General features: G+C 48.1%; 1 protein-coding gene across 2 annotated transcripts; it reads right to left on the bottom strand.

The window, feature by feature from the left end:
* Nucleotides 1-34,192: 34,192 nt before the first annotated feature.
* Nucleotides 34,193-70,673, bottom strand: HUNK (hormonally up-regulated Neu-associated kinase). 2 transcript variants are annotated; one of them, XM_054270451.1, is made up of 10 exons: nt 70,437-70,673; nt 58,875-59,167; nt 51,591-51,646; nt 48,429-48,564; nt 48,109-48,236; nt 44,853-44,988; nt 42,270-42,438; nt 41,702-41,785; nt 37,934-38,114; nt 34,193-35,748 (listed from the first exon to the last, which is right to left on the bottom strand). In XM_054270451.1, exons 1-10 carry the CDS (start codon nt 70,671-70,673, stop codon nt 35,105-35,107), a joined length of 2,064 nt encoding a protein of 687 aa, XP_054126426.1. In that variant the 3' UTR covers nt 34,193-35,104. The 2 variants fall into 2 exon arrangements, with proteins under 2 accessions (XP_054126426.1, XP_054126427.1); XM_054270452.1 differs by having other exon boundaries at nt 37,934-37,997.
* Nucleotides 70,674-70,992: the final 319 nt, after the last annotated feature.

Here is a 70,992-nt window from a genome sequence, read left to right as displayed (position 1 = left end):
GGAGCTGCCACCCAGTTTCCAGTCTGCTGCACCAGAGCCATCCCCAATGTAGGTCAGGCTTGCCAGGGCCACTTGTGCATGAAACAAGGCGTGTTCTTCCCCAGGGGCAGAATCCTCTCGCCTCTCCTGCTGCCAGGACTCAGCCTGTGACAGTTCCTGGTGCTTTAGGGCAGTGGGCAGTCCCGCCCCACCTTTGGTACCCTCTTTCTCAGGAGGGTGACCATCCATGTCCCAACATGAGCCTGGTGCCACCAAAAGGGTCCAGGTGATGCAGTGACAGCAACTGCCCAACCATTCTGGGTTCTGTGGTTTTACTGTAGGGAATGATTGGAAATCCCTCTGGCACAGCTGGGAGACTTTCCAAAGCAGCCTGGATCTTGTTTATCCACAAGGAGACAAGCCCACAGGGGCAGCAGCCCCAGGGAAATGCTGGGAGCCTGAGGCAGGCCCCTGGCTGTGTCTGTGCACTCGGGTGGGTAATGAGCCCACTGGAGCTGCTTGTTTCACACAAAATGTTCCTCATCCCCTTCCATGCGGAGCTGGGGAGCTCAGCTGCACGGGCTGGGAGAGGCCACAGTGACAGAAACCTCTGGGGATGCTGCAGGAGGGAGAAAGAATGAAAATACAGAGGAGTGGGAGGTCAGGGAAAGTCCCAAACGGAACAAGGAACCAACCTGCCAAACCCATGCAGCAGCTGAGCTGCTCCCCTTGTCCTGAGTGCTCTGATGGGACAGTGGGAGGAAAAGCGAGAGGTTCCTTTTCTGCCTGCACTGCTCTGCTCCATTCATCTCCTCCAGCTCGGGCTGGAGTGCTCGGAGTCAGCTGTGTCTCCTGGCTCTGTGTCCTCAGGAGCAGGGCCTGGAGAGGGAGCAGCACTCCCTGCTGCCCCTCTGAGCTGGTAATTAACGGAACAAAACGATCAGCTGCTGTTCATCAGCAGTGCGCCTGTCAGTGATGTGCGGAGAGGAGCTCCAGAAGGGCTGAGAGAGCCCAGAAATGCTCATGGGCTGTGCTGGCAACCATGTTTTCAGGCAAGTGTTCGTTCTGCATCTTTGAACTCATGGCAGCTTCTCTCAGAATCTTCTGGAAATGACATAATCCCATTTTGGGGCTGGGTCACCCACAACAGGTGGGTGAAGGAATGCTGAGCCTCCACAGCCCTGTTTGCTCTGTTCCAAGAGTGGCAGCAGTGACTGCAGAGCTCTGCACGCTGGTTCTGCCTGGCTGGGGCAGCAAACACGTCCTGGGGAGCTGCTGTCCCTGCAATGCCTTGGAGCAGACGCCATTTATAGAGCTCCAGAAAGGACCAGAGCTGCTCTGGGTGATGGCTGTCCCCAGATCCCCTTGGTTCTCAGGGCACTGGAGTCATCTTTGCAGGGCCAGGGCACTGGGGAGTGTGCCTGGAGCCCCAGAAGCAAAGCACACACTGCTCACGTGGGAGCTGGCAAAAAGCTCTCCCAAAAAACCTTTTTTTTTTTTAATTAAAAAAAATAAATTAAAATTTCTGAAATACATTTATAAAATCCCATCCATGTCCCCATCCCTGTGTGTGTGCCTTCAGTGCTGCAATCCTGTGCCTAATGAATCCCCGTGGCCCCATAAAACCCAATTACTAATGTGTTTAAAATAAAAGATGAATGTGTATTTATAACCACGTGTAATATTTTATATAACACTCTACAACAGATGTCCAGGGAGCAGCAAAATTTTAATTAAGGTTTTCTCATTGCTTTTCCTAAGGAGCCCAGTCAAAGTCCCACTGAAAGACAGGAGTGAGACATTCAAAAAAACCCACACAGTGACAAATGTTTACATGTATTTTATAACTTATTCTGTAAAGGACATCTGTGGCTCATCTAGTGCAAAAATTAAAAAAGAAAAGCCAAGACTATCTGGTATGAGGCTTTGTTCTACTTATGCTTCTGTAATGATCATGCCATGAGTAGTGGAAAAACCTTCACTGTCCTGGATTATTTTTTGTGTTTGTCTCATGATTTATCAGCACTTTGTAAAGAGGCAGGAATAAGTTTGATCACTGGCCTGATGGGGTCTCTCAGCAGCTCCAGCCCTGCTTGTTCCATTGAATTTAAACTACTTTTGGGCACAAATAAACCTCATGCCCGGTTTGCAAAGAGGGGCTTGAAGGAAAAAGTATTACTCCTCATGGAAAAGGAGATTTTCCAGAGTTCTTCCAAGGCATTGCTGGTCCTAGAGGCTGCAGCAAAGCTGCTGAGGGCATGCTTGCCCTAGTGCTCCATGCTATTTAGGAATTATTAACTGTGATTAACTGCAAGATCAGGAGACAGAGCTGCTTCCTTGGATGGCATTTCACACTCAGAGAAGGTGCTGGAGCATCACAGGGTGAGTGATGGCATGGAAATCAATTAACAGGTGGAAAAATAGGCTGGTACATGCAAAAAAGTCTCTGAAAAGGGCACCCACTCTTCTTCCTTGGGATCTTACTCATGAGACAACAAAAGGGAGCCCACACAGATGAAGGCTGAACCATTCATCTGGAAGTTTTAATTTCTTCCTCAAGGGAAGCTAAGGAATATTTTTAACGTGTCTGCAGTGTTAGAAGCACTCCTTTTTTGGTCTCAAGCATTTGTTTTTATAGTACATCTTCTCTGCTGGGTGCTGATTTCCCAGGATGCTGCTCCCAGAGCCTGGTGGGGCTCAGGGGAGGCAGCTGTGGTGTGGCCCTTGCCAGTGAGATGGACAATCCTTTCTGCAAACTGCTGGTTTGAAGGGGCACCTAAAGCCTCTCCTCATTGTGTTCCCTTTTTTGGGTGCTGTGTTTCAACTTGCTCTATGAATTAGGCTGATTTTTGGAGAAAGCAACTTCCAGAGTCCACAACTGGCTGTCTTTCCAAACTCCTCTCCACTGCTTTTTTCCCCATGGTAACCTGACAAATAAGGTTCCTGAGGCTCTTTGCTAATGACAAACATGACAAACACCTCCTGTGATGCTCTGGGTGTTGCCCCTTCCCTCTTTTCATAATATTTTATTGCTGTTTCTGTCCTTTAGCACCTGTCCTGCTCTGAGAGCTGCAGCCATTCCTGGCTGGGGCAGTTTGTGCACCTGGAAATTGGCCCTGTGGCATCTTTGCAGGCAGTTTGTCACTTCCAAGGGACACACAGGACACTGTGCACACCTTGCTGTCAGTGCTGACACAAATTCTGGAGTTTGGTCTGGGTTTCCCAGGCATTTAGCAGATTGTCTGGGAAAATTGTTGTCTTTCAGGCAGAGTTATTAGAGCTGACAAGGTACCAAAACCGAGGGACATGAGGACACAGGGGTGCCACATTCCCCACAGGGAATTTTCACAGCCCTGTCTCCTTATCCCCGCTGGCTGTGACAGAATCCTTGCTGCTGATGTTGGAGAGAGAGAGATTTGTAATCTCCCTGGCAGAAACAGGCCATGTAGGAAAGAGAGAGGCATTTCCCCATCCCTAGAAATTGGATGCTTGGAGGAAAGCACACTCAGATCTGCACCGGGGCCTGGCAGCACTGAGGATCCCTGGCCAAATCCCCCTCCTTCCCTTCTCCTGGGAGCTCCTGGCCCTGCTCCAGAGGCAGGGATGGGCCCCAGCCACACACCCCACACCCCTGTGGCCACAGCTTCTTCCCAAGTGCGCCACACTTAACGGAGCAGGAGGGAAAACCCTGCAAAACAAATGGCTGGCAGATGGCCTGGAAGGACAAAGCCGGGTCTGAGGATTAAGCAGACCACAATAAAAGCTGTCATTACAGGTTGTCATCACCGGTGAGTTATTTATTAGCCCTAAACTGGGCTCCCCTCAGACACCAAATGTCAAATGCTTTAATGTGCAGGGCCCAAATCTTGCCCTTGCAGCTGCTCCCGTCCCGTGCTGCCAGCTGCACCGTCTCATCCTCAGGACCTGCCAAAGAGCCCAGCACTAGCACACCTTATTATGCACGTTATTGTGCCAGCAGAGGCCAGATGAGGCCAAATCATGCTGATAATCAGCCCTGCTGTCATTAAATGCTATTATGCATGCTCCTGTTGATCCCCAAACCTCCACAGAATATTGATGAGGGCACGCTTGGCATTTGCTGCAAGGATCCTGGGGGGGATGAGTTTGGCATTTATTGGATCTGTGGCTACACCAGTCGCTCCTGTAACTCAGGAGAAAAATATGAGGTGCCTGGCATGGAAAATATCCCCAATTCTCAGAAGATTTCTTTCCCCTTTAAACAGGAGTCGTGGTTTGGGGGTTTGATTTGGATCCTTAGAAGGAAAGAAAGGAAGGACAAAGGAGGGAAATGCCTGAGGATGATCCAAATATTTCATTCTCGTTTTTTGAAAACCTGTTTTAAGGTCAATTTGAAATGAAAATGTCATTGTGAAATGAGGAGCTGAAAATGCCGGCGTGAAAATAGAAGCTGAAACATTTAAAATTCTCTGAATGCTTTTTTGTTTTTTCCTTTTTTCCCCCCCACTGAAGCAATGTATGATATTTTGACCTGAAGTTGTGACTAGCTTTGGTTAACCTAGAACTACATTTTTCTGTGATTTTATTGCTTTAAATGTTCTGGCTTTTGAGGAGGAGGAGATATTTATGTTATAAAGTTATCTTGACTGAAAGTTTCAGCTGTTATTGGAATAGCCTGATTTCTTAAGGTATTTATACTTCTAAAATACAATTATTTTTTCCTTTTTCTGCCCATTCTCTGCAAGTATTTTGACAGTTTTTATGTAGCATTACTCCAACAGGGCAGTAGCACATAAAAATGGTGGGGGGACGCACCACAAGCTCTCCATTGTAATATGAGCATAAATTCAAATTATTCCAGTTATGGGTGGCCACTTCTGATACCTAAAGGTTAAAGCCTCCCTGGCAGTGATTAACTAGCCAGGATCTCAGCCAGATTTCAGTGCTTGAGCAGCCACTACTGTGGAAAATAACTTGAAATCTTTGCCCTGACCCTTTTGTCAAGCTGTCAGTGCCAGTGATTGATTTCAGCCCGCGCAGAGCCCGGGGCTGTCTCTGAGCTCTAATTGTGGCCTGGTGTGCAGCACTGGACAAGTCAAGGTGCATCTCTGCATTCATGATCTCCTGTGCACCCAAGAGCTCACAGGGCTGTGGGACTGAGCTGTTTAAGAGCCTCGGTGACTTAGAGAATTCAGAATTAGCCAAAGAGATCAGAGCAGAGCAGCCCTCGGAGACGGCAGCGTTGCAGTCACAGACATCAGCCTGGGGGAAAGCTGAGTTCTTTTTGTTTTGTTTCTTCTGCTCAAAGAGAAAATTCGGGAGTTAACACTTTTGGGACCTCTTTGCAGAAGCTGAGCTGATGGCATCAGGCCTGTGTCACATGCTGGAAAAAGGCAGGGTAGGAATTTTTACGTCAGCCTAAAAACATCCCAGCAGAGAGCAGGCACCTGCATTTTTTCAACAGACAAATGGTTGTAGATTAGAGCATACCTTTAAAAAGTCCCCAACAACCCCTTAGATAACATTTTCTGTCACCAAACAGAAAGGAACCCAGAGCACAGGCCTAAAAGGAGAGTCAGAGGAAAGGACCAAGGTATTTTTAGCTTGTCTGGGTTCCCAGCCCGAGCGAGGGGATGGCTTTAATCAGATTTAGGGCAGCCCCAGCCCTTCTCCCGTGGCTGGTTCCAGCTGCACGTGTCCCATCGTGGAGCAGCCCTTCCCAGGGGCACACAGGCTGCTTTGTTTACAGCCTGGGAAGGATGGAATGGGCTCCTCTGGAGGGAAGGCAGAGCAAAGGGAGGCGCTTTCCTCCGAGTGATCCTTGCCCACAGAGGAAGCTTTGTAACTTCACAAGCCAGGGTACAATATGTTCAACACATGTCAGTCTTTCCTCCCAGCTAGAGAGATGAATCACCTGTTTTCTGCAGAAGGGAGATGTTTGAATCCTCTCTGTTCATGAGGAAGAGGGAGCAGTTTTCTCATTGTGATGCAGATTAGTGACAATCCCAATGAGGAGTGCAGCTGATGCCTCACCACTGCTGCTGGCAGAAGGGATCCTGAGGAAAGGCCTGTTTTCCATAAATAATGCAAATTGTTTGCAGTGTTAATTCAAGGCCCAGGGTAGGAAGTTTGCTCCCTTCTGCATGGGGTCACACTTCCTCCCCACGGGCGCTGATGCTGTGGCCAGGAGCACACAGAGGAACTCTCACACCTGGGGGAAACAATTTAGATGGTAAAACCACGAAGTTTGGGTCTGGAGAGGGTGAGACAGGCAACACATCTCCCAGGGACGGGGGCTTTAAAAAGCACCTCCAGCAAAACATGCATGTGTGGGCTTGAGTCCAGCCCTGCTCAAGAAAGCATTTCAGTCCAGTGTAACAGCAACAACTCATGGGCTTAAGTGCCTGCCAGAAGCCAAGTTCCTGTCAGAAACTCCCCAGAATAAGTGTGGTTTGCACATCAGGCTGCAGAGCTGAGGGAAACATTGCTGTGTAACCTCAAGAAGAGCTATGGAGGCTCCACTGTAAGTCTGTAAATCTGATCCTTGCAATTATTTCCACGATGACAACACCCACCAGCCTTAGCTGGAATCCATTTGTGCTGGGGATGCTGCAAATGGGGTAAACAAAAATGTTCTTCCTTCAGAGAATTTGTGAGAGTAGTGTGTGACCAGGCAGGGAAGGGCAGGGGGAGCCTGAGGAAACCTGAAATGATTTGTCAGGTGCGGGGGTTCATTTTCGGGGCCACTTGTTGATTCTTACAGATTGCAGCTCTTTCTTTCAGCTGGCTACACACAGCATTCTGTGACACACTCAGGAAGGCCCCCAAGCTCATTTTACTGTTTGCTTTGAAACAGCTTCTCTTAAAATCCTCATGAAAAGGGGAACATAATTCTTCCCCTGCCTGGCAGGGGCAGGGAGAAATATTACTTTGAAGAGGCCCAATAATTTCAACTGTTTTTGCAACCAGCTTTTCTCAGTGGATGAATTGGCCACTCACACACCCTGTTTGCACCAAGGTGAACACACAGCCCGAGGCAGGTCAGGCTCCCTCAGACAGCAGGTTTGCCCTTCATCTTCATGTGAACAAGGAACAAAAGTGAGCCAAAAGAGCACCCTGGGCACTCAACATCACAGTTTGCCTCTGCTCACGGGGCAGGGCAAGAAGTGGAAGTGGAGTGCAACAGAGAAGTTGTTGCTCTAAACTCGGGTTGAACTGAAATAGTTCAACAAGTGAAAACTATTGAAGTACCCTGGGAATAAAAATATGGAAGGATTTATGGGGGAAGCAAGTAGTTAGAGCAAACTTCAAAGAAAATCCGTGCTTTGTGATTTAAATGGTTTGCTGTGCTCCCTAAGCCTCTGATCCCGGGAGGCAGAGGTGGGTTCTGGGGAAGGGGCACCTTTCCCACCCAGTTCTGTGCATGTGGACAGCCAAGGTGAGCTCGTGGAGAGCTCCAGGAGTGCATGTCCAGCTCCACATCCTCCCCTCCACGCTGCTTCCAAACACTAAAAGCTTCTCCTCCTGCCCTCATCGTTCATTTAACGATTGATTAGTCCCAGCCTGAGTGTTGATCAGGCTGAAAGCTTTCCTCAGCTCTCAGAGTACTTCACTGTGCTTAGGGAAAAGGGCAGAGAGACCCCACTGGTCAATCAGAACCCAGCTCTGCTGGTGCCTTTCAGCCATCTGCAGCACATCCTGCTCGTGTCAGCAGCTCCCGACATCTACTGCTCATTTTAATCCTCTGTAAAACATGCAAGGCAGTGTGGTGTACATAATGCGTGACCTGGGCTGTTAAAGTGTTAGGAATTCTGTTCCAATAGCTCTGGGATCTTAGCAAACCCATTTGCTACAGGCAGAAGAAAATAAATCTCAGTGTCACTGGGACACTCCTCACGCTGCCTGGGCTGGAGGTGGCAAATTTCTCACAGCACTTTGAACCCTGCTTGGAAAAGCCCAGAAATATTCAAAGTAAATATGCTAGCTCATGTCAGGGTCATTTGGAGGGTCATTCTTGTTTTCAGAAACATTTCTTCTTTGAAGTTGGAAAGTTTAATTGCAGCCCCAAGCACAAGGGTTGTGGCAAACCCTGGGGCTGAGGTTGTTCTGCCTTTGGATGTCAGGCAGCCTGGTTTTACACACCATGTCCTCCTTCCACCAGGATGGAGGGCTAAGGTTCTGTAAATCTGCTTTGGAATTAGATAAAACATTTTGCTTTTGCAGCCTGACAGTTTATGAGCATTGACTGAATGCACAGGCAGCGCTGCAGATTAACACCTTTATTTTAACCTGCCCGTGGCCCCACTGCTGCCCCAGCCAGCTCTGAGCCCATGGTGGGGAAGGAGGGAATTTAGGTTGCTTAAAAATCTTTTTCAAGATTCATTTTAGTCCATCTGTGTAGCCCAGTCAACATGATCCCTATCTTTTATTGCCAGAGGAATCCCAGATACATTATTTTAAATATGGGCTGTTTGTTTAAAAAGCCACATTTTGACTTTTTAGACCCCTTCAGTCCTCTTCATGTAAAATTCATGGCAGGATGTTTTAAAACTCTGCCTTGTACCCAGGTGTGTGATTCTCATGCATTTCCATGTGCAGGGGGTGTTTTCCTGTATGGAAAACCAATTGAGCTCCCTACAGAAAAGTCCCAGGTTTGCCATCTGCCCTTGCTGTCCGTGGAGGTAACGCAGCAGGAATGGAATGTCCAGGGATGGATCAGGCCCTTACTGGCACAGAGCTGGTGCTGGATGCAGAGCCAGGCTTCTGGCAGGCAAAGGGAGTAACACAGAGACCCCAGGCTCAGAAATTCTCCAGGAATTATCTGGATTTACCACGCTGCATTTGCTCCGGCTGATAAACCGGCTCCATTTGCGAACCCGAGTTTAAGTGTCCAAATCTTCTGTGTCTACTAATTCACTTCATGTGCACACACCAACGTTTTATGGAGTTGTAGCTCCTCCTGCTTGCTATAAATCTCTTTAGAAGGGATCAAGCCATACATGCTGAGAATTCACAAAGCATGTTGAAATGCTGGCCCCACTCAAATGAGTGGGAGCCTTGCCTTTGGCTTCTGTAAGTCCAAGGCTTTACCCACAGAATGTAAAGAACAAGAGGATTTCTTTAGGCTTTAAAGTGGTTTTCTGCTCCTTGCTGGCATTTAGAGTTATACAGCACTTTTTGATTATCCTTTTTTTTAAAACCTGATTTTGCCTTGCTTCAAGAGCAAGCAAAGGCAGGCTCTGAAGTGTGTTCTCTAAAGAGAACTGAGTGCCTCATCTGCTAATGAACTGTAATTATCCTTTTCTTCAATAGAAATTGCACTTAGCCCTGAGCCTCGTGGGTTGCTGATTCAGAGGAGAAGCAGGTTCTGGGTAAGTTTTGTACTTTAGTAGGCGCACAGCAATACCTATACCTGCACACAGACCAGCAAAAATGGCTTTCCTGTGCCTATCAACTTGTTTATCTGACTTGCAGAGCAGCAGAACAAAAATAAAACAGAACTCATAGTAATTTGGCTTTGCCACAAATTCCTGTCAGCCTGCTCATTGTGTATTTTTGTCCATTTGTCTCTGCTTTCCACGGCTTGAAAATCCTCAGTGTCAGCCCTCAATTTGGGAAGACATTGATGTAAGTCCTCAGGCACTAGATTAGACATCTTTGTCATATGTGTGCAGCTAAGAAACACCCAGGAATATCCCTCAACACAACCAATTCCTACACTGTGCCCATCCTGAATTCCTGTTACATGTCTAGATAATTGTGTTTGCTCCAGGAATAATCTCCAGCAGAAACTCAATTGAATTGTTGTGTAATCCGGGTACGAAATTCTCTGTCTCAGGTTGGACTTGCAGAGTGAATTAGCTGGTTTGCCTCAGAGGAGAGGCTCAGAGAGGGTCAGATCTGCCTTGTGAGGAGCTCAGGAATGCTCTGGCTCTGCTGGGGTGGTGGAGGAAAGGTCTCCAAGGTCTCCAAGGTCTCTGGCTCCCTTTGATGTTCTCCCAGTTTCCCTGAGAGAAAGGCATTGCTCCCTTTTGGGAGTGCTGCCCTGTCCTGTTTTAGAGGCCCACATTCCAATAAATCCCTTTTTCTGCCACTCAGAGGGCCTCACTGCCAATCCAGATGGGTGCACTGCAGTCACAGCCAGATCCCTTTTGCTGCCACTCCATCTGTGCCTGCTGCACAAGACCAAAATGAGTATTTCCAACACCAAAAGCAGCCTCAGGAGTAATTTTTAAATTTTTTTTTGGAGGCAGTGGCACTACATGCTCCTTTATGAAGAGCTCTCTGTAGTCCTCATTCCTCATAAAACACTACAAGGCAGGGATGATCTGGACAGATTTTGGAGCTTTTTATCTGCTCCAGCCCCTTTGTGAGAGAGTTGGCAGTGAGGCCTTGCTGTGCCAGTGAAGATGAGCCCTTTTTCCTCCCTGTGGGAGAACGATTTCTGTGACAGAAGGACACACATCCACAAAGTGATGTGCTTCCTATTTCATTCCCTTTGTCCTCAAATTAAGTCTCACAGAGAGGCCTCAAGTCCTATAAAGGGCAGCCAGGCAGGGCTGTGCCTTCCCCAGGGCTGTGTGCTCTGAAGTCGGAGTCACTGTTCATTTGCTTGTGATCAGCCCAGCCTGAAGGGGGACTTCATTACTTATTGAGTCCTTAACATAACCCTCCTTATTTGCAGGCCCTTTGCCTGCAGAGATCATTTGGGCCCATATGCAGCACTGTTTGGTTTTAAGTTTCCATTCTGTTTTTAAAGAACAAGAAGCCTCACATGCCTAAAACAACCCCTTTCCCCTCGCTGCTCCCATTAAACCAACTGACAATTGACATGTTTAACTTTGTCAATGTTGTTTTTTTTAAAAAAAATCATAAAGTTCACTGCAGGTTTATGTGTGGAAAGGCTCTCCTTTCCTCAGAGAGCCAGCTGGACCAGAGCCATATCAAAAACTTCCTGTAAGGAAGACATAACTAGAAAGGAGAAGGGAATTTTTGGTGCCCCTTTCTGCATTAAAAGCAGCCCTGTGGCTGCAATGTCCCAGCTGTCACTTCCACAGGGACATTTCTGCAGGGCTGGGTGCAGAGCAGGGATGTGGATGGCGAGCAGCATCCACATGGGGTTTTAATCAGCCCCAGGGTGAACAGCACAAGTCAAGACCTGAGGGTGCTGCAGTGCTGCTGTGTCTGCACAAAAACCCATACCCCGTGTCCTTCCTTCAGAGGGCAGAGGAGGCCTCAGCTTTGTGCAGGACATCTGTTCTGTGCCTTGTCTGGCTCCTAAAGCACTGTCCTGCCTGAAGCTTGAGGCTGGGTTCCAGCCAGCCAAGCACAGAGCAAATCCTTCCTCTCAATGACCTCCTCAGCCTGGTATTTGAATCACACCAGGGAAAAAAAAAAAAAAAAAAAAAAAAAAGCAGCCAGTTAAAATTTGCCAGGAAAAGGAAAATTGTGATGTAATGCATGTGCTGAGTGGCCTGTCCCTCCCTGAGTCCTCGTGGCAGGGCCAGGAGGGTCTGTGTGTGCTGCACGTGCTGGAGGAGCTGCCTTGGCAGAACCAGCAGCACTCTGAGACTCCGATTTTCCCCTCTGAAGCCTGGAGCTCAGCACCTGATTGTGGCTGCTCCAGCTTTGCAGCTTGCACTTTGCTGTGCAGGCTCCCTGGGTGGGGTTTGTGCTCCTCCAGCAGAGACCTGGGCTCACTCTGACCCTCTGCAAAAACCCCGTTAGCAACAAATGTGGTGGAATCTCAGCTTCGCAGGCTGTTTGAAATGGGTATTTCAATAATGATGATGATGATGATGATGATGATGATGATGATGATGATGATGTTGTCCTGCTGGGCAATCCCAGCAGCTTTGGGATGAAGCCAGATGAACAGCTCCAGAGCAGGGCAGGGTGCAGCAAAGCAGATTTCCCTCCTGGCAGGGCTCTCACTGCTGAGTGAATCCCTGGTGCTTTGCCCTGGAATCTGGTGGGAGCTTCAGGCACTGAGCTGTACAAACCAGTGAAGTTCAGCTCAGCCTCAAGTAGCTGGATTTCAGCTTCCTGACATTCTGTGGTGATACCATTTCTGCCCCAGACCAGCTTCCAGGATTGCATTTTTGGTGCTGCTGAAAATGTTATCTTTGTATAGAAGTCACAGCAGGGATCAGAGTGGAATTCTCAGCATCCAGACCAAGATCCTCAGTTAACTCAAGAACATCCACCCATTTAAAAATCCTGCTTTATCTCATCTTTTCACATGCCAGAAGTTTTCAAACACAAGTAGTTATTGTGGGTGTGAGCCTGTTCCTTCCTATTAGCTGCAGACACCATTGAGGCAATCTGTTGTCTTTGATATGTGGAAATAAAGTCAAAACTATCCACAAGCTCTTCTCCCTCTGTCTGGAAAAACCTGAATGAAAAATCTGTTTGTATGTCTGAACGGTGCATCCCCAGCAATTTTTTTTTTCTTTCCAACAGGAGAGCACCAATTCAAATTGGAAGTTCCTTACACGTAGGGGAAAGCACTTTATAGGCTTAGTTTTGAAACCCACAACTTCTCAGCATTTCCCACTTCAGCTTGTAACCAATTTACAGCTGGAAGGGCTGAGGGCTAGAACCCAGGTAATTCAACAAGCAATTAAAGCCAACTCAATTCTACATGCAGACACTCTCAAAAGTGGTTACTGGAGCTCCACTGAGCAGTGCATGGAGATTTTTATGCCCAGGGGAACATCACTGAGGTAATTGCCTTTCCATTTAGAATAAATATGTTTTATTCTTTGCCTCTTAACGTGGTGTTTTTTAAAAGAACCATCTCCATTAACATGAAAAAAGAGACACTGCTCTCCAGGCAAAAAAAAGCCTGAAAGTACTTGTTAAACAAACAGAGCATCTGCCATGAACATTAACTGCTTTGGAGCTGATTTTTGTGGGTTTTTTCCTTTCCCAGTCTAAGCAGAATTCGTCTGCATAATTTCAGGACTCTGTGCAAACTCAAGCACCTGACAGCATAACAAATATCTTATTTTTCATTCACCTCTTTTTCATTTCACTCACTTATTTTAAGCTCCTCTGCACAATTTTCCACCTAAAGCATCATTCATAACCATGACTAACACTAAGTCATTCTTGTTGTCTGCATGTGTTACATGTTTTACAGGTTGTGGGGAGTTTTTTAGTCATTCATAGTATTGGTTTGATTTGAATTAAATCTTTCTGAATGTGCTTGTTCAAGTAGCTTTCTGCTTCCAATTAAAGAAAGGAATGGGATGTCACCAGGCATCCCCTCCCAAAATGAAAACCTGGATACAAAAGGGATGCAAAGGGAAGAGAGGGAGGAAAAGGCTTGGTGTCTCTGACAGGAGAAGGGCAGGAAGATGGAAAGAATTCAAAGGGAAGGCAGTAAAAACCCCACCAGATACAGCCTGACTTAGCACCGGGGGTGCACACAATCTCTTGTGGGGATATTTTTGGTCTGAAAACTGTGAGCAAAGAAATTGGCTTCTCCTGGAGGATTTCTACTGGGCTGAGTGACACAGAGCTTTGTTTTTTCCAAACAAACAGGTTTCTGTCAATAATAATAATAATAATTATGTCACCAAGTCCCCAGTTCCACCATCAGTTTCTCCTCCTCTGATTGCTGCTGACGGCTCAGATCAGAAGGGCTGAGGGAATACAGAGCAAATTCTCCTCGTGCTGTGGGGAATCCCATGGGCTCACTGAGGACAGGACTGGAAGGGTCCTCAAGAGGCCAATCCCACACCTTAGTGCAAGATCAGCTGGGCTTAATTCCCCTGACAGATGTTACTTGTTCTCCAAACTTTCCCTGCTGGAACTTCCACGGCTTTCTGAGGCAAGCTGGTCCACATCTTTGTGCAAAGCTCATTAGGAAGCTTTCCTCACAATTAACCTTGAGGCCATTAATGCTTCCTCTGTGCCCTGAGCACGTGAGAGAGCAGTTTATTCTTTCCTCTGTGCACTTTGAGATTACTGGCTTCTTTTCCTTCATTTTTCCTTTCTTTAGCCTGAACACTTCCATTCGCTCCAATCTTTCCCCACAGGTCTTGTTTTTTAGACCCAGTTCTCTTTGAAATAGCCCCCACCTCACATCCTTCTTGGAGAACAGTCCCTAAACCTAGACAGAGCAGATCAGCCAACATCATCACAACCTGACCCAGCAGTGTGAAATGATTATTTTTGTTGGTCTTAACTCATGGTGCTCCTGCCTGTGCCTCTCACCACTGGGTGCTTCCTTCTCAGCGCTTGGTCACTACTGCTCCACGTTCATCCTGCAGCCACTAAACCACCCAAACTTCTCCTGCAAAACCACTCTGCAGGTGGTTGTGCTGCCCAGTGCTGGTGGGGACAGCTCAGGGCAGCCTCCCAGGCTGATGGTGAACGACTGAGAAGTGTTATCTCACCATCTTCCTCTTCCTCCCTCTATTTTTGGAGCTGTGGGCAGCTGACAAAGCCGCTGGCTGAGCCCTGGCCTGGAGCTGAGGTGACTGAACAGGACGTGGGAAACTGCTGGACAGGACATGAGAAACTGCTGGCCCTGAGAGATAAGGACAGATAAGGTGGGGGAAATTCCAGATAAGGGCTGGATTCTGCAGGTGGCCAAGGAGGTGTTGAGTGAGGGTGGCCAGGAGTCACAGATTGCTGGAGAGAATCCCTAGGACCATGCAAGGGCAGAGATGCACAGGTTGGCACACCCAGGAACACCAGGTGGGGACAATATCACCCTGATAAAGACAATATCACCCAGGCAAGGACAATATCACCCAGGGACCACTGCCACAAACACCAGACTCACTGCACAGGTGGCAAAGCTGGGCCAGGTGAAGAAAAACTCATTAGGGGTGGGTGGAGAAATGGGGAGGAAGAAAGCACAGCACAGGAAAAAGGATTTATGGATGGGAGGAAAGGAGGATGAAGAACTTGTTATAGATACATAGTACAATATTGGCTTTTTGCAAATATTAAAATGGATTTTATATCTGTGGTGTTAAAGTAACATTGCTATGAAGAGATAGTTTTTGTTTGTGTTGTTAATTAAACTTAAATATGGTAATGAAATAACTAATATAAGTATAGTTGTGTTAAAAGACCTACTTAAATAACATCCAATAAACATATGATAAAAACACCTACGACAGATATACCATCAACACTCACTGTCTAAAAACAAAAGTAATAATAAAACTAAAAGTAATAATAAAACCACAGCCAAAAAATACACATACTCTAAAAAAAACAAACCCAAAAAAGAAATATGCTAAACAATTCTTAAAGCATAGTAACCACTTTGAAGAAAAGTTTATTGTGCATAATTGTTTATGAATATATATTAAATTGTTTATGAATATATACCAAGCTGATGCAATAGAAATAGTATAGAAAATGTGTTTCCAAAATAGCAAGTGTGCTCTTGGCTGAGTGCCAAGATGCACCCAACCGTAATCTTTACTTAATTGTCTTTATCTCCTATTGTCTTTTATTCAACTTTTTAAATTTTTACAAGAGAATAAAACGTGTTTTTCACAAACTGCATGCCAGGCAGTGCTGATCCTGATGTCCCAAACCTGCTGCCCCCATCATCCCACAGCCTTCTCTGTGGTCAGGAGCATGGGGACAAGGAGGGCTGGCAAACCCAGCTAGGACAGGTCAAGGATCCTGGTGGCAAATCTGTTGGCATCACCATCTTCCCAATGACTTCCCAACACTCCTGCAGAGCTTTTATTCTCCACAGACCCCATGTGCTGCTGCTCAGCAGTGGGAGTTAGAGGCCAGGAGAGGCATTTATTTAAGGCAGTGCTGTCACTAAAGCCTCCATTCCATCAAACCTTGGCTCAAGAATACAAGAAAATGATTTTACGCTGTTGCCTGCTCCTAGCCAAGATTCAGACCCTTCTGAGTGAAAAGTTATGTGTTCCTGCCTCTCATTTCCTCCCTTTCCTTTTATTCAGACATTTATTTATCATCCAAAACCAGAAACCTGGGGATTAATTTATTCTTTACAGAATGCAAAGCAATGTGGGGATTTTTTCAATTTCCAGATCTTCCACGCAACAAAGAAGGAATATTTGTCAGCTACTAATTTTTCCCCCCTCTATTTATATTTGCATTCTTTCTGTCTGTGATAGCTACTTCACTTCACCCCCCTGACATTTATTAGACAAAAAAATGGGAAACTCTGGCCCCACTGACGTCAAGAGGAGTTTGGGTATCGATTTCCCTGAAAAAACAATTTCAAGCAGCGAGCTGGCAGCCTGCACAAACCTGTGCCCAGGCTGTCACCATCATCACACAGCCCTTTCATTTTCCTCTTCTCCAGCTCTAGATCCAGCTCAGAGATACTCCCAAGAATCAGCAACAGGCTGCAAAGATGTGAGCCTTGATGTTAACTCTCTGCTTTTATGGTTTCTCTGATCTTGGCTTGGGTTACCCGTAACTGGGGGTCGTGCTCGGCTGCCAAGTCACTGAGCAACTTCCTCTGTTTAAACAGAATATATAAGCCTCACTCTGTTTAAACAGAATATATAAGCCTCCCTCTTTCCCAGAGTTCATGACTCCTTTGTAAAGTGTTTTATGATACAGTTGTTACAGAATCCACCCTCACAGTAACAGCTCCAGACAAGGCCTCGCTGTGGGCCTGGCTCCCAGCCCACTTCCTTCCATGGAGGTTTTTCCATCACTATAGAATTTATAGCATGAATTTATCAAAGTGCACCCCACTGAAACAACACTGCCATGAGGTTTGGAGGGACATGTCCAGTCATTGTTTCTGCCAGGGAAAAATCAGAGGTCAGGAATCCAGGGCTGTGCAGAGGATCCTCGCAGCCTTTGAGGCCCTTCAAACAGAGAGGCCTAGCAGTGGTACTCAGCCATAATGTCACATAAACCTCCCAAACATCTCTTCTGTCCCTGACATCCATCATTTCCTGAGACTATGTGAGATTTAACTCAGTGCTGAGAGGTGCAGCAGCCTATGGAGTGTGATCCAGGCTTTTATCACAGTGTTGGGTCAACTCAGCTCGATAAGTGGTGACTTTGCATTACTAAATGGTCTCCAAAGGGCTCTGGGCTGCACCTTTTCCTTCACTTCCCACAAATTTCAGGGCACAGATTTCCCACAAAAGAAATGGGAGTGTTTGGGAGATGGTGCCTGTTTAGGGAAAAGGTAAATCAGCACATTGTATCACTTGTAATGGTGTCACACTAAAGTCATAGTTCTCTGTGAGGGATGCTGCAAATCAGCTTTTGGATGTCCCATTTTTAAATGCATTAATTATCAGAGGAAAGCATAATCCTGGCCTTAGGTATGTGAGGTGACTTGGCTGTTTTGTGTCTGTGTGGATCATGGTGCACTCAAGTGCTCCTGTCCCTGCAGCTCAGGCTGAACACCTCGAGCCCCTCAGGTGGGGCTTTTACTGCACTGGAAAGCTCATAGTTCATAGGAAAAAATGTTAATACATCCTCATACAGGCAGAGCTCTTGATCCATTCCTTCATATTCCAGTTCATCCTTTGTAGCCTGACTCCAAGGAGTGACCGATGCCAGATGCTGCAGAACAAGGGCTGGACAATTTTAGAGCATTGTGGATAGAAGGAAATCATTTTTCCCAGCATTAGTTTGAAGCACCAGTTGGCCCCAGTTCTGAAGCATGTGGGGGAAGAGAAGGGGTGAGGCTGCACTTTAATTCCCCTTAATGCAGATTTGAAATGGTGGGTTTTGTTTCCCATATGAATGCAGAGGTTTTCTCTCTCCTATTAAACATCATCAAGGGGAAAAAAACCGTTGTGAACCAAAGGTTTTAGAGCATTAAAAGGACAGAAGAATCTCTCTGGTGACTGCTAGGGCTCTGCCAATGCTGAGTGCCCACTTGCCCTGGTCATCTGCTTTCCTAAAGCTCCTCTTATGGAAGTATCTGGTTTTGCAGCAGTAACTGTTGTTCCCTGTGCCTGAGGGACTTCAGCAAATTACTTCAATTGCTCTATTTCATTTGCTGTGTTTCTGCTTTTAAAGCAAACCAGCCCAGAGTTCTAAATCCCTTTGTAAGGGACAAGAAAGTACCAAGATTCCCTGGAAGTCTCTATTAACATGCCAAATCAATTACAGTGTAATTAGCCAGAACTGTTACTTGTTGAAATCCTGTCAACAAAAATAACTCAGCTTCCCCTTCACGTGGCTCCAGCACCTCCATCTTCTTGACAAGGACTTTAGGAGAGACACCACCTCCCCCAGCCCCTATCAGACCCAAGGCAGGGAATGAAACCCAGCTGTGTTCATCATCACAAACACAAAATGCTGGAAAATGGTGAGGAAAAGGAGGACAGAGCTCTCCTGGCCACGCCACGATGCCTTTCCAAGGCAGGATGAGCCCCGTGGGCAGGCTGGACCCTGCTGCTTTCCCTGGGGTAAAGCTGCAGGCTGCTGCATTCCCTGATTTATGCCAGCCCTGGGAGAGGGAGGCCCACTCCTGGGAAGCTTTATCTGCAATTCATTTAGGAAAGAGGCAGGTCCTCTCCTCTGACCTAATTGAAAACAGGCAGCCTCCTCCTAATTGTGCACTCCAACCAGTTCATGCGCATTAAGAGAGGAAATTGGAGAGGAAAAGGGTTTGAGATGGCATTCATTTCCTGCACTTGAAGGTCCATATGGCAGCTGTTTATCTATCTATCTATCTATCCATCCATCCATCCATCCATCCATCCATCCATCCATCCATCCATCCATTTATCTCTAATTCACATTGTTCTTCTCTCCGCAGAAACTTGACTTCAGGTAAAAACAAGGACATTTTTTTCTGTTCTAATTCTAGACAAGTCTAGAGAAGGGCACTGTTTTTCCAAAAGGAAAACATTTGGTTTTGTTCTGTTTTTAAGACTAAAGGACCTCTTAATGCCAAAAGAGTTAATATTGCTCATCATTACTTTAGAGAGACCCTTTTTTGTGTTGGGCTCTGCCTGCCCACAAAGAACACTCCAAAAAGCGGTCAGTTTTGGTTAAAATATTGCAGAGCTGAAGGAGAACTTTCATCAAATAGCCAACAGGAGGAGGAAGGGAAATAACCTCATCAGTCAGCAGCTTCAGGAGGTTTAATCCTCCAAAGTCATACGTGTTCTGAATGTAAAATTATATTAAATAATACTAAATCAGCAATAATAGAAAATGAAAAAAATAGAAAAAAAATAGAAAATAAATTTTGGTGATATTTTAGGGGTGTGTTTGCAGTTCCAGAGATCAGGTATCTTTACAGGTCTCAAGTTTTGTGAGCACTGGAGCAGCCAAATAACTCAGAGTTGTTTGAAAGTCACCACAGGGTTTGGAATCTTGATTGTATCTATCTGATCATACATTGAATGTGCTTAAGCAGAAATAGAAATGACTTTTAATTGCAATCAGGCAGCTGTACATACCAAAGTCACCGCAATATGCTAATGAGATGCTAATCTATCCCTTTGCCTTTGCTGCAGTCTCTTTTAGGATTTTATCCCCCAAACAGGTTTTGCAACTCACATATCAAGGTGGAGATTTTTGGAAAAGTTTATTAGGTGGAATTTCAGGGAAGCAGCAAAACTGGGGGCCTCATTTCCATGTTGCCCTGGACCACCAGAATGGACAATGCTTGAGTTATGACCTGGGCTCTTTCCAGGTCCCCAAATGCATGGGGAAAAGGGAACCTGCCTTCACTGTTATGGTTAAGTGCAGAGTTATTGATGGGAATTTTAATACTATTTGTCAGGTGGAGGTTAGGGGGGCAAAAAAGGGGGCTAGAGGTTTAAAGCAGTTCTGCTGGGTGCTGGCCAGTCATGTAGGCCAAGAACTGAAAGTGGGTGGTCTTGGAGCAGAGCCAGTGGAAACAGGGCCAGGAGATGGTGTCATCCTTGACTCCAACACATTCATGTTTTGGCTCTCCAGCAAGGGTTATTTTTTCTCTTTATTCTGCAGTTCAACACAAACATCTCCTTCATTTTCTGAGATCCGTGGGCTGAGGTGTTCCACCTGCCAGGTGGAAAAGCAGTGCAGAAAAATCACAGCGAGTTCCTAGAAAGAAGGAACAGAGCAGGAGCAGGCCCAAGAGGAGGTGTCACACCTGCCAAGCCACCCAGCCAGGAGGAAGCTTGGCCTTGGACTCTCCCAAAGGTGTGTGAAAGAGTCTTGAGAATCACAAAACAAAGCAGTGTGATGTCTGTGGGGCCTGCCCACACACCCAGCTTTGACACTTACCTTGAAGTATTTTGGTGTGAGGTGGGTGTAAGGCTTTGCTATCATCCCCTTAGTCTTCAGCAGAAAACTGAAGTTCTAAGCAGAGCAGCTTGACATTTTCCTAGAAGTAGGAGGGAAGCTTTTTAAATTTTTTTATAATTTTTTTTTCAGTAGGGGCTGGGCACGTGCCTATGGGTTTTGCAGCACTTTGGAACTCCTGCCAAAACCTAATTCCAGCTGAGCTGAGCTGTGCCCTGTATCACTGCAGGGCTCTTCCCAGTCCATGGATTTCCAGCTGGGCCTCCCACTACTCACTCTTACCGTGGGGCTGAAAAAAACATTTTAAATGATGCTGTTTGTGTTTTACCTTTTTTCCTTTTACATTTTCTCTGTATTCTTCACACATATATTTGTAGCCTGCTGTATTAGTGACTAGTTTTGCCCCTGCTTTTCCATGGCTTTTCCCTAGGCAGAAAAACAAAACAAATTCCAGAGCTCCAAGACCTGGGGCCCTTGGTTCTTCCTGGGAGCCAAGGATGAAAGCGACTCTTTGAGATATATTTCACGGTCAAAACACAGCACAGCTTGACCTGGGAGGGAATTGCATCACCACCTGTCTTCCTAATTGGTGCTTTTATCAATTATACTGATTTCCTAAAACATATAAATGTACTCACCCCTGGGTTTACCTTTCCATAACTGCCTCTGAAGGCCTTCATTAAAGATCCCCTTTTATGTTACCTCCTTACTAAAATTATCTCCAGTTTTCATTTCCGGTTTGGGAAAAATTTAAACATAAAGAGTTTAAATTATAGGGACAGGGCACAGGGAATGGCTCCCACTGCCAGAGGACAGGAATAGATGGGATTTTGGGAAGGAATTCCCTGTGAGGGTGGGCAGGCCCTGGCACAGGGAGCCCAGAGCAGCTGTGGCTGCCCCTGGATCCCTGGAATGTCCAAAGCCAGGCTGGACAGGGCTTGGAGCAGCCTGGAATAGAGGAAGGTGTCCCTGCCCATGGCAGGGGTGGGATGTGATGAACTTTAAGGCCCCTTCCAACCCAAACCATTCTGGGATTTTATCACAAACAGCAAGATTAGATAAAGAGCATTTCAGAAGAGCTGGCTGGATGCTGCTTAGGGCTGAGAAAATAAAAGGGATCTTTCAGTCCAAACAAAGCAAATCAGCTCAAAATCCCTCTGAAGTGTACAAAGTAATCAAAGATTTCAAATTCATTTCTTCCATGAGGGGGAAAAAACTCAACTCCCTCAAAAAGGCATTATTTTCTGCTCAAAATAAGGCCTTCAGCTTGAGCAAAATGCTGATTTCTGACCTTGTGAAAGGAAAAACAAACAAAAAGGAAAACCAGGGCATTAAAATCTGCAATAAGAAATGTTCCCCATTTCAGGGTTGCAAGGACTCTTTGGGATGTGGGTAAATTTAGTTCTTTTTTATTTTGCTTGAGCAGAATTGCCTCCCATCTCCCAACCTTCAGGCAATTTTAGGAATCTTTTTCTGAAATAAATGGATTTTCTCCAAATAAATGTACCGGCACAGACAGTTCTCAAGACACTGATGATTCCAGAAAGACTGAGGGCACATTTTTCAATGAATTTACTATTTTATAATACATATATAAGTGTCTCTGCCCCCGTCTAGCACAGAATCTTCTGAATATCACTTAGCCAATGTGTTAAATGTCTATTTTTAAGTTGTTTTCCCACGCTCTGAGCAGTGAAAACAAGTAAGAGATGTGGAGATCATAGCTTGGATGTGGGAAGCCTTCAATTGACACCTTCATCTGCCTTGGAGGACCTTTGTTTTCCCCCCTGGAGGAGCAAAACCACAGAGCCACGTCTGCAAAACAAAATATGCAGCAAACAGCAGCCAGAGAAGGGACACAGCATTAATGGGCTCCCAGAACACAGATGTAAACAGAAGCTCCTGCAGCAGCAGAGAAAGCACAGGCCATGCTGGGTGAAAAAAAAGATAGTTTTAGGTGTTGGCAGCTAAATTGGTCTTTAGATGTTGCTGAGGTATTTATAGAGCTCCTGGAAAGGGATTTGAAAATATGCCATAATTAAACATTTGAACTGGGATAATGTTGTGATAAATGATCACATGGAGGTCCCAAACACCTTAAATAGTCACTGTGTGCTCCTAAACCAGAATGTTATTGGCCCTGATCTTGATTTAATGTCCTCAAAAGGGGCTTTAAAAACAAACGTGAGACAGAGAAGTCAGGCATCAAGTTTTTATTTCGGGATTCAAAAGCCTAATGAGGTAAGGAAGCTACCAAGAGATCCATAAAAAGAAAGGCAAAAGGTTGAGCAGTCCACAGCCTTGCACAGGAGGTGGTTGCAGATGTGCATGATGCACAACACGGGGCAACTGCTAAACTTGCTATTTAAATGTTAATCAAATCCTTTGGAAATAGAAGCAGGGAGAAAAGGGATAATTCCTTTTCCTGTACTTCATCAGATGGCAGTGGGAGAGCCCACCAGCTGTGAGGAGGCTCTGGAGTGCTTGGCTTCTGTTCTGGTGATGAGGTTTTGATGAGGAATGCACTTTGCACCAAATAATGGCTTTCCTCTGGTTCCCAACCCAGATGCAGCTGAACTGGCACAGGGGTGATGGACTGGTGGCACAAGGGACCTTCCTTGGCCCTTCATGAATTCCTTTCCACCACAGACACGTGTCACCCCTCAGAACAACTGGGTAGCTCTGGATGAGCGAAAGAATCCAGAACTCCAGTGCTGATGGACAATTAAAACTCCAACATTTTGGCACATCCTCCCTTGGCATGGCTGCCGAAGGAGCTGGAACAATTTACATCTCCTAAGAGACTTCACAGACATTCCTTCTTTATTGTCCAACTAAAAATACGCCAGCCTTTTGGCTTGGGCTGTTTTTAGAGGTGGCATGGTGGGCAGGCCTTCCCCAGCCGAATGCTGCAGTGACAGTGAGTGTTGGGTGCTGAAAATGCCAGTGGATTTGTCATGGACAGCCTTTCCTCTCATCTGCTGGCCTTTCTGACAAATTCAGGACACTATTTTTTGAGGTGTCCAGCTATTTACAGTTTTTCTCCCTCCACAGTGAAATCTGGGGGTCAGACACATTTCCCTGGGCCCCAAAGAAAGAGCAAACAAATTGGGGAGCTCCAACAATTCCAAGCAGGGTATGATCTATCTTTTATTTTCTCAGATCTGTGTTCCCTCCCCACACACACACCAAACAAACAGCCTGACATCATCTTCATTCAGCACACAAAATCTATAGCAAGAGCAAACACCCTTTTCCTTCCTCTTTAACTGTGCAGAACCTAATCCCAACTCGCCACAGGAGAGATGGTCTGTGTGTATTTTCCTCTTCCTGTTCTTCTATAAATAAGCTGAGTTTTACATCATTGTCTATTAAAGCATCACTGTTTTTTTTTACCTTAACTCTTTGACAGGCAAACTGGGCAGGATGTAGTCCTTGGTATTTACAGCAAGTCCTTAATTCTGAAAGCAAAGTGGTGCTGAATCCAAATGAGGATATCAGATGTGGATCCTGAGGAGACCTGTACCTTTAGAATATGAACAATGCTGCAAGACTATTAAATCTAGATTCTTCTGACTCCTGTGTATAGAGTCTGCCTTTGGTATAGCATTACATTCATTTTTTCCCTGTCATTCAGATGCACAAACCAAGCATGCCAACGTGCCCATACAAATGTTGGGAGCATTTGAAGTTCCTCAAAGATTTTGTAAGCATAGGGAATAAAGCTAAACGGAACAATTATTCCAGCATAGTGTTACACACAGCAGCCTCCTGAATAATTCCATATGTGTGCTGTCTCAAAGCAGTGAAATCAATCAGTCAAAGCAATCGGTCCGGTGCAAATTGCCAATGTGTGTGAGGAAATAAAAAGACATGAGGGGCTTTGACCACTCCTGTGATTTTTTTAAAGAGCTGCCAGACATCCTTTGTTTGGGGTGGGCTGTTCAGTTGTCACCCTGGCTGTGCTTGAAGAGCCAGAGTGTGAATTAACACATCTCTGTGTGAGAAGCTGACAGGGCATATTTTCATTTTTCCTCAATATGCCCGTGTATACATAGAAGATACGTGTACCACACAAATTTATCCGTGTCAGAGTGAGCTGCAGTGTCACATGCCTGCTGGCACAGGGCTGGGACAGGCTTCCAGAGCCTGCCAGAATGTGGATATATAAATATATAGACATATATAAAAATAGACTTATAAACGTATAGATGCATAAAATGTATAAAATATAAATATATAAAATATGACCATATAAAATGATAAAATCTATAAAAATAAAAATATAAAATTATGAATATATATATAATATAAATATATAAAAATACAAAGTCCCCAGGCAGAATCTGCCCGGTGATAGTCTCTGCTATCACTGGCCATGTCCTGCCAGCAGCCCAGCAAGAAGCAGGGGCAGCTCCTGGTGGCAGTGGTGGCCAGGAAAGGCCCCCCACCCCTCCTGATGGCAAGGGCTGCTGCCATTGACAAGCTGGCTCTGCAGTGAGTGTTGCAGTGTGGCTGTCACATCGCCCTGACAGGAGCAAGTTGCTTTGAAGGCATTTTCAAAGCAGTAACCATGGGATATTTTTAACTGACTTGTGCTTGCAGGAGAAATATAGTCACTTTTATTTAAACACAACCTGAAACTGCTCAGCCCACGTTGATAGGGCATGTCAAGTGGGATGTGTAATGCCAACATGTCCTACAAGCATCATGACATACCTATATATAGAGGAGCATCCACTTTGTATGAAAATCCCTGTGCTGAGCATGAAGAAAATGACTTTTCCACACTTGATGCTTAGAAGGGGAGCACCATAAAATCAGCTCTGAAGGTGGCTTCTGACCTTTCCCCTGCAACACTGTGCTGTCCAAAATAACCTTTCACATGCAGCAGTTTAACACCTCCTTGTCTTGGAGGGGACCACACAGAAACCTCCTCCCCAGGGGAGCTTTTAGGAATGAAACCTTTGCCAGCATTGATGGTTGAGCTGCCTCCAGCCAGGCCCTGCTCTGGCCCACCTGAAAATATCAGAGCCCCCCACCTTCATCTGTGATTGAAGGAACCCAAACAGTGAACTGCAACAAGCTGTGGGAATTGTCACCCTTGCTCCTCCAAGGCAAAAGGATAACAAAAATATAATAAATAACAAACCCCCCCAGCCCACAGAGAGCAATCCTGCATGCTCCTGTCAAGTGCAGAATCAGCCAAAGGTGTCATTGTGCCCGTTTCACACCTGTCAAAGCCAGGGACGGATGAGGATGTGAAGCAGAAATCACAGACAGCTTGGAGAAGCCAGCCAGAGGCACACAGAGACACAATGTACCACGGAGGGATTTTTCAGGCTTTGGTGACAGCAGATATTTGGATTCAGGAGCATTTGCCAGGGGCCATCACTTGCTGGGGAGGCTGAGGCTGGAACCATTCCCTTTCAAGGCAACCTGGCTGTGCAAGGCCTCAGGTTATTGAAACAAATGTGGTTTGTAGTCCATATGGTAGATGAAATTACATATTAATATAATAAATTATATTTATCTAGCTTCTTGTTTGTGGCTGTGTTATTGCTGTGAGCTCTTTTCTACTTGGGTGGATCTTGACCTGACCAGGGTTGTTTTTGTGTAGGAGTTCCTGCTTAATAAGTGAATATTGGTTGATTTGAGGGGGGAACTCCCTCTAAGCATCTGCAAAACTAATGTAGGCTTTTCCTCCTAACCCCCATGCAAATGCTCCTTTTTGCTGGGCCTGCAGACAACAGACATCACTTCTGGAGGATTATCACATTAACCAACACTTTAACCCCCTGTTATCCTGCTCCTCTCCAGCCACTATAAAATCAACAAGTTCTCCCTCACAGGGCTTAGCTGGGACAGGGGTGCATTGCCCATTCCCCTGAAATCCTCTTCTCTTTGTTTCCTTCCAAATACTGGAGCGAGCAATATTTTAATTTCTCTCTTTCCCACACCTTGTGAGACCTTCCCAAAGAGCAGTGCCAGGATTCCCAAACACATCCAAAGCTCAGCCATCCATTGCTGCTGAGGTGAGGGTTAGGTTTAGGGCTCAGTTTGTGTCTATTTTTTTTCCTATCCATATGAGAATAACAAAATGGCAGTTTAAGGTTGTTTTTTTCTGTTTAACCTCCTCCTGGTGCCCCAAAGTGTGCTGCACAAAGCCGTTATCAGGGCTGCAGGGCAGGTTTGAAGATAAGCATTGTTTCTCTCAATCACGATTTGAGAGTGAAGTGGTGGGAGTTTCATTATCAAAGGCTGGCCCAGCTGCCAAGTTTTAAACAATTCTGAGATCAGCTCGTTGTGCCTCCCTCCTGCTGCTCCCTGGCCCTGCTTTGAAGTGACTTTTGGGAAGGAGTTAATCAAGTGCAGGGCTTCCAGGCTCTCCTGCAAGCCAGGCTCAAGCACAACCCAAAATTTAAGACTGTGAGGGCCACGAGGCTTTTCCTTGCTTCACTTTGCCCTGCTTCAAATATCCCTGCTTGTCCTGAGTGTGCATTTACCTTAGAATGTGTCAGTTCACATTTTGAAGTTTTGGGCTTGGATGTGGGGATGTTTTTGCATGTTTTTGTTTCTCCTATGGTGAAGGGAACCAGTCCCAATTCAGCAGAGCACCTCCTAACATTAAATTCATGTTTTTCAGGGTTGGAGCTCACACAGGTTTTTTTTTTTTAGCCCTACGTCAATTAGGAGAATGTGGCAGCCCAGTAGGATCCACTTGACAGACATGCCCCGAGGTTTTGAATTGTCTTGGTCTTTTACACAAATTGAACAAATCCCACAAAGCTGCTGGGTGGCTCCTGTGCTCCAGTCGTTCTGGGGCTGTGTCCTCCTGCCCTGAAGTGAGCTGAGGAAACCTGCCAGTACTCTGGGAAGCAGGAAAAGCAGGAGCAGAGTCATTCAAATGCTTAACACCTCCCCTGAATGCAATTTGCATTGTAGGAACACCAGGTAATTTCTCAGAGTGACAGACAGAGAGGAGATGCTTCCCCATTTTACACATCAAAGAAAAGGAAATCAAGGTTGTAAAAGCCCTGTTTTCCTGCCTAGTTCCTCTCAGCGATGGGGGAAGCTGCTGGGTTTGTGGCTTTGGAAGCATCTTAGGAGGCACCTGGTGGGACACACATCCAGGGCCTGGTGGGACATACATCCAGGATTTGGTGGGACACACATCCAGGGCCTGGTGGGACACACATCCAGCACCTGGTGGGACACACATCCAGCACCTGGTGGGACACACATCCAGGATTTGGTGGGACACACATCCAGGGCCTGGTGGGACACGCACCCAGGACCTGGTGGGACACACATCCAGCACCTGGTGGGACACACATCCAGGATTTGGTGGGACACACATCCAGCATTTTATGGGACACACACCCAGGACCTGGTGGGACACACATCCAGGATTTGGTGGGACACACACCCAGGACCTGGTGGGACACACATCCAACACCTGATGGGACACACACCCAGGATTTGGTTGGACAAACATCCAGGATTTGGTGGGACACACACCCAGCTCTGACACCAGGCAAGGATGACTCCATAAAACCTCTCCTGCAGGCATCCCCCGTGTTCCCACCCTGCTCCCCTCCCAGACCACAGCAGCTCATGGAGGAATGCAGCTGCTCCTCATCAGCATGGAAATGCTGTTCTTCCAGCTGCAATCAAGTGGTTATTTTGCTCCAAGTGCCAGAATTCAGGCTCGCCTGTGCTTCCCTCACGATCTCTAACAAAAAGTGATGCCTGACTCATGGCTGCACTGATTCACACCTGAGAACTCCCAGTACTGGGAAGAGCCCTGCAGACACTCAGGGAGAGATGGTTTTGGGGGGTTTAGGAGAGTTTGCATTTCTCCTCACTCTGCCTCGGCCTCTCATGGGTTGGGCTGGGGGTGAGTGTCTGAGGGGGGAACCTCAAAGCCTTGCACCCCCAAAGTCACAGCACTGTGACAGTCACAGCACTGTCCCTGAGGAGCCCTTTGGATTTTCCCAAGGAGAAATGGTTGTTTTCTTCTTGTTCATGCAGCCCCAAAACATCTGAGCTTGGTCCATGCAATTGCTCTGCCCTCCACACCCCCTGCCCAGCCAGGGGATCCTGTGATCTAAACAGGACAAGAGTGACAAACAAGGCAGGAGCATGTCCCCTCTAGAGAGAGGGGTGTGGGGGTGATGGATGAGGGGAGGGGAGAGGATTGATGGCAAAGAAAGGGTTTATGGCAATCCCCAGCCTAATAAAACTCAAATAGGGCAATTTCTTACTCCGAAATCCGTCAGTGACCTTTGGCAAATCAATTCATCTCTGTCTGTGCCTCTAGTAAATGGGAATAATACAGCCTTGCTGTCTGGAAAACCCTTGGTGATTCTCAGATGAAAGATGTTTTATTGGTGGCAGTATCATCCTTCACTGTCATTAGCATGATAACAGATCCATCACCTAGCAACAGAGCAGCCTGTCCACGGCTTTCTCCTGCATTTTGGCTCTCTAGCAACCTGCTTGTCACTGCAAGAGGTTTTACAACCTGTGGCTGCTCTTCCCTTCGTGTCCCTGCTCCAGACAAGCACATCTGCCATGCCCCAAGCCCTCCTGCCCCCTTTCACTGCCCCCTTGTACCTCTCACCATCACAGCCAACAAAATTTGCTTCTCTTAGCTAAAGCATCTCAGCAGAAGCTTTGAACTTTAAAATATAAACTTCATGCAACCCCAGGAGTATAACTATCCTTCAGATGTGCACAAATTACAGGGGGGAAGCAGCAATCAGGAAGTTTTGTACAATTTTGCAGAAGGCACAGTTTTTGAGGGCAAAGTTGCACGTACATGAATGCCACCAACCACTGGGGATCAGGAGTCCTGCCAAGTGCTGTGGTGCCTTTAGACATGTGACAGGAGCAGCCCTTCCACCCTCAAGTGGTGCACAGACCAGCCTAAACCACTAAAACCAGCATCAGCCACTGCCTGGAGAGAGGATCAAAGGGAAAGATAAGGATAGCAAAAGCATTGTCCTGCCTTATCCAAGACAAGCCATCCCTAATACTTATTTGTCTAAGCCTCTGCTCAAGCACAGCGGTTTTGGGAAGGCTGGAAGAAATAGGGGGGAGTTGAGCACAAGGATTTTCAGCTATTAAGGAGCAATAAGATTCATGTCTATTAAAATACATGAATTCATGACTGCAACCCTTGGGTTACATGACTGGTTATTAAAAAATGCTGCACAGTCAGTAGCTCTTTCAGTTTCTGAAGGCACAGCAGCCACTCCAAGGCATCAATTACTTTTTCTTTCAAAGATGAGAACCCCCCCAGAGCCGTCTCATGTTTCCAGGTCAGCACCTGGGCCTGAGCAGGGCTGTCACCATGGTGCTGCCAGAGTGTGACACTGTGACACGGGTAATTGCCAGCAGTTTGCCTTTCTTGCCCCTCATCACCCCAGCACAAAGTACAAACCACAATGGCTTAAAGAAGTTGCCTTTTAAGGCTTTATTCACCGTGCCTGAAAGGATTTGAGGATGGGCAGTGTGAAACCCCTGTAAGAATTGTTTCCGAGGTGCCAGCAGCCCTTTGAAGAGGTGAGTGTGACCTTCCCTAATTGCTATGTAATCCCATCCTCAGCCTGGGAGGCACAGGCACATAAATAACCAAATAAATAAATAAATAAATAAATAAGCAAGCAAGCAGGTTCTCAGCCTGGCAGTGGTGTGGGGTTTGGTGTCTTCATTCAAAGAGGGTTGCAGGTAACTCAATAAGGATGATCCTGTCCACACAAGCTGCTCTCTTTCACTGGAAAATCTTCTGAGCAAAGGGTGGGCTGGGAAGAGAAGGAATTGGTGAGCACACAGCGTCAGGCTCTCCCAGCAAGGACACAAATGAGGAAGGTGTTTGTTTCCTGGCATCCTGCCTTCCCTGTAAGGTTGAGCAGCCCTAAATCAGTCCCACAGGATGCAGGTCCCCAGGCACCCCAGAGCACAGGCCCTGAGAGGGCTCAGTGGGTGCCACGTCCTTGGTTCCTGCCAGGATTGCTCGGCACAGGCACCAGCAAACACCAGCAGCATTTTCATCCTCAGCCCCATCACTCCTGCATTTGGATCAGCTCTGGTGGCCAGGGAGGTCCCATTTTCCATGGAATCACCAGTTTGGGTGGCAGGGGAATTCTCCATCCCTGCTGGCCCTGAATACAGAGCAGGAGGGGCTGTGGGAGCACAGGGCAGCTCTGACCTGCTCAGGTTCTGTCTCTGCCTGGTTCATTGCTGCTCCTGCAGCCCAGGCCACCCTGGCCTGCCTGCAGAGATGCAATCCATCACTATGGAGACTGTGCAGGCCCCAGCTGGGCTCAGGGGCTCAGCCCAGCACTAGGCAACAGTGCTGGGAGCCTTTTTGGAAGGAGATTTTTCCACTGGTGTGCAGTGCCTGAAGGCAAGGAGAGGCTCTTCCCTCCCTGCTAACAGTGGGGGTGCAGGTAGGGCTTCCTGAGGCTGGAAAGTCCCTCTGACATTGAGCAGGTCCCTGCCATGGTGGGAATCAAGGGCTGTTTGTCAGAGGAATGGCTGGATTGGGATTTTTGAAGGGTCCCCCATCCCTCATGCCAATGAAGAGTTTTAACCTCATGGAAAATCCTGCACTGTGTGTAAAGCCTTGGCTCAGGGGGTCCATCAAAGGCAGGGAAATCCCTGGAAAACATAGGTCTGCAGGAGTGTCCATGCAGGACCATTGTCACCTCAGGTCCCCATGGCAGGGCTCCCAGCCTGGACCACAATCCCAGGAGCCCATGGCCCCAGCCCATCCTCCCTTCCCTGCAGTGAAACACTCTGTTTGGAATTGGTGATCCACTGTCCTGGGAAGGCACCAGGCACTCTACTCTGCTCCCCTGACATCTCTGCAGATGCTCACTCAGGGCAGCAGCCACTGCCCAGCCCCAATGCCCAGGAATTCCTTAGTAAAACACACTGGAACAGCTGCCCACAGTGCAGTTTGGGCTGTGAGCAGCACTGGGCAGCACTGGGCAGCTCCCAAAGGGATTCTGTGGGGGCCTCTCCTGCTCACACAGGCATCCAGGCCCTCAGGGACAGCACCTGGGATTTGAGCAGCTCTGCCTGGGCCCGGCCTGAGCCTCTCTCCTGGCAGCCCTGCCTGGCACAGAGCCTCCCTGGCAGCTCCTTTCCACCCCTCAGATGTGGCAGCAGCCCTGAGAGCGAACATTGCTCAGCAAGGGCTGCTGGCAGTGCTGGCTCAGCAGAGAAACCCCAACACAGCTGCTGGGAGGGCTGAGGCCTGCTCTCCACAGCGCCATTCCACTCATTTAGGAAGTGGAAAGGTTAGCATAGGCCTACTTTCAGATGCCATTTTACCTAAATCTGGGCTCTCAGGCACTTGGTTTTCCCCAGCCTCACATTCTGAAGCACTTTCCCTGCACGAGCATCCAGCTCTTCTCATCCAGGCCTCTGCACCCAGACATCCATTCTAGCTGCAGTGCCACTTCCCACAGAGCCCTGAGGCTCCAGAAATGTCAACAGCACATTGAAACCTCTCAGATTTGCTTGGGAGCTTCCAGGCCAGGAGAGCTGGTGGCCTGTGACAGTTTTGTCACCGTGTGCTGACAGAGCCAAGCCCTGTCCCTGAGAACTGCAGTGACAGCTTTGCCTGCTGTGTCCTCCTTCTCCCAGGCTGGAAAATCTGAATCTCCTGTCTCTGGGGCCAGGGACTTTGAGGCAGACCCACTGCAGATCAGTTTTGTCACAACTGAAATCTCCTTTGTGTTTAAACAAAATAAAAATCCTTGGGTTTCTGCTCAGGAGCTGTCAAAAAAGTCATGCCTGGGAGAACCTGTCACAGATCCCATCCCAGCACCTCTCAGCCTCCTGAAAAACTGTCTGAGCCCTCCTGGCTGCTTTTGACCAAAGGGAGAGTGAAATCAGACATTTTCCAAGTTTTGTGAGGAGTGGTGACCAATGAGTTCATTGGGATGCACAGGAAACATGGGTCTACACATGGCAAATTGTCTGGGAGCGGGCAGAAATGGGAGAGAAAAACCTCATTTTATCCAATAGCCATCTGGAAATAAAGCCTCTGGTGACGTTCTTTGTTCTGGATTTTGTCCTTTTCCTTGTAAGAGATACAAGGAATTGGTTTTTTTTTTTTCCTTGCATAGGTGGAAGAGTGCTTTTCATACAACATTAATAAATATAATATTTATTTCAGTTTTAAAACAAGCTTAGCACCTCACCCTTACTCAATAAACATCTTATTTTCTTCTCAGCTGGCAGGGAGAAGCAGAGATGCTCCTGCAAGCTCCAAACCCACTCTAGGCTCTCTCCAGAAGCCCATTATTCTTCTGATTTCTCTCAGTCATCTTATGACAGGCTTCCTTTGAGATCAAATATTGTGAAGTTCCAAGGGAGGGGGGATACACAGGAGAAAATTGTCCATTTGTAGCAATTTAGGATGGAAAAATCAAGGAGGAGACATGCAAAACCCCAACTCCTGCCACAGCAACAGTGCCCCTAGATTTTCTGCTGACTTCTGGATAAGCATGGCCAATGTGAGCTTGGGGTGCTACAAGCAGTGAAGAGTTTCAGTATTTAGCAGCCCATTTACAGGAGAAGCACAAAGACCAACACCTTCAGCAACAGCTGCTGATTCCTGCTCCTTCTCACTGAATAAATCCAACACCTGTTTTTCCAGGCAGAAGAGCCTGAACAAAACCACTCTTACCACTCTGGCTCCTGAACTGCTGCCCAGTGATCAGCCAGTTTGCAAAAACCCTCCTGTAAGTGCTTCACAGCAGCTCAGAAAGGCCCCACAGAGGTGTTTCCATTCCAAAGCTCAGAACTGCTCTTTTCCCAACACCCAGCCTGAAGTGTAAGGTGTATTTTCAGCTGTCAAACACATTCATGACAGGTTTGGTGCCAAGACTGAGGCAAACACCAAAAAAAGATCTCAACCTTCCACTAGACCAGGCTGCTCCAAGCCCCATCCTTGCAGTTTCTGTCCTGAGATTTTATCTTTGCTATGCAGTGACCTGGCAAACAAAGTCAGCAGTCTGTGGCAATCTTGTTCCAAAAGTACATATATTTAATAATGATCCCAAATACAGCTTTTCCCCCCTGGAAATTCCACTGTGATATTCAGTAGGTCCTTTCTGTGGTCACTGCAGTTGGGCTGTACATAGCTACTGACTATGCTGAATACATGGTTATGTTTTAGCACTGTAGTACTCATATATTCTCTATAAATATAATAAAATACTTCACATTTGTTTTCATTCTGATCCTTACACATATTTCCTGTGTTTCCACAAATGAAAAAAAACCAAACCAAAACATGTCTCTTTCCTGCCTCCCCCAACCTTTTATTGGGTTCCAAATAAACCTGAGTTTGCAATTCAAGTTGGCATCTGCCATCTGCTTAGGTATGGGAGTGTGATGAACACAAAGGGGGGGTTTCAGTGGTCCCTGATTTCAGTGGTCCTTAATTTCACTGATCCCTGATTTCAGTGATCCCTGTTTTTTCAGTGGTCCCTGCCAACTGGTTTGACAGCACAAACGTGCTCTTAGCATGAAGAGAATAAAAATGCTCTGACATTTATAAATGAAGGAGTTAAAATGGCCCCCTTGGGATGAACAGGTTCTCTCCACAAACAGAATGATCTGAAAATGGATAAAACTATTCCAGGGCTGTCTTTTCTCATCATTTTGGGGTTTTCATGTGTATTATTTTACACAACTCCCTCACCCCACTGAAGGGTCCAAGATGCTCCTGGGCTCTCCAGGGCCAAAGCCCAGTGCTGAGGGAAGGTCCCACCTGCAGGGATGAGAGGAATGCTCTGGGCATCACTCTGCTGCTTTTGCCAGCACTGAGCAGCCCATTCAGTGGGCTGAGATGCTCTGAACATATAACACATACACAGGGGTGGTACAAAGGAGAGAAAAGAGCAGTCCTTGTCTTTGGCTAAACCTTCTCATTTATAGGAAATGGTTTGAGGACAGAAACAGAACCAAAGAGATGTTGCCAACCTCTCAGATGTATCATTTACTTAGAAAAACAAGACTGGTATACAGAACATGGTGTCTTTTAAGAAAGTCAATCTCCACTGCTGATAACAATACCCAATGTTTGGTAACCACTACATTACCAATCTTGGAGTATAAAATGGACTTGGTACAGGCTCAGGTGTCCTTTATTAGTCTTTTTAATTCACTGCAGCCTCAGAGAAGCCTTCAGGTGTGTCCAAAGCTGCCTTGGTGTAACAGGGACCAATGCAGTGAATTTCCACATGATGACACTTGTTTTTAAATAATCACAGTTTTCTTCATGAAAAAAATGATTGTGTTATTACCTACTTTATGTAATTAACAGCAAAATCTGCTTTGAATCCCAATATTCCCACTTTTTCTGAGCTAGACCTCTCGTGTCTTTACTCAAGCTTTCTACCACCTCCATCTTCTCGGCAGGGCTTGTCAGCAAGCTCACTTTGAGCAGAGTACTGGCATTTGCCCCTCTCCTGGCCCAGAAGCAATGCCTGCAGCAGCAGCACGGGCTGTGTGGCACAGGCAGGTGGAGCAGGGACAGTCTCAGCACAGATCCTGGCCAGGCACTGATTCCCTGGGGGAACCAAACCTCGGTGCTCGTGGTTCTTCCACCCAGGTGAGAGCAGTGAAAATACAGATCCGCTCAGCCTTGCAGGGTGTTTTACTGTACAGTCAGGTGCCAAATGTGAATATTTCTTAACAGCACAAGCAGAGCCCTTTCCTTTCAACTGTAATATGCAGGACAGTGCCTTCCTTGCAAGCAAACCTCCGATCTCCTGCGCTGCACCACCACGGGGTGACAGCAACGTGCCTGTGGCTTTCCCTTCTTGCTCAAAGGGGAAAAAGGTTAGATCCCAGAGAAGAGCAGTGCAAATCCCAGGATGTCAGGCTAACACTGGCCGCTGAGAGCCTCTGTGTTGAAGGAAATCTGTGTGGGGCTCATCTGCTGCAGCTGAGGCATCCTGGCTTCCAGGGGCTTCTCATTCACCGACTGCATGCTCTGGTTCCTCTTCCTCAGCATCTGTCCGATCCCCATCATGGGGAACCTGCCCCTGCTTTTCACACAGTTTGGGCTGCCCAGGGGGTTGCTGGGGACCAGCTGGGTAGGGGACACTGCCTCTTCCTTTGCTGTATATGCTTTCTCTTCATAGGTGAAGGAGACCTGGGTGGGGTGGACGGGGGACGTGCTCCCCGGGGGAAAGAGCGGCGACAGTGTCCTTTCACTGGAGCTTTTGTAAGGGAAATTCATCGGAGAGCCCAAAATTCTGTACTGGTGAGAGGGGGAAACCTGGTCTATTTGCTCCTCCCTGTCCACTGACTCGAAGGAGTGCACGATGTTGAGGATGAGGGGGGAGTCCTTGGGGCGGCCCCCGATGCGGGACGGCTCCGGCTGCGGGGACTCCTGCCTCTTGAGGAGCCGGGGGGTCCTGGGGGGAGCCTGCTGCACCTCCAGGTACTCCAGGGAGCTGGAGGTCACACAGCCCGTCCTGGCTGCCAGGGGCTCGTGGAAAGGGCTCACGGCGCCGCTGGAGTCTGCAAGGCAAGGGGAGAAGGAAGCAGGAGAGCACACTGCAGTTACCAGCACTGCCCACGGCCACAGGGACCTGGGCATGCTCCAGCTGCAGCAAACAGTCTGGGATGCACTCACAACCCAACTCCCTCACCCTCTATACCAACACCATTGCTTCCCAGGTGATTTATCTGCCCTCCTCCTCACAGGCAGGAGAAGTGCTTGAACTCAGACAGGCACTGGAGAAGGAAAAGCACAGATGTCTCCAGCTGTTTGTATTAATTATAGCCACACCACCACACACACACTGGGAAATCTCACATTTCTCCTTTCTCAGCACCACTTTGTGTGGCTCTTGCTGGGCCTGTATTCCCTGACACACCTAGAGACACAGGGGAGCACAGTGAGTTAATCCCTGAAGGCTCTCCTTGCATTTTGGAACAAAATCTCTCCCTGGTTTCACACATGTAAATATGGAGTAGCAGCACCGGCCAGCACAGCATGTTACAGTTGGAACAGACTCGCTGCACCAACTTCAGCAAGAACCTTCCTCCAGCAAGGGCTGGAAAGAAACGGCACAAAATCTTTGCAGGATTTGGCCCAGTCAAACAAAACAGCCCGTGGAGAAGATCTGCCCAGCTCCTGCAGAACGCTGGCACTGCCTCATGCCAAGCTCATCACAAGCAAGCACGTTCTGCTGCCTTGATGGAAAGCTGTCCAAGCAACCTGACTGCCAGGCCCCCCTAATTGAATTAACTGGAAGCTGTTCCATCAGTTCCCTGGGTCTCAAATCATCCAAAAAGGAACTGAAATAGTTCAGCTCTGCCAGCACTCAGGTCCCAGCCACAATCTCAGGTGTATTTCTTGTGGAGGGATGGTCTTGTGGATGAACAGGATGAAATCTCACACTTGTCTGGGAAAAGTAGAAAGAAGTTCATTCTGTCCAGTTTCTTTCTAAAACTGGCAGAAATTATTTAAGATGTGCCAAAATATAGTCTCCATAAGCAGAGAAATGCTTTAGCTGAGATCTGCATAATTTTCAGAACAAAAAAGCAGGGAGAAACATAAAGAGGGGAAAAAATGAACTAGATTTTCTTCCCCCTGTGCCTTCCTCCAAAAAGGAACAGCAAATCTGAGCAAAATGGGCATTTAAAATTTTTTTTTTACATTTTTTTAAAGGAACTCTGTCCCACTCCTGCCCAGCTCTCTGGACTCCTGCCACCCTGCAGCAGAGGTTCCCGTGCTGCCAGACCAACACAACTTGGACAATTTTTTCTCACTTTGAGCACAACAAATGATCAATGATAACGTAATGACAATGAGCATGAAAGCATCACAAGCCACCACTCTGAATAACTCCCTGACACCACAGTGAATGTTTTCCATCACTGTGGATGTTTCCATCTCCCCTCATTTAGTTCCCTATCTAAAGAGGCTACTTCACCTTGCTGCTCCTCAGTGTCTCCCATCCAGGTCTGCATTGCCCATTTTTCCTGCTGACTCCTCTTTTCCTCCACTCCTTTCTCTGCCAGCAGTTTTCACCCAGCCCTCTCAGGCCGCCCTTTGTGATTAATGCTGTGCTCTCCTCTGTCACATCTTTTCCTTTCCCTGCTCATCATTTCCCCCCTCCTTGTGCTGATGCTGAGGTTGGCAGTCCCACCTGCAGCCTTTCCCTGAGGCTGCCCCTTTCCCATTCCTCCCAGGGACCCCTCAGGGAGGTCAGGGACTCTCCTTAGCCCCCTCTGAGGAAAACAGGGGCTGGTAGGAAGGAGCTTGGCTACCAGCTCTGGTTCCTCACTGATCCAGGGTGGGTGGTGATGCTTTCAAAACAGCAGCGTGAGCGCGGAGGATTTCGTGTGAGGACGTGTAAACAGGGGAAGAAGCTGCCTTGCTAAAGCGCTGCAGGAATCCTGTCAAACACAGACAGGGAGGGCTCCTGACTGCTGAGCACCACCATGGATTCCTCAGGGCATTTCACTCCACGTGCGCTGACATTATCCAGGCTCCTTTCCCACACCACCCCCGGAGCGGCAGGGAAGGCAAACCCGGAGTTTTTACTCACAAACAGACACCACACAGCTCAAGGCAGGCTCAAAACCACCACAGCACACAGGGCAGGCTTAAAACCACCAGACAGGACAGAACAGGCTCAAAACCACCACATCTAACATGCAGACACAGACCCACCACGGCCTTTGTCCCACTGACCTTTGTCCGGACCCCCGGCCTTGGCGACTTTCCGGTCCTTCAGCAGAGCCTTGGGGTTCTGGATCTGTGAGATAAGACAGGAAGAAGGCTGTCTATATGAAACTGGACTTTTCTCACTTTTCTTTGGGAGCTGACGGTGAAGGATCTCCCCTTTCTTTTCTCGCTCTTTGAGTTTTTTGTCCTTTAGGTTGTAAAACAAACAAGAACAGTTTGGTTTACTCAAGGGAAGTTGCAGTGACCCCCAGACCTTCCTAGGTGGATTAAGTACCATGTATTTACAAGGAACTTATCTCAGAGTAACTAAACCCTCCATGTCTCATTTGCCTCTGATCAGTTTGCCATGATTTCATGGCTCCCATCTGCTCTGCCATTCAGGCAGGTCTTGGAAAATTAAAGGAAAAGGAAAACTTTTCTCTTGGAGAAAGCAGGTGAAGGCTTATGCTCCTCCATACCTGAAATACCCTACTTAAGCACCAAAAAACTCCCTTTGATTTCTCTTTACTCCACTCCCTCTGAGATTTAAAAAGGTGAGCTGCAAGGTTTTAAAGAAGTTTAAAGCCTTTGAGTCATTTCTGTTCTGTCCAAACAAGATCTGGAGGAACACAGCCCTTGCTTTTACAGCATCTCTGCAACTGCACAAGACATGGAAGGGGAGAAAATTATTGAGCCAATCCTTCCCTGAGCCATAACTCCTGGCTGTGATGGGGAAGGCAGCTGGAGGAGGAATTGCAAGAAGAAGATAGGTTTGATCTCCAGTGATGACAGAGGAAAAACAGAGTAGGGGAGTAGGACTCCGAAGGGGAAGCCAATTTTCAAAGCCCTGTTTTACAGGGAAAATTCATTGCTTCTTCTTTCAGTCACTGGATTCAGCAAACTGCTTAACACCTTTTACCTGCTACTGATTTCTAGGGGAGCCCAAAGCCTTATTTCACATTAAAAAAAAGTTTTGGTTGGTCTGGGGTTGTTTTTCTGGTGACAGTTCTCATTTAAGCAACATGTTTTGCTCATCTGATTAGAAGGTCACTGCAAGTACAACTCTTTTTAAAAAGTGAAGGAAAGTTCCTTCCCCCAATTATGTGCCTGTTTTGTCTGGTAATTATGCACTGCCACTCTTGATTTTCTTTTGCAAGCTCACTGATGTGGAGTCTACGAAAACCCTCAAAGTGAAGTGCATAAAAACACCTGAGAGAGGAAAAGAAAGATGCAGAAGATTCTCCTGGACCACTAAACAGCTCTGGAAGCAAGATGGACATGAAGAGGCAAAAATCTGGACTTATTATGAACATTCCCAGCTCAGATGGAGCCTGGCTCCCTGCACAGACACTTCTGGGCACTGCTGGGCTCACCAACCTTTCAGGAGTTGCAGAGTTGGAAAGAAGACCTTCAGCGACTCATAAACCAAAGTTTTTAGTTTTAACACCAACATGGTTGACTCGGGAGAAGAAGAACCTGAGATCCTCCTCACTGGAGGAGCCTCCCTTTGTGCTTGTGTGTTTTTGCCCCCCTCCATCCCTCACTCCCTGCAATTCCTCTCCCTCTGGCTGGCTGCAGCTGCCTGACCCTTCCACAGCCACCAAGGAGCCCCTGGTGGAGCTGCCCACCTCTGGAGGTGCCCATCCATTGGAGCCAGGCTTGGAGCCACACTGTGGGTCAGAAGCTTTGCTCCTGGTGAGGGTGAGGTGGCAACAGCACCAAAACCAGCAGCAGCAGCAAGAACACTGCTAATAATGCTAATTATTATTATTATTATTGATAGCCACTCCATCACCTGCCCCAGCAGCCAGGGGGAAGGTGTGCAGCTGATCCTGAGCCTCTGGATGTTCCATGCCTGCAGTGTTTTTAGCCTGATGGTGCAGGAGCCAAGCTGCAGCTCCTCACCTGCCAAGTGCTCCTGCCTTTGCCCTCGCCCTGCTGGCACATTCTCTGAGCCAGCCACTCCACGCAATGAAAGCAGCCCTGGCAAAGGAAATTCACACATCCGGTGCTGCCAATTAATTCCTTCACGCTGGATGAGCACTGCAAATGGTCTTAGGGGTGTTTCTGAAAGTGCTAACGTGGCTCAGGACCTGAATCCCAAGGTGCCACTCAGTTGTATTTGGAAAGGGAAGGAAGATTTCATTCAGGGGGGTTGCAGAAGTTCCCCCCTGCACTGCTGTGTGCCACAATGCAGGAGCTGCACCGGTATGCTGTGCTTGAATAGGTTGGGAATTACATCATCCTCTGCTATTTCCTGTCCTGACCTTGACCCTCAAACCTGCTCTGAGCCCCAGCAATGGATCTGAAAGGCAGATCAAGGGTGTTTGCCTTGGCCACGTCTGACACGGGGACAGGACAAGGACAGCAGCTGTTCGAAATTGCAAATTCCACCTCTGGGCTCCCCTGCAGGGACAGCCATTCATCCTGAGACCCCTTCCACAAATAAAGAGATGGAGAGAGCACAGAGTCCTGCCTGCCTGCCCCTGCCCAGCCTGCAGCAGGAGAAAAGGGGCAGGACACAACCACTGCCCTTTTCCCCTGCCTGCCCAGCTGCTCCTCCTGAAGCCAAATCCTCATTTCCCATGGCTGGAGAGAGGTGGGAGGAATTCTGCTGGAGCTGGAGCTGACCATCCCTCCCCCTGCTATTCCCATGGCAACCTGCAGCTCTGCTCCCTGGGGACCAGTGCTCCCAATTCCTCCTGTGAGCACAGCTACAGTGACAGAAACCGCTGTGGAAGCAGAGGGTGGGGTGAGAGGGACCCCAGAGCCCATCTCCACCCCCTGCCAGGGTGCTCCAGGCAGGATCTGGAGCCTTCAGCCCCCAGTTGCTGCCCCTGTTTCCAGGGAACAGCTTGGGGAAGTTGTGAGAGCTTTGTGAAATGTCACATTCATCTGGTCTACCCACTGCCGGTCCATTCCCAGCAAGAAGGTTTTGATTTATTCGAGAAAAGAGTAAGTGCTTTGCCCTGATATTTCCATCTGGCTTGCAGTTCAGCTTGCCTTTATAATAAACAAAACCAGCCCCGACACAGATCTGCCCCTGCAATTAGATAATCAATCCAGGGCTGAGGAGCAGCCTTTGGAACAGGCAGCCTCCCCAAGAATGCTGCTCTTTGTGCTGGCAGGGAGCACTTGCACAGCTCACATTACTCCTGTAATTTTAGTGCTTGGCAAAGAATCAGCCAGGGAAGAGAAACCCAGCCAGGATTTCATACAAAATACCTTCTCTGCTTGCAGGCAAGGAGACTGGAGAGCGACAGAGCAAAAGGTTAAATCTTTTGTCTGCCCAGGGGAATTCCTTCATGATGCAGAGGCTGAGCCCACATCCCCTCTGCTAAGGAGCAGAGAAAATTGACTTTGCAGAGTGCTGGGCTAGTCCAGCCTCACTGCTGCTGGCAGCCACGGCAGGGTTGGCCCAGGACACCAGAGGGTCACCCTGGCTGCCACCCAGCTCTCTCTGTCCTGCAGCACCAAGGGCCCAGAGCCTCTAGAACACTCAGTTTTCATATTTTTGCACCCCAGAATGAAACTGTGGAGCCCCCTGTGTTTGCATCATTTTGCTAAACAGAGAGTTAAAAGCATTTAATTTCTTTAAAAACCCTGAAAGTCACCTTTCCAGTTCCTCTCTTGGGGGTCACTATTTCTTTCTTTGAAAGGGATTTATTTGTCCTGCACAGGCCAGACCACAGCTATTTCTTTTCTCCACAATCCCATCACTTTAATCACCATCACCAAGGATGCTCAAGTTCAATCTGCTCTCAAAGCACTGCACCAAGCTTTGCTGAGCTTTACCTCATAGGAGTCTTTATTGGCCTTGTATTTTTCCATCTGGTACAGCTGGTTCTTGTGGCAAACACTGTCCTGGCCTTCAGCCTTCTGCAGAGACAAAAGCAGAGAAAAGTCAAATATGTGAGATAATTAGAGAGCACCAAGGTTTAATTACCGCTTAATGGACTGCACCCACTCCTGGCATTCAGTGGAGGGGCATCAGCTCACAGGGCTGATGGATTTGGTCCATTACATTGTAAATATCATTGTGGCAATGTGGAAAGGAGTGAGGGAAGGAAAAAACTGAGTTGCTGTTGCCAGATTGGAAGGCCTGAGCTATGCTTCAGGTAAAACTTTCAGCTGACTTTTCACTTCAAACCTAAATAAATGTAAGAGCTCTTAAGCTTCTTCTTGATGTCCTGACTCCAGAAATTGTGTTACTGGCATTCCAAGCAGCAGAACTAACCCAGCACTGGGGCACTTCCCAATGGGATATTCTGTAATCCCGGGAGACCAAATGCCACCAAGCCAGGCCACCTGCAGCCTTTTTGTCCCCTCGTCCCCCAGCAGTGGCAGGAGGCAGCTGGCTCACCCTGAGGCTGGCCAGGTAGCGCTCCAGCTTCTTGTTGAGCAGGAAATAGATGGCCAGCGTGTGGCTGGCCCTGTTGGACAGCACGGTGTTGATGACATCGCTGTTCTTGTAGCCCAGCTTCTCGGTCATGTGCAGCAGCACGCTCTGGCTCAGGTCCTCCAGGTGAATCCTGCACAGGGGAGAGGCACAACAGGGTTTTTGGGGTGTCCTCTGCAGGGCAGAACACCCCAGGGGCTCAGTAATTGGGGGTGATTGGTTCCAGTCTCCCAGGAGCAGGCGGGTGTTGGAACCCTGGCTACTGAGAATTTCCTGGTTATTGAGACTTTGAACCCTATTGAACCCTTTGAACCCTACTGAACCCTGGTTACTGAGAATAACCCTGGTTATTGAGACTTTCTGTGCTGACAGGCTCTGACCCCCCAAGAGAACACTGCATTTGACCTGAGGGCAAATGTTTTGACCCAGGAAAGCCGGGCAGGGAAAGGACAGATATCTGGGAGCACAGGAGCTGCAGGAATGAACAGAATTCTGACCACTCTGTCCATCCCTGATGGGAAATGGCACCGTGATTGATGCTCAGGCCATTTGTTCCCCTACACCTGACCACTGAAAATCATGAAGATGAGCTGGTTTTGAAGGAAAAGAGGTAAAATCCAGCCAAAAATCTGGCTCTCTGAAAAGCCCTTTTCTCCTAATCCAACAGCTCTGCTCTGAGCTTCACCCCCTTCCCTACCTGCTGCAGTGTCCCTGCCCTAATTAGCCAGGGAATTTCCTGCTGGAGAAAGGGGATGCACAGGATTATTCCTGCAGCTCACAATGGCAGCACTGCTGTCTCCCTGCTGTCACAGCCATGTTTATGTCTCTCTCCTCTCTAAAGTCTGGAGCAGCCTCAGCCAAGGCGAGAAAAGCAGAACAGAGGTCTTGTGGAGATGCCAAAGCATTGGCTCAGCCTGAGTTAAAAGCAGATTTTTCCAAAGAGCTCTGCTCCTATTTAGACTTCTAAATGGGCTGGCCAGCTTCCCAGAGGTACCACCAGCTCCCAGCTATCTCCAGAGAACTGGGCTCCAGTTGTTCCTAGAGGATATTCCTCACTCCTAATACCAAGCCTAATATCAGAGGGTGCTTATTTTGCAAGATTCCTCCCCATTTTCCCACTCCTGCCTGGGCTCTGATGGACAGGACTCAGACAAGATGTCAAACACAGCCTGGGAAATCTCAAATAACTCATTCCCTTTGTTCCCTGTGCCTATGAACGCTCCTTCTGCCCCTAAGGAATGCCTGAGGTTGGGTCTTTTGTTCACAAGTTCAAAAGCAAAACTTATCTTGGCCACTGCACGTTGAGACATCTGGGCAGCAAAAGAAATCCAGGCAATTTCAACTTGAAGCGCTCAGCAAAATGGGAAAATTTTTGCTTGCCTTCAGGGAATTTCTTCAACAAAAGCAAGCCTATAAAAAGTCTGGGAAAATATTCTCCTGAAATTGCAGCTTCTGCTGTTCTCCCACCTTATCTCCATGCTCTTCCCTTCCTGCCACGCTCCTGTCTTGGGGACAATGGGAGTTACCCCCACAGGAGTGGAAGGGCAATGCAAGAACATCTTTTGTGCTGATTAAGGGAGGAATCAATCCTTTGCAAATTCAGCAGTGGGTTTTTCACACACCATTTCATCACACCTTATCCATAGCTGCACACTATGGAAAACTTGGAGAAATTCCATGGAAGCTGACTCCAGTGGTGCTTTCTGAGACAAGCTCAAAAGGAGCCAGGCCACACCTTTAAATATTTAAAACTTTGCAGGATTTTCTCCCTGTAAAGCTCCACTATGACAAAGCCTAGGTAGGCCAAGCATGGGACATCAACTAATGAAACAAAAGTAGTATTATTTTTAAAAAAGGAGAGAAAGAATCGCTTTAAAGGCTTTTACTCTTTACAGATTCACATGTCCCCTAAATTCGGAGAGGAGTGATATAGTAGAGGTGGCCTTTGAGTCCTAGTAAAATATCAGTATTGCACTTGAATATCTGTAAGTAAAAGGAAAGGGGGAAATACAGTACTTGAATATCTGTATACAGGCCTTGCCCCAATCCCAGTTGTTGTTGCTGTGCCTAGTGAAGATAACTGGGATAAAAGGGGGTGGGTTGGCTGGTCAGGGACAGCCTGGAAGGGGCTCTGGCTATGAAGAAACCATGTGTAGAAGAAGGAATCTGTGCTGTGAAGAACTGCAGCCATAAGAAAACACTGTAGAGGTATGGGACTCTAGAAATATGAATACAACAGAGTGATATTGAGAGAATGGCTCTGCCTGTTCTCCTCCCTTGGGAAACAATTCATCACAGGGGCCACCTTTATATCCTGGGGATTACAGGTGCACGTTTCTGAGGATGGATCCAGTGATACCCCTAGGCACCCAAGCTGCTTGACATCCATCCATCCATCCATCCATCCATCCATCCATCCATCCATCCATCCATCATCCATCTCCACAACTTCTAGGATGGATTCACAGTTCCTAGGATGTGTGACACGAGTGGAGCTGGAGCACCAGGGCCATGTTGGCAGGTTTTCCCCTCCCCTCCCTGCTGTACCTGTTTGGGTAGGTGACATTGGGTGGTGCCCTGCCAGGGTAGTTCTCATTGAGCCATCTGTTTGCCAGGGCCTGCTGGATGTTTGGTCTCTTGGCAGGGTCTGGCTCCAGCAGAGAGCGCAGGAAGTTGATGGCAGCTGTGGAGAGATGGAGGGAAAACCCCAAAAATCAGCTCTGTCCTCTGCTCTGGGACTGGCACAGGAGGTGAGTTAACACAGGTGTGTACCCTGAGCAAGAGCACACTGAAAATTAACAATTCCCTTACTGCAAGCTCCCGTGTCCTTGGGAAAATGGGAGCGCTGATAAGGGATTAGTAACTGAAACAAACAATGATTTACAGCCACAATGATTTATAGACATTATTTAATGCATTCATTTTATATCCAATGAGAGCAGAAAAGGCATTTTTGGCTCAGAGCTCATTTGAGGTTTTGGAGCAGGTGAGGCAACATTTAATTAATTTAATTCCCACATGAGAGGCTGGAGCCAGGTCAGACAAATCCCTGGATCAAAGTAGAAGGAGAAGGACCAGGGGTGAGTGGAAGGGAGGGGATGCAGACCTGGGAAGGAAGACACAGCAAATTTGGCTCCCCTTGATGTGACAAGGATAAATTCTCTGGCTCCCATCCCACCTACAATCAGCTGCAGAAGGTTTTAGCCAAATTAAAAAGAGTGTAGCAAAATTAACAGGCTTAGCTTTCTTCTCCTGAACCTTCAACTTCCAATGACATTCAACCACTCCTCCTGGGTTTCCTCAAAAACCCTCAATTTTTAAGCCACGTGCTCCTTACTTGATTAGGAGCAACGAAATCAAGATCTGCCCGAAAGCTCACAAGAAGAGCCCCTGAGCTGAAAATAAACTCTGTTTCAGCTAGGTCTGGTCTTTATTCCTCAAATTATCAAGGATTATTAATCCTCAATTATCAAATTATCGATTATCAATTATTTCAGTGCTTCTAGGTACAATTTAAGGAGGATGAAACTCCTGTTGGTGACACCATGGTGGGATGGGACAGGATGGGGAGGGTGGAGGATGAGGAAGGGAGGGCTTCTCCCTAAATAAATCAGGGTTAGATCCAACAAGTGACAACACCCACCAACCTCAGCAACCTCAGTGTACAATACCCTGCAAAAATCAGGTTTCAGCTGGACAAACTCTGTGTCAAGAAGCTTAGATGTGCAAGAGAGGCTTCTTACTCTGTATTTACCAGTTCAGCTGGGTTTTTTCCTAATCCCTCTCTTCACAAAGCACTGATTTAAGGGAGATGCTTTATTTAAATACTTTCCAGCATTTCTGTTATTATCCTGCAGCAGCCATGTGGCAGAGCAGCAGGAAGAGCCTCCATCCAAATTCCCAACCTTGCTGGAAGCTGCTGTCTGTGTGCCTGGGGTGCCCTTTCTTCACCCCATCCCAGCAAACAACAAACCCTTGTTCTCCCATAGAATCCCCTCTTGCTCCAGTGTCTGTGTTAAAAACCTCACATTGGTTTCGAATCCTATTGGCTCTGAGCCACAAAAATCCCTCTCCCCAAACCCACACTCCCTCCTTCACCACCACCATGCCTGGTCTCCAAATCACCCAAAATCTCCTTTAAAAATCCTACTTCTCCACCCCCACCTTTGCCAAAAGGCAAGCTAATTAAATGAAACTTGTGAAGTGCCACAGATCAAGAGATTCAGGCTGGGAGAAGCCAATTTTGGGGTGAAAATTCCCTCCTGGAAGTTTCCATCCATCCATCATGCAAAATGATTTCCCCAGGGAAAAAAAATATGAAGGAAAATGAATATATGCAAGGTGAACACCCACTGACCTCTGCTCAGCTAAAATCAATACCCAGAGAGCTGCTGTTCAAGAGGCTTCATGAGAAACAGGCTCCCAAGTGGGAAAATCAAACAGCAGCTCCAAAATGTCCCTGTTTCGCTGCACAGGTTGCTCTGGGTGCTCAGGGTCAGCCAGCATTGTGGGTCACAGAAATCAAAGTGTTTTCCTGCTCAGAGATAACACTGCATGGTGGGGCTGTGTGTGTTCAGTAACCAGGAAATTAAATATTGAAAGACAACCCACTGGGCATGTAAAAGTGAGAATTTTTACTGTGAAAACTCTGTGCTTTATGGATGGATTTATGGAAATTAGGACCTGACTAAAATAAAAGGTCCACAAACCCAAGAATTTAACAAGCACTGCAATTCCCAGAGCAGAGTTGCTGCCCAGTGACCCACAGGCTAAGGTGGCAGGGAGAAATGTCACTTAAATCACACTGTGCCATGTCCCTGGGCTGGGCTCAGGGACTGATGGGCTCCTTTTGGGCAAAGGTTAACATCTTTAAATCTACTCCATTCATTTGCCATCACCTCTGCAAGTCCAGGCTCCCACAGGATAAACAGAACCCTGCCTTCCCTGGGGACACAGTGAGCTGAAAATGGAGAAAATCTGATCTCCACTCAAATGGTGGGATAGGTGAAACAGCAAATCCAACACTGCTAAAAAGCAATGTTATCTTTTTGGCTGGCCTTGTACGGGGAGGGAGGTGGAACCCTGAATCTCTGCTCGGAGAATTCACCTTGTGACTCAGCTCCCAAGGGTTTCCATTCCCTTTTTGCATTTAGCATCTTTTAATTCTATCAAAAGCCCTTTGCAAGCAGGCTGCCAGGGAAGGAAGGAGCTCTCCACGGACAACAGATTTGGCACGAAAAAATAAACCCCAGCTTGTTCCAAATGCTGACAGTGGCCTTGCTGCAAGCTGGAAAGTGATTCTGTTGCCTAGTGACATGGCTCTGAAGCAGGAATTAATATTCCTGATACTAATACATCAACTCTTTTGCATTTTGTGAACACACAGAGGTTATCCCAGGTGGCTGTCCCAAAGTAACTTTCTGAGCACATCTCATTATTCCATAATAAATGTGAGGTTATTTGAGGCAGGTTATTTGAGGTTATTTGTCACCCAACCCCTGTCATGACAATGCCCAGGAATCTGTAATTCCAAAATAATCTCTCCATCCACCCTTACCCCATGCTAGAATCTCCTGGATGTGCAAAAGTGACCAACTGCTCTGCAAAAGCAGTCCCACAGAATTTCACAGATTTGCTCCTCCTCTCATATTCAGCACAACTTGGTGCTTCCCCAGGAGTCAAAGCAAAAGGAATTCTGCTGCATCAACTCCTGCAGCTCTTGCAGAGGCCACAATGAAAAAGAAAAGGGAGCTTTTCTCAATTAGCATGACTGAGGGGACACAATCCCGTGGAGCAGCTTTACCTGAGGAGAGCTGGGTGGGAAAGGGGTTCATCTCTTTGTCCACCATCTTTTGGTACAAGGCTCTCAGGCTGAATGGCTCCACAGTGAAGGGCAATGTTCCCGTCAGCATGGCATACATGTTCACCCCACTGAAAGGAAACAGGCAGGAAAAGAAACCAGAATGATCAGGAACGAGGGAAAATTTGGGTTTTGGAGTCTGCAGTTCATCTTTAATGTCTGCCAGCTATTACAGGGTTGATGCCCGATCTCTGAGAGCATCTCCCCTGATCCAGCTGGAGATGCCCCTGCTCTTTAAATTCCAAACCCAAGGAGGAACTCACATGGACCAAACGTCTATTTTGGGCCCGTACTTCTTCCTTGCCAGAAGTTCAGGGGCTGCATATGCTGGGCTCCCACACTGGGTGCTGAAGGGATCAGAATAACCCAAAATTCCTGCACAGTTGCTCAATCCAAAGTCTGTGAAAGGCACAGAGACACAGTTATGAAAGAGAGACACGCTCAAACTGGGCTAGAGCACAAGTTAAAAAGAAATAACTTTTTTTTCCCCAAAAGCAATGAACTCCCTGAGGAGAAAAAAACCCCACTCATCCACATGCAAAAATTTGATGCCATTTGCTTCCCCAAGGTGCTAAATAACCAACAAACAATAAGAGGAGTCTTAGAACATGCCAAATTTTCCATTTCATACACAGAGCAGCTGGATGGCAACAACCAGAGCTGAGCTTGTCCCAGCCCCTGAGCCACCTCAGGCTGCAGGATGCTGGGCAGGGACAAGGTTAGGGGGATTTCTTCAAAATCTGAGCATAAATGAGGCCTCAGATGGAAAACTCCGGGGCTGCTGTGGTGATGCACAAACACAGAGGGTTCAGCTCTGGAACACATTTTGGGTGCTCCCAAAATTTCCCTCCTGTCTGCTCCAGCCCTGCTGTGGCTGCAGGCTCAGATGGGCTCAGGGAACAACAAATCCCATTCGTTAAAGAGTTGGATTCGTGGGTCCTTGTGGCCCTCTCCAACTCAGAATATTCTGTGAATTTCTGAAAACCACCACTGACACCTGATTAGCTCCTCAATATCCTCTTTCAGGCATTGATTTGTGGCTTTTTTTCCTTAGCTGCACATTTATTTACACTGGACTTGCAGGGCTGGCCTGTCCTTTAGCTTTCACCCCACTGAAAATCAAATTTGGGTGAAATCTGAGGAGCTCCTCAAGGGATTAGAAGCAGGGCAGACACAGAAGCCTCATTCCCCCAGTAAACCAGGCAAAGACACAAAAATTCCTACCAAAGAAATGCAATTATCACAGTGACTGGAAGTGCCTGAATGGTGGCAACTGCATCCCTGCATGTGGATCCGTGCATCCCTGAGGGCCCTGCAGGCCCAGGGGGACAGGAATCCCATCTTTCACAGCTAAAATGGGGTTTTCCTGGAGAACTCTGTCACAACTGAAGGGAGAATTTGCCTCTGATGGAGAAACAATTCTCTCTGGGCACTGCTTAATCATCCCTGGGGCTTCCACAAATACTGCAGAGGATCCATTACCTTAATTAACGTGCTCATTAGCTGTGGCCTGAGATGAGTTCTGTCAGCTGGGGAATACTTTTAGAAACTCGTGGAAATAACATCTGCACACAGAGTTGTTGCCGGTCCTCAGCCTGCTGTGTCAGGCCAGCTCCAAACGTGATGTTTGACAGTCCCAGGGTACAAGGGCTGTGTTCTGTGCTCGTGTCGATCACCAGCCCTTCACCAGCATCAGAGGAGGGGTGCTCTACCAGAGCTTTTCATTCTCTTATTTGCTTCAATTGTCAACCTTTTATTCATTTGTTTGGCTCATTCATTTCAGCTCCTGTGCCTTTTTTTCCCCCTGCTGAAATGCAGAATTTGTGCAAATGGAAGCATGCTGGGGACAGGGGTTCCACAGCCATGGAAATGAGGATATTGCTATCAAACTGTGTCAGCACATGGTGATCACAGCGTGGTTTTTATTGTTTTTATTCAGGATGCACTGCTGATCTCGATGGGAGCAGTGAGACCACCAGCACTGATAACCTCGCCTGCCTCTCCCTTTCTAGGAGCCCAGCAAGGGACAGAATTCAGATCATGAGGACAATTTATTGAGGCTCTGGAAGACCAAACTTCTCTTTCCTTTATCCTTCCCCCACAGTGAGGAGACCCCTCCATGCAGCCAAGGCAAACTGCAGGAGCAGGGCTGGAGTCTTTATTTTGGCACATGAGTTTTAACTGTACATAGATCATCTGGGAAGGGCTTGGTTTGGGTGCCAAGCTCCAAAGTAAGAGGGAAGTGATGTGAGTTCCTTAAATCCATCAGATGCTGGTGGTGCAAAACATCTGGTCTGGCTTATCTGCTGGATCAGGGCGATGGGAGCTCTCCATCAGCCCTGGGGAATGATTCACGGCATTTCTCAGGGCCCTCCTGGCCCTCAGCTGAGGTAACACACAGTTCTCTCTGCTCTTATCTTCCCAGAAGGTTGATTTGCTGCACAGCAATCCCTGGCAGTGGGGGTGGCATTCCCAACCCCGAATTCTTAAAGTAAAAGCTGAGTATCTCACATTTCCCTACTCATCCTCCCCTTGTTTGCTGGTACTGCAAACCTCACAGTGAGTGTCCATTTGACCTGGCTCTTTGAATGCCAAGTGTTTTCCTCAGCACTTTTCAGCCCATGGAACCTTTTGAAGAGAGCAAGCTGAGTTTTTAAGCCTATAGGAACTTTTTGAGGAGAGCCAGTCGGGTTTTGAAGCCTGCAGCCACAGACACTGCTGAGTGCAGACACGGGCAGAAACACAAACAGATGTTTGGCACTTCTTTCATGAGAGGAATATTTTCTTTTCAGTGCCCACATTAACATTAATGGGAGCTCTGCAAGGCAGTGAGGGACTATCCCCAGCAATGATTAATCTGAAATGCCTGCACAGCTTGAATGAATCAAGCTCCACACACAACTGAGACCTAAACACAATCGAGGCTCCACCGTTGATCTTTTTTATTCCTTACCAGCCCTCTCAAGCAATTTTGTCCTGGGTGCTGGAAGCAAATGGAACAAATATAAATATAGGAGCACATTTTGCCAGCTGCTAAAAATGTGAGCGACTCCCACTGACTTCAGTGGAAGCATATGTTCACGGGGGCAGAATGCAGCCCCTGGCAAATAAGAAATGCTCATGATAATAAAATAAAGCACTCCTGTGGTGTCAATTCTTAAATTCTGTACCGAGCTCCCGATTTGAGTATGAAAGATGTGGGTTTGAGATGTAGGATTATTCCCATGCCCAGTTAAATCTGAATTATTTGGATGGTTTTTTTGCACAAAGTGCTGTCAGGAACAGCTTGATTGCTATCTATACTCTCTCAGCTCCTCGCTGCAGCAACATTAGCAGTTGTCACATGGGGGATTATGAAGCCTCAAAAAACTCCCTTTATAAAACTAACAATTTTAATTACTGGAATTGCCAAACTGGTTCCATACCGATAAGCTTGATATTGTTGTCTTCATCTAGCAACAGATTTTCTATCTTCAAGTCTCTGAAAGAAAGAAAATATTTTGAGTCAGTCTCCAAAATAATGAAGCAGCTTTGCCTGACTCTCATCAGTGTGTGTGTGCAAGGCTTGCCTACAATCAAATGTACAAAGAAAGCAGCACACACAGTTCCACAGTGAAAGCAGAGAGCCCCATGCATCCTGCCCAAAATTAACACTGCTTTCACACTCTGCTTCCCACCTATTCTTCAGGCACAAAATGACATTACAAGCACTTGTCAGTACATCCTGTAATTAACCAGGCTCTCTGAGTTCCCGAAGTACTGGAAGTTTACAGAAAACTCACAAACTGGAAACACTTTGAGCATGTTTTGGGAACTGGAGGTCAATTTCTGCTTTCTCCTCACAGCCAAAGGCCCCAGCTGCAGGATAAACCTGAGTTTGGAGGAGTCAGATGTCACCCAAACTCCTTGCAGAGCTCACCACAGCTATTCCCATGCTCCACAGGTGAAATCCAAGGCTGAGGGGTGGAAATGGAAATGCCACCCATAAAATCACCCCAAAAGCCCAAGCTGTGCAGCCTGAGCATTAAACATAATGGTTTAAAATGGTATAAAAAAATATAATTGTGGTTGCTCCCCAGCTCATCCATGACTTCTAGAAGCTGGCTAAGTCTTCACCACACCGATTTTTTGCCCCCATCCAGACAGGGAATATCTGGAACAATCAGCACACTGGGATAACCACAGAGATGCTTCTCCCAGAAGAAAGAAGAGGGAAAAATCCGGATAATAAAGCCATCAGCTGTAATGATGGGGAGTCAGTGACACCCATGGTGTTTTGCTTTTGGAAGTGATGGAAGACACCTCCCTCACAGATGGAGATATCTTAATAAAACAAGACAAGGAGTCCAAGCAGAGCAAGGCAAGCACTTCCACAAGGAGGGATCTGTGAAGGAAAGACTCAGAGCATTTCCCAAAATGTTCCTCTTTTTGGAAGATGTTTCAATTTATGCCCATGCTGTGTTTCAAACTAACAGAGGCAGAGGAGTGGGCAGGATGAAGGATGACCCTCACTTCATCAGAGGGACCACGAGGAGCTACACAGGAGGGATTTAATTTAAAATAATGTAAAACCAGAAGGTGAGGGGGCATTCTGGGAAGGAATTCCTCCCCGGGAGTGTGATGAAGCCCTGGCACAGGTGCCCAGAGCAGCTGTGGCTGCCCCTGGATCCCTGGAAATGCCCAAGGCCAGGCTGGACAGGGCTGGGACACCCTGGGACAGTGGGAGATGTCCCTGCCATGGCACTGGGTGGGATTTAAGGTCCCTCCCAACCCAAACCCCTCCAAGATTCCATTCCAACCCCTCTGTGATTCCATCCCCTCCTCAGGCAACGTACCAGGGCTTCCTGCACATCTTCCCCAAGGATCACAAACTGTGGGATTGTATTGTGGAGTCATCATGTTTTCAAATGAACAATTCAGGATTGGGCTCCAGGAAAACATCAGGGCTGGAACTTAATGGGAGAGACTTCCAAAAAAACCCAAAACAGTCTGGGAAAGACAAAAAAGTACAAAACAACCCTTCCTCACCACCTCTAAAACCCCAAATGAAACTGGAATCAACAGAAGCACTGCAGTGCTCAGTACAGCACCTCAACAGCATTTGGAAGCTCTGAGTATATGAAATATTAGCTAAGAAGAAGCAAGACTTTAAAGGCAAGGAAAGGGGGAAAAAGCAGCTGTAAGTTAAGGAGAGAAGCCATCCAGGCAATCAGAATAACAAATGGGTGACAGGGGGGTAACCACAAACACCAGGAAAGGCATTTTAGAGGATCCAAGGTAAAGGAACACAAGGTAAATATTAGAGGGCATCTGAAAGCCATCAGAGGAAGGAGATAGAAGTGTAAATATTGCCTCAGCACAGGGTGCAGTCAGAGCTGGTTAAAGCTGTTAAAGCAGCAAAGCAGGAACTCTGGATATTTTCAAGTTTCCCTTCCTGAAGTAAATCTGATCTGGTTCCTTTACTGACACAGCTTCTCAAAAAAAACCCAAACAACAAAAACAAAAAAACCCACAAAAAATCCCACAAAAATTTTAAAAAATCCAAATCAAACAAACAAAAACATACAACAAAAAAACCAAAAATACCCTAACAAAAAAAAAACCTAACCAAATAAACAAAACAAAAATAACCCGAATCAAAACGAACAAAAAACCACAAAAAACCCAAAAAACAAGCAAAAAACCCCAACAAAAACTCAAAAAAATCCCAAAAAACCAAACAAAGAAAAAACCAAAAAAAAACAGCACAACCAAAGGATTATTTTATGGGTTTTCCCCCATAAGCCAATTCTCAGCATTCATTGCTGAAAAACACAAATCCAGCGTCAGGCATTAAAAGCAAAAGGAACAAGAAGCGCCACCTCTGCCTAAGGGATCAGTTCCCTGATGCTGGGAGTGTCTAACTAGGGGAGAAATTACCCAAATCCAGGGAAAATGAAGGCAAGGAGGGCCAGGCTGCATTCCCACAGCAGATATTTCTGTCTCCTCAGCTCTGGAGCTGGCAGCACACAGTTGGCACTGCCTGCATTTAAAATACTCCATCTCCATGGGCTGAGCTCCTTTGGGAGTCTGTCCTGCTGTCCCTGGGGCTGGTTTATCTCTTTGGACCACCCTGGAAACCCCAAATGCCTCCAGAGAGAGGAACACAAGTGAATCCCTGAGCAAGGGACCCCATGGGCTGCTCCCAGAACAGTTTATCCCACGGCATGGCAGGCTGCAAAAGGCAAGTTTTGCATTTCACACTTTGTTTCTTGTCTGGGGGAGGCAGGATGAGAGGGAGGGTTCCTCCAGCAAGCAGCTGCACAGCAGCAGTGGCTGGCTGCTCTCTCCTGAAGCTTATTTTTAATCACAGAAAATCACTCCTTAACCATCAAATCTCAAGGCCTCAAGCCTTGAGAGGTTGCAGAGATTGGGGTTCATCACCACATTTATGTACCAATACACCTTTCAAAGGCTTTGATATCAAAATATCATTGAGCCTGACTCTTCTCCACTTCTGTAAAAGAGGAATCTGGCCCTTTGTCCTCACTAAAATGGTGTTTAGTTTGTTTCACCAGGGAGACTGGCCAAAGGTAGTTCTGAGATCTGAAATAAAGCAGAGAAGGAAGCAGCCCCAGGCTTCAAAAGGAGAGTTTGTTGTGCAGAGCAGGGTCTGTCACCAATGCTGCATCAGCAGCCAGGCTGCTGGCACTCACAGTGAACAGGCTGGAAGGTATCAAAGGCACCATGTCAAGCAGCAGGTACCAAAGGAGGGATCCTGTGGCACTCTGAGCAAACTGCAGCGTGTGGCATCCCCTAACTATGCCCAGAACTCCAGGGCTTTTCAGCTCCTTCACATCCTGACCTGGGCAGGAAAAGGGGAATGCAGCAATCCACCTTTGCTACCAACACACCACCCAGTGCTTCCCTGTGACAGTAATCGCCCTGAATGGGCCTGAGCTCTGCTAAAATCACTTTAAAACGGCGGCTGAGAGTTTCCTGTGGGATGCACCAAGGCTTTCACTTCATTTTCCCTGCTGTCTCTGTGCTCCCAGAGGGCTCATTGCTCATGCTGCTTTGTGACAGCACCAGGACCTGTGTAAACACCCTCTGCCAGGAGAAAAGCTCCACCAGAGCCTGCCATTTGGTTCTGTTTTCCTCTGTCAGGGGGAGGAAAAGATAAATATTCCTACCTGATTCACAGCTGAGCTTGTGGCAAGCGTATTTTTAGCAGCTCTCCTGATAGAGGGAAAGCAACCCAAATGGTAGCATGGGGTTATAAATAGAATAGTGGCATTTTGCTTCCAGTGAGCAGCCCAGGAGCTCTGAACCCTGGGCACCCCTCAGCAAAATGCAGCAGCTCCTGCACCCTGCAGCTTGCAGACTTCCCCCACCTCAGCAGATGACATATTTAGAGCTTTAAAACACATCCACACAGTCAGAAATGAGTTTGGGGGTATTTTTACAGCCCTAAATAAAAATGAGGTTTTTTGAAGTGCTTTAATTTCAGGCTGCTCACACATCAGTGCCTCATAACAAAAGCATTTCCATTGAATTTTGGGTGGCTGCTCCAGTCCAAGGAGCAGTGATCTGCCATGCCCGGTCTGGACTGGAAGCCATGCAGCTTTCTGAGCAACACAAGCAAATTTCATGCCACTTTCATCAAATCTGGGGTTTTTCACCCCAAGTGGGACAGGCTAAGCCATCCACACCACTCCTCAAGTAACACAGACAAATCCTGAGATTCATTTTGTTTGCAATAGAACAATAAGTGCCACCAAAAAGCTTCCCAGGGCCCTGCCCCGTTGCATGGGGAGCATTTGGAGGGAGAACCAGCAGCCCCTGTTCTGGCTGGGGATGCTGCAGTTTGCTGCACACGTGGCCAAACCCAACACCCCCTCATCCCCACTCACATGGCAGGGCTGGTATTTTTACCTGCTGCAAAAATAACAACAACAACAACAACAACAAGAGCGCAGTGCCCCTGCAGCCAGGCAGGGGATGAATCAGCCTCCTGCACTATTTTTTCCCTCCCTCTCTCAGGAGCTGATTGAGCAGCCTGTTTTTAGAGCTGCCACAGCCAGAGGCCCGAGATGCTGAAGGACAACTCCTGAGGTAATTGTTAATGTTCCTCCCTCGCCTGCTCAGAGAGAATAAACCCAGATCACACCACCAGGGCTTTTCCTGCAGCCTCTCCGCTCTTTGCTTGCAGGGGAAGGGAATTCAGTGAATGGGTTAAGCCAGAGAAAATGCTGGCAGATATGATTCTGTCAGGTTTTATCACTCTGGGCAGAATTAGACCTGTTCATTCACTGTGCGGAAACCTCCCAAGGAGAGATCTGAGAAACAGGGAGAAGGCAGGAGGCTGCCTGTGGGGCAGGGATTGGCATCCACAGGGGAACTCAGCATCCACTCAGGATCCACACAGAAACTCAAGATCCACACAAGGGAACTCAGCATCCACTCAGGAACTCAGCATCCACCCAGAAATTCAGCATCCACACAGGGGAACTCAGCGTCCACACAGAAATTCAGCATCCACACAGAAATTCAGCATCCTCACAGGAACTCAGGCTCTCCCTGGCCCCAAACCCTGCCTCCCTCTCACCACAGCAGCCTGTTGATTCCAGCCTGTGCTGAGGGAACAAGCTATTTCTGCACCAAATGTGGGTTTGAGTCTTTCTCTGGAAGAGAACAGGACCAAAGCCAAGCCTGTCAGCCCCCTGTAATGCCTTGGCCACTGTGCAGAAGGTGAATTTTGCAGGGAGAGGAATTGCTCCTACTCACCCAATTCTGCTCCTAAAACCTCATCATGTTCATCTGTTCCTGCCTGATTTTCCTCTGCTCATCTCAGAAACTTGATTTACAGATTTTAACAGATTTATTTCCTTTATCTCTCCCTCTGTCTAAACACTGGGTATCAGCTGATCCCTGAAAGCTGCAAAACCTCCTCCTTATCCCTGCCTCAAGCTGTGGGCTTAATAATTGAAAGAGATCAGCAGTTTTGAGGCTGACAGAGATCCTGGTGCCTGCTCCAATATTTCTGTGACAGTGGCACCTGAAATGCAGCCGGAGGTGGGAGCAGAGGCAGTTTGTTATCCCTGATGGATCCCAGGGAGCACACAGAGCCCAAGGCAAGGGAAAAAGCAGCTTTCAGAGCACAGCTGGGCACAGCTGGAGGGGCTGGCTGTGGGCAGCTCCTGAGGAGCATTTTCAGATGTCTGGCTCCTGCAGCATGCCCACAGGAGCCAGGAGAAGGGATGGATGGGGCCCACACAACTCGCTCAGCCTCAGATGGGAACTGTGTGGGAGGCCAGACTTAGCACCAGCTGGGCCAAATTTAGCAGGCAGAGCCTCCTTCTTAGCACAGCTCCCTATAAATACACCCAGGAACAGGAGGGGAGAGGTGCTGGCTCCAAAGGTCCAGCCTGCCCACCGCCCTGCTAGCTCCATGGCAGCACAGAGCACAAAGGGACAGCCACAGGTGACATCTCCACCTGCACCCTCCCAGCCTCTCTTTATTCATCATCTTCCTCCCTGCTGAGCTTCTGCTCTTCCCCCTGGAGCCCAGGTGAGCTCCACGGCATCCCCCTGCCAGGAGATGCTCATGAACAGAGTCAAGGAGTGGCTGGAAAAGGCTTAAAATTAATAATTATCAAAGGCAACACGTCAAACAGCAGGCACCAAATGAGGAATCCTGTGGCACTCTGGGCAAACTGGATGATGTGGCATCACTTAACTCTGCCCAGAGCATTGGAAAGTGCTGCCAGGCACAGAGTGGGATTTTTGAGGCCAGGATGATCCCTGGGGATGCTTCCAGCCCAGCAATCCTGTGATTGTGTGGATGAAGGTGCTAAGGAAAGGAGGTGATGCTGCACAGTGCTCTGGCTCTCTCCATCCTGTGAGGCCCTGCTGAGGTGATGGAAAAGGGCAAAGAGCAGGGAAGGAGGAGCCAGGGATTGCTGGGGATTTGTGCCAGCCCTGGCACTGCCAGGCTTTGGGCAAACCAGCTCAGCATCCGCAGGTGAATGTGCCACTGGGGCTTGCACAACCACCTTATCCAAGAAACAGTGAAATAATTCATTATTTCCTCCTGCTCTCCTTCTGGGACAGAGCTTTGGGGAGTGAAAGGGCCCTGCTTTTGGACTGTACCTTCTCTTTAGTGGCACATAACCACAGAATATCCTGTGTCACTATAGGACATGGAACAACACAATGCTGTTCTTTCTAAGGTAAAAGGTTTTTATATATTTTATGGGGTTTTTTTTTAATTTTTGTACATTTTTTATATTTTTATGTATTTTATATATTTATATAAATTTTATATTTAACTCTAACGTTTATAGATTTCCAGAAGTGACAGTGGATTGCAAAGTGCCACCTCTCCAATGACGCTGGACAAACCAACATCCCACCAAATTTCTCCTCCACCATAACAGAATGCAAAGCAATGAGTTATTTACACAGAGTGTGTGAGAAAGTTCCCTACAACAATGGAAACATCAGAAGGCTGATGTTTAGAAAATCTTAAAAAATCTGGGTGGCACTGCTGGGCTGGAAGGGATCCATGAGGACCATGGAGGTTTGTGGAGCTGCTGGTGCCTCCTGCAGGCACAGCCCAAGGGAAGAGCACCCAAACGGCACCAGCAGCAGCCACAAAGCCCTCAGGAGCACCAGGAGATCCCCCAGCACACACAAACACCCTGAGAGGAGCTGAGCCCCCATCTCACCTGTGCACCACCCCAGCCCTGTGCAGGTGCTCCACGGCCAGGATGAGCTGCCGGATGTACTTGCGGGCCTCGTGCTCCTCCAGCCTCTTCTTCTCGTAGATCTTGTGCATGAGGTTGCCCCCAGGGCACAGCTCCATGACCAGGTAGTAGCTGTTCTCAGTCTCCAGGATGTCCAGCAGCTGGGCGATGTTGGGGTGCCGGATCATCTGCTGGATCTGCCCCTCGCGCCGCAGGTTCTTGGTGACGTAGGTGTCCTTCTTGGCCCTCTTCTTGTCAATCACCTTCACTGCCACCTGGGGAGGGAGCAGGACAGGGGGTTGTCAGCTTTGTTAGCTGCCACAGCCATGGTTTGCTGCTCTAAGGCTGTAAAAACAACTATTAAAAAAAACCAGAAGTCACAAGGATGTGCCCTCTCAGCTGGCACACCACCATGGCTTCAGGCAAATCTGCACAGGTCAGAGGAAGAAGAGCTGCTCTCCCACCCTTTATTTCCTTGCACAATGACACTCCAAAATCACTGCAAGGAGATCAGGAGCAAAGGAGAGGGGACAATCCCACTGAGCCACCCACAAACACTTGACGTGCCACAGGCTGGGCATTTATTGCAGCTGCTCGCTCAGAAAGCCTCCAGGATGGTGTTTACAACTTTTAAGTGTTGTTTTTTGGCTTTTCCTGGCTTCCAGGACACCACTGGAGATGATATCCTTTCATTAGAACTTCCTTAAACTTCAGTCAAGTGCTGGCAAAACATACTATGGAAAACAAAACCATTTTAGTACCGCTCTCCTGGCACATTTCTTTTTTCTGCTTTTTCTCTGGAGAGGGGCTTGGAGGAACTGGGCAAGGGGAATGGTTTCAAACTGCCAGAGGGCAGGGTTAGGTGGGATATTGGGAAGGAATTCCTGGCTGTGAGGGTGGGGAGGCCCTGAGGATGCTCAGAGAAGATGTGGCTGCTCCATGCCTGGTAATGTTCAGGGTCATCTGAACATGAATGCCTTGGAATTGAAGGGTAAAACTGCAGGAAATTGGGTTTCCTAGCGTGTGCTAGGAGCCGGGAGCCAACAGTGCTGAGTGTGCTGTTGAATGTGTTCCTACTATGGAAAAATCATCCTGATAAAGAGGTGAGGTGAACACACACTCCAGACCACAAACACCTGGCACTGCTGACTGCTCACACCAAAGAGACACCATTTAGCCCTCAGACAAAACAACAGGTAAATCAGAGCTGGGTTTCAGCCCTTCTGAGAGCCCCAGGTGATTCACCAAGGAAGCAGACTGAAATTAGTACATTCTTTCAGCTGATGAGATGGAGCTGAGCACAGAGGAGTGTTTGGACAGCAAAGCACAGGAGTTACTCTGCTGAGGACAAACAGACGCACAGGTCACACAAACAGGAGATACCGCACTGTACGTTGGCAGTACAACACAATCTCTGCTAAAGTTAAATAAAAAATAAATTAAAAGCTGGTGTTTATCACAGCTGCAAGGTACAAAGCATGGAGGGGTAGCAGTATGGAGCAGCAATCTATTATTGATATTGGTAGGGCACCCCTAATTCACTGAGAGGAAAAAACACATTGTACAAAAAGCACATTATACAAAAATCACATTATACAAAAGGCACATTGTACAAAAAGCACATTATTACAAAGATCACATTATACAAAAAGCACATTATACAAAATCACATTATACAGGTCCACATGTGCTGCCCACCTGAGCTCAGCTGTGCAGGGGCAGCAACCCCTGAACCCAGAACACAGAGCCAGCCATGGGAATACTGGAGGACTCCTCCACCACCACCAAGAGTGAGCTTTCTGTGCCTTAAGGACAAACTTTTCCCCTAATTTTGACAGGCACCTTGTCAGGCACCCCAGCAATGCCAGCACACGAGCAGGGCAGTGTTGGGGTTCACCCTCACCTTTCCCCCTTCCCTCAGGCCCAAGAGATCCCCCTGCACAGCTGACCAAGGTGGGAACGGCAGATTTATTCCAGCAATACCCAGTTCTAGGGATCAAACTCTGCACAGAGTCACTCCAGGGCTGACTTAGCTAAATATCCATGATTCTGAGTTCATCCAGAGGTGGAGCAAGCACCAAATGTGCCCAGACACACCCAACACACAGAGCCTCCTGCGCAGGGTGGATGTGTGTGCAAGCACCTGGAAATTTCATTCATGCAGAAGGGGGAAAGCATTTGGTGGAGAAAATACTGTGGCTGTTGGGTAATTGCCAAACAAACACGCTGGAGCTTTCACAGCCCACTCCAGACATGCCAGTTACTCAGCTCTGCTCTCCCAAGATCCAAGGAGGGGCTCTTGGTCCCTGCATCAGCCCAGCTCAAGGCTCCTGACTCGAGTTCCTGGCCAACACTGGCACAGAAATAATAAAATAAATGATAAAGCAAGTAATTACTGTCAATATGTAGCAACAGTGGCTCTCGCCACTCTGCTTTTTGGCTAAGGCTGTGCTGTGTAAATAGATAAATGCTTTAGGTTATTCTGTGTTATGAGATACAAAGATGAGTAAGAGCCCATATTTTTGGTTCCCGAGTCCTAGAATCACACTGTTGGAATGAATTCCTTTTCCTGAAGGTTCTGCTGTGACACATCCTATGAGGAACATGTACGCTGCTCTCCAAAAACCCTCCAGGATGGGCTGCAGCACACGGGACACAGGTGAGGGAAGGGCCGGGAGGAGAAACAAAGTGCAAATCCCAAACCTTTACCGTCCCCTTTGACCTCAGCCAGGAGAATGAGGCAAAGAGCCAGACCACGGAGATATTTTGCAGCCATCACTCCTGCAAGTCCATCTCCAGCTTTTTCTCCCTTTTGCTGTGCCCAAGGCAGCAATAAATTCAGTTTCTTTCCTCTCTTGTTTGCAGCCATGGCTGCCTGGCTTCACTTGCAGCTCGCTTTGTATTTCCCACTGTTCTCACCACAAGAATCTGAGCTCCCTTTTCAAAAGCAGCTGGTGGGTTTGGGTGGCCAATTCAAATCCCATTAAACAGCCCCAAAACCAACCCCTTCAAGGACATCTCATGTTGGGCAACCACCCAGCCAGGCACAGAACAAGTTGTTCATCACAACCAACTCCAAGGACTAGAAAATGCTAATTTCATTCTCTGGGTAGGGTTTATTCTTTTCTCTAAACTGTTACAGCTTGGCAAATTTTACAGCTCAGTAAAGGAATGTGGGGTTTTTATACAGCAAGTTCCAGGATCCTGGGAAATAAAGCACTACAGAAAAAGGGTGTTCCAGCATTTGCTCCAATTGTAGTAAAATCAGCAATCAGAAGAGGTGGGGAGGAGTCACTGAGATGTTTCCTTTCCTCCTGACAAAGCCAAGATTTTGGGGTGTAGCCATGCACAGCCCCAGGATAAATGTCTGAGCAGGCAGGATGCCTCAGGCCAGAGGCAGCCAGGAAAGCTGGAAATCAGCCCCTGAAGACACAGAAACTCCTCCAGACAAGAGAATGGCTCAGAACACATCCACTCGTGTACTTTGAGCACATTCACTCATGTACTTTGAGCACATTCACTCATGTACTTGGCCTGGAGGGAAATACAGCAGGGGTAAAACCAGCATCCCACCAATTCCCTACAGCCCAAACATGCCAGAAAAGGGGTAGAAAGGGACTCAGGAGGACTTTAGATAAGCAAATGAACCTAAAGCCTCTTGGTGGCACAGCCAACTTAAACATAATCCCCAAAAGCATAAGCAGGATGTATCTGGTGAGTAAGAAAAGGTATTAATTACACCTGTCCAAGGCACTGGGGACTATTCTTAGAATAAATTAATTAAATTATGTAATTAAAATTTTATGCTGAAGTTTTGGAAAGAGTTCTGAGAAGAGCTTCAGAGCAGTCTGAGGTCCAAGAACTGTTTGTTGGATTAGCTGACATTACAGAACATTTAATTAAGAGAATGCTGAGCACTGACTCCATGGTTTCCTGCAAGCACCTGCATGGGGCAAAGATTTCTGATAAGAGAAAGCTCTTGAATGAAATTAAAATGAACATCCCAAGAGGTAAATTGGGCAAACTCAGGCTATTCCTCTTCAACATGTCTGTTACATCACATTTATGGGGAATTTTGTGCCATGTTCCACAGGCAACTGAGATTATCCTTCCTCCCCTGGAGCTCTGCTCTGCTGTTTCCATAGAGCCAGCTGCCCTTTCCCTCTCATCTCATTGTTCAAACAGGACAGACAGACACATCCTGACCTCTTAGCATCCCTGGCACAGCCAGGCTTTCACAGCTCAGCCACCAGCAGGACAAGGTTTGGGGGCAATGGGGCTGACACAGTGCCCCTGCCCAGCCAATCTGAAAAGAAACCTCCATGAAATAAATTTCTCCTTGGTTCTGCATGTCCAAAGCACATTTCTCTCCTTGGTTTTACAAGTCCACAGCACATTTTTCCTTTCCAAAGCTGCAGCATTTGCAGCAGGCACAGATGCCAGACACGGCCTGGGGAGCACAGCCCAGCACAGCCCCATCCATGGGAAGGAACCTGATCCATGGCTTATCTTGAGGGGGTCACAGAGGGGCTCTGTCTGGCCTTTGGCAGAAAGAAATCACTCCCAGCACCCTCTCAGTGTCAGCTCATTAAGGGGGCAGCCAGTTAATGTGAGGGAGAGCTGCACGTTTCACATTCCCACCTCGCAGGCCTCTCAGGATATCTGCACGAGCCAGGAGAGGCTGTGCACAGGCTGATGGAAGCGGTGTGGCAGCAAGCCAGGCACAGACATCCACGAGGATGCACTCAGAGGTTCCCAGAGAAATCCCTGTCAAAACCAGCCCCCAGGCCGGGGACGTTTCCTGCAAGGAGCAGTTTTGTCTCTGAGCGCCTGCCACAGATGGCTTTGCCTTGCAAAAGCAGAGCACTGCTGCCCAAAATCTCCCTGTTTCCTCACAAAAAGGGCCTTCTGACCCCCACTCCGGACATGGCAAAGCCCTGGGGGAAAGCTCTAAACTCCGGGTGGGAGCAGCTATCAGGGAAAACTTTTCACAGGGAAAATAATCCATAACTCACCCTCCTAACTGCAGCAGCCAGCATCTCCCCATCTCCCATCTTCTTGTGGGATATGTTTCCCATTAAACACTCCCTGTTTCACATTTTAGAACTGGAGTTAAGGCAGGCTAAGTGGCCCTGATTTAATGCCAGCTCAGCTCTCTGGCTTTAGGGAAGAGAAAAACCCAACCAGCCTGTCCTACTGCCCTTGAGACCCAGGTAAAACCCTGCTTTGTAGTGATTTAAAACACAGCAGATAAAGCATTTACAACTGTCAGGAGCCAGGAAAAAAGGTGTCTCCAGTAAAGATTTTCTAGATAAATAACACACTCTCTCTCCCTCAGCTCTGTGGACATTATTCACAGAAAACGAATTTATTCTCCGAAAAAAAAAAAATGTTTCCATGACAATCTTCCACAACAGACAGAGAGCAAAGGAACTTTATTTTATATAACTTGGCTTTTTATAGTTCTCTTTGTTGCAGTGGTTTTCCTCAGTGTGCCTCTGATCTCACATGGCAAACGAGAAGCAGCACGGGTGTAGCACCAAAGGTGCAAAAATGAGATTTTGGGCAGATTTTGTTCATTTTTTTCCCAGGTGGTTTCCCTGGGGGGAACGTGGTGGCTCCTTCCCATGAGGGTGAGGTTTGATCTTGTTCTGAACCCAGATCAGAGCTCAGGGACCAACAGGACATAGTTTGGGGCAAGTGATGGTTTGGGCTGATACAATGCCCCTACCCAGCCACTCTGAAAAGAAACCCCCATAAAACACAGTTCTCCTTGGTTCTGCATGACCATAGCCCATTTCTCCTTGGTTCTGCATGCCCAAAGCAGCAGCACCTGTGCCCCACAGTGCCAGGTGAGCAGCAGCTCTGCCATGTCCCAATTCACCTGAAACCTTTTATAGATTTCAGTTTGCTTTTTCAATTCATTACTGAAAGCAAGGCAAGCTCATTTGTGACTTCTTCTGCTGTTCACTCTTTCCATACTGGTGAAGAAGCCCCTGCAGATCCTCCTGAGCATTTGAAATACCCAGAAACAAGGGTCACATCCTTGTGCTGCTCATCCACAACCTCCCATGCCATGGAACAAGTTAAACCCCCAAAACTTTCAGGGACAAACAGGGGGATCCAGGTGTGAGCATCACCTGGTGTCAGGTCCACCCAAACCTCACCCCATCCTGCCGGGGTGACAAAAGAAAAGCAGCACACTGCTGACAGGAGGCATCCTCCAAAGTGCTGAATGCAGACCTGAGGGCAGATTATCCCAAGGGGATCAGGAACTGCCCCATGTGCGCCCACTCAGCTCGCTGCAGAACACGAGCTGCTTAATGGGGAGCGTGAAGTGAATCTCTGTGCGAGGCAGACTCTGCAGAAACGAACCCAGCTCGTTCCTGTGGACAGGGACAGAGTGAAGAGTTTGGCTTTATAGCCAATTTTCACCTGTTTTTTTCCCAAACTGAGTCCATCCCAGCTCATTCCTGCTCAACAAAGGAGAAGGACAGAGGGAAGAACGTGGCTTTATACCCAATTTTCACCTGCCTCTTTTCCAGATTTCAGACATCACCTTCACCCTGCCTTCTGCTCCAGCTCCTGCAAGCTCCACAACACCTTGTGGAACAGCACAGTGACACACCAGGCTGGCCCTGCTCCCTGCAGGCACAATTCTGCTCTCCAAAACGTTTCCTGGAGGGCTGCACGCTGACAGGAGTGTGCCTGGAGCGGCTTCAGCACAAATTGTGGCACCAAAAAATAGAAAAGCTGTGAAAGCAAACACCTAGAAGGAGGAAAATGTCAGAAATGCAGGCTGCAGGAACAGCCTGGCTCTGTTTCCTCGGTGCATGTGATTAGGAGTGGCACATCCAGCCAGGTGCAACAGCTGGCAGCTGGGTAATAAAGGGGAGCAGATCCTGGAGAAAGATTCACAGTCGGGAAGATTCACTTTTCAAAATAAGCTTTAAAAAAAAAAATAAAAAATTGGATGGAGATAAAATCTGAAAATATGTTGAGGAGCAGGTACAGATAAAATGACTGACTAAATGTGAGTGAGAGAACAAACCCATCCAGGAAACTGATATGCAAGTATCACTGGTGTAAAAAAAAAAAAAAAATAAAATAGCAGATCGAATTTCCAACCACAATCCTGCAGCTTTACCCTCGGATGCCCTGACAGCAGTGAAGGTCTCACAGTTTTACCTGCAGCCTCACAATGCCTGAGAGGAGGGAACAAGGAAAAGGTTGGACTGAAATACCTGCAAACACCCCAGAAAATCAACTTTTGTGTGCAGTGAGGCAACCTGCTGACCGAGGTAAAGGTCCCAGAACTGAGCATGGGGATGTACCCAAAAGCCACCAAGTCTCCATTCCCTGCAACCTGGGGTGGAACAGGCAGGGAAATGGCGAATTTACTCCTGGCAAAATGAACTCTGTGGCACAAAGAGGCATTTCCAGGTCTCTGCAGGGACCCACCCCTGCACCTCGTGGTGGGGAGGCTCAAACATGCCTTTTCTTTGTGGTTTTCCTCTGCCTCTTTAATGAGGCAATGCATTCTGAACGTGAACTCTTCTGTGAAAAGGCCACTTTTAATATTAATTGCTTTGCCTCCGTAGCAAAGCTGGTAAATTGTATTTTTAGGCACTGCTTCCCACTGATGCTGAAAGGCTCTTGACTAAGTGTAACTAAAAACGAACCTTGTTCCTGCTCAACAATAGCGCTGAGGGAAATTATAAACAAAGTTTTCCCTGGATGAGAAAGCAAATGAGTCAATTTGCCTTTTTTTTTTTTTTTTTTTTGTAGTGCCAAAGATCACACTGCAAAGCAGTTAAATAAAATCTTGGATCTTGTTCCTGTTTGCAGGAACAATGGATTGTCAGTGCGCTGTCACTGCACAGTGCTGTGCAGAGTTACTGGGGTCTGCAGCTGATAACAAACAGATAACACAGGGTGTGATAACAGAGCCTCACACCACCCCAGCACAGTGATGGCAACGCACTCTCAGCTCCCTAAGAGTGCAAAAAATAAGGGTATTTTTATAAAAGACACTTATTTTTTGTTCATTTCTCCCAGGTGGTTTCCCTGGGGCTCCGTCCCATGAGGATGAGATTTATAAAAATATAAAAAAATATATAAATATAAACAATACTATATAAATATGACATATAACATATATAAATATTAATAAATATATAAAAATATATTATAAAAATATCTGTCTTTATACCTGCCCGACATCCCCCTGCTCCTGATTGCACCAAGGGCTTTTCCAAGCCCAGAAAACAACGACAAGCAAGTAAAATAAAATAAAATAAAATAAAAATAAAATAAAATAAAAATAAATAAAATAAAATAAAATTAAATTAAATTAAAATTAAATAATAAATAAAATAAAATTAAAAAAATAAAAAAATAAAAAAAGATAAAAAATAAAATAAAATAAAATAAAATAAAATAAAATAAAATAAAATGCCCAGCAGTACAAACCTGGCGAGGGGAGGTTTAGAGCCTCACCTGAGCTCACCCTGCCCGGCTGGCAGGAGCTGCTGAGCCCCATCCCACACAGGTCAGCGCCAGGGCAGCCCCTGCAGCTGCCCTGCCGGAGGGGCCTGGCCCCAGGATGTGCCATCCCACCCTCCTGGGCACCCTGGCAGCCCCCAGAAATGCCAGCCTGAGGTAATGGCACATTTCTGGCAGCCTGCACAATGCCTCCAGTCAGGGCCAGGGATCCCAGCCTGCCTGGGGGCTCATTAATCAGGGATTTCATCCCCAAACACTCCATTTTCTGAGACATTAACTGCTCCAGAGTTGCTAAAGTCTGCTGCAAATCCAAACCTGCTGGGGCCCCCCCCCCGACTGAAGGGTGACATTTCAGTGACCCTGAGGGCCTGGGCTCTGCCAGAACAGCTCCAGACAGCAGGGGCAGGACTCAGATTTAGGGAAATCCTACTGGATTTAGGCTCAGCACGAGCAAGACTCTCCTTTACACTGATTTTAGGGCAGTCCTACAGAATGTGGGCCAATGTGGGCACACCTCAGCTCCACACCAGACATTGTGCCCAGGAGAGCTGAGGGTCCATCAGGGTGGAATCCTCACTGGGATGGGAAGCATCCACCCCTGGGCTGAGAGGAGGAGCCTCGCTCAGGGGTTGAAGCAAATAATTAATAACTCCTCTCTCCCATCCATTAACTGGAGTTTATCCACAATTAGCTGGACTTGGGAAGGCGAACATTGGGTCAGTCAGTTTGGAAGTGTGTGACTGGTCCTGAGCCAGTGCCAGAGTGCAGGATCGGGGCAGACAGAGCTGGGATGTCACCCTGCCTGCCCCAGGGATGGACAGGACAGACAGACAGAGCTCACAGGTCACCCTGCCTGCCCCAGGGATGGACAGGACAGACAGACAGAGCTTAGAGTCACCCTGCCTGCCCCAGGGATGGACAGGAAGGAAGGAAGGAAGGAAGGAAGGGTGACTCTCGAGTTTCTGCCTGTCACTTTGTCACAGCGTGTGTTATTCGAGACACCACGGAGGGAGAAAAAAAGCCCGAATCAAGCAGCAGACCTGGGAGCTGAGACACAGGGGGATGTGGTGGATCGTTTTTATTTTTTTCCCCTCCTAACAGACTGAGATAAATGTAGCAAGCCCAAAACGTGGAGGTGGGGAGGACGTGTGTGTGCATGTGCCTTTCATCCACTGCAGGATCATTGGATGTTTCTGTTACCAAGGAGAAGCGCACGCTTGGTAACAGAGCTCAGCAACATTTATTTATTTTATTTTTTCATGCATTCCTACATGACAGTATTCACAAACCTTATAGTTTTTCACACGATGGGACTCTCAGAGCCACGTATTAAATTCCTCTCTGTGACAAATTTACCGGAATGAGGAAATCACTGCCCGGGAGTGCAGGGATGCCATCACCCACAGCGGCACGTTCCTGATGGAGCAGGAGGGAATGACACCAAAAAGAGGGAATGACACCAAAGGGAGGGAATGACACCAACACAGCCCCCTGCTCCGGCAGGGAACCCTCTGTGAGGGATACATGAGAGGCAGAATCCCAGAGTCACTGAGGCTGGAAAAGCCCTCTGAGATCACCCAGCCCAGGCTGTGCCCCATTCCCATTCCCATTCCTTGTCACCTCCAGTCCTTCCTCGGACACCTCCAGGGATGGACACTCCAAACCTCCCTGGGCAGCCCCCGACAATGTTTAAAACCCTTTTCCACGGGGAAATTCCTCCTGATGTCCAGCCTGAGGCCGTTCCCTCTCCTCCTGTCCCTGCTCCCCCCTGGCTGTCCCCTCCTGTCAGGAGTTGTGCAGAGCCACAAGGTCCCCCCTGAGCCTCCTTTTCTCCAGCTGAGCCCCTTCCCAGCTCCCTCAGCCCCTCCTGGGGCTCCCGACCCTTCCCAGCTCCCTCAGCCTCTCCTGGAGCTCCCGACCCTTCCCAGCTCCCTCAGCCCCTCCTGGGGCTCCATTCCCTTCCCAGCTCCCTCAGCCCCTCCTGGGGCTCCATTCCCTTCCCAGCTCCCTCAGCCGCTCCTCCCAGCGCTCAGAAGTTGTGTGGATAAACACGAGCAGCACAACTCTCTGTCGGGAGCCCGTCCTTGCTGCACTCTCTGCCCGGCCCAGCCCCTGATAACGCTGTCACCCCTTCTACTGATGGCCAAGAGCCTCTGCCGAAGGGCTCTGGATAAAAACCAAAAGGCAGAGCCCCTGCACGGACTTTGCCAAGCAGAACCCTGGGGAAGAACCCTCCGGGCTGCATCTCCACATCTGCCGTGTGCTGCACCAGCAACTCGGGACTGGAGTGTGCCCCCTCCCGCAGCATCTCGCATGGCCAGGTACCCGCATGTCACATGTCGCGACACAAGTCTCACCAAAACCCCCGCTTTTCTCGCCAGGAAAAGTGAGCGAACAAACCGGGGGGAAGATGAACATTTAGAATTAAAGGAAAAGCAAAAACAGGGAGGTCAGGCAGCCGAAGCAGCGCGGGAGGAAGGCGGGACTGCCCCGCGGGAAGGCGCGCACGGCTGGAGCCGGGCGGGCTCGGGACGCTTGGAGCCGGGGGGCTCCTCCGTCCTCCGGGGGCTCCTCCGTCCTCCCGGGGCTCCTCCGTCCTCCCGGGGGGCTGCTCCATCCTGCCGGAGGAGCTCCACGATCCTCCGCGGGGACTACTCCATCCTCCCGGGGGCTACTCCTTCCTTCTCGGGGGCTACTCTGTCCTCCCGGGGGCTACTCCATCTCAGAAGCAACTCTTCCATCCTGCCGGAGGGCTCCTCCATCCTGCCGGAGGAGCTGCACGATCCTACCCGGGGGCTCTTCCATCCTCCTGGAGGCTCCTCTATCCTGCCGGAGGAACTCCTCCATCCTCCGGGGGGACTCCTCCATCCTCTGAGGAGCTCCACGATCCTCCCCGGGTGCTCCTCCATCCCGCCGGAGGAGCCCCTCCATCCTGCCGGGGTCTCGCCCTCCCGGCCGGCAGGGACGGAGCACAGCCCGCTCCCCAGCCAGCCCGTTCCGCCCCGTTTTGCCCGTGTTACCCGCGGCGGACGGCCGTACCTTCTCTCCGGTGACCACATGCAGCCCCTCGCGGACCTTGGCGAAGGATCCCTCGCCCAGCTTCCTGCCGATCAGGTAGTTGCCGACCCTCTTGGTGTGCTGGAAGTCGCGGAGGCGCTCCCGGGGCGCGGCGGCGCCGAGCCAGGCTGCGAGCAGGGAGCCGCCGTCCGCCGCCGCCCGCCGCGCCTCCGCGCCCGCCGCCTCGCCCAGGAGCCCATCGCCCGCCGCCGCCGGCATGCCCGCCTCGGCCCGGCCCGGCCCGGCTCCGCTCGGGGTCCCCGGTGCGCTCCGCGAAGTTGCTGCGGCGGGGCGAGCGAGGGTGGCCGCGCTGCCGCCCCTGCCGAGCCTCCTCCCCGCTCCGGCGGCGGCCAGGGGGCGGAGAGAGGGATGGAGGCAGGGAGGGAGGCAGGGAGGGAGGCAGGGCCAGCGCAGTTCGAATTTGCCGTAATTCAATCCGCTCGCAGGCGGCGGGAGCGGCCGCGCTCAGAGCCGGGGTTTGCACAGCCCCGCTGCACCGGCCTCGCAGCGCTTCCCTGTGCCGGGAATGAACGGGACA

The sequence above is a fragment of the Melozone crissalis genome, unplaced genomic scaffold, assembly GCF_028551555.1.
Source record: "Melozone crissalis strain CALT ecotype California unplaced genomic scaffold, PUWL_Pcris_2 ptg000009l_1, whole genome shotgun sequence".
NCBI lineage: Eukaryota > Metazoa > Chordata > Aves > Passeriformes > Passerellidae > Melozone > Melozone crissalis.
The sequence above is the reverse complement of the archived record's forward strand: the minus strand, read 5'-3'. Positions and strand labels throughout refer to the sequence as shown.

Excerpts from the sequence above, each read along its gene's own strand:
- HUNK (XM_054270451.1), bottom strand. The coding sequence starts at position 70,673 with ATGCCGGCGGCGGCGGGCGATGGGCTCCTGGGCGAGGCGGCGGGCGCG. Across the intron at positions 44,989-48,108 it reads TCCCACCCAGCTCTCCTCAG|CTGCCATCAACTTCCTGCGC; the intron begins GTAAAGCTGCTC and ends ATCTCTCCACAG. Across the intron at positions 35,749-37,933 it reads GGCCGGGGGTCCGGACAAAG|ACTCCAGCGGCGCCGTGAGC; the intron begins GTCAGTGGGACA and ends CTTGCCTTGCAG.